This window comes from Haemaphysalis longicornis, unplaced genomic scaffold, assembly GCF_048455015.1.
Source record: "Haemaphysalis longicornis isolate Haplotype H1 unplaced genomic scaffold, Haemaphysalis longicornis Haplotype H1 scaffold_10, whole genome shotgun sequence".
Classification (NCBI taxonomy): Eukaryota; Metazoa; Arthropoda; class Arachnida; order Ixodida; family Ixodidae; genus Haemaphysalis; species Haemaphysalis longicornis.
This window is the reverse complement of record NW_027526204.1, coordinates 113,963,467-114,035,097: the sequence shown is the minus strand read 5'-3', so window position 1 is coordinate 114,035,097 and position 71,631 is coordinate 113,963,467. Positions and strand designations below refer to the sequence as shown.

General features: G+C 48.5%; 2 protein-coding genes across 2 annotated transcripts; one reads left to right on the top strand and one right to left on the bottom strand.

Annotated features, from left to right (window-relative positions):
- The first annotated feature begins 5,254 nt into the window (after positions 1-5,254).
- LOC144157911 (uncharacterized) lies at positions 5,255-8,425 on the top strand. Its single transcript, XM_077688627.1, has 2 exons — positions 5,255-6,489; positions 7,576-8,425. Exons 1-2 carry the CDS (start codon positions 5,504-5,506, stop codon positions 8,141-8,143), a joined length of 1,554 nt encoding a protein of 517 aa, XP_077544753.1. The 5' UTR covers positions 5,255-5,503; the 3' UTR covers positions 8,144-8,425.
- A 29,118-nt stretch (positions 8,426-37,543) lies between these two features.
- LOC144160042 (alpha-1,6-mannosyl-glycoprotein 2-beta-N-acetylglucosaminyltransferase-like) lies at positions 37,544-60,288 on the bottom strand. The gene is made up of 9 exons (XM_077691662.1): positions 60,115-60,288; positions 59,163-59,261; positions 57,909-58,115; positions 51,223-51,320; positions 50,508-50,607; positions 49,671-49,801; positions 49,239-49,320; positions 49,028-49,117; positions 37,544-37,651 (listed from the first exon to the last, which is right to left on the bottom strand). Exons 1-9 carry the CDS (start codon positions 60,286-60,288, stop codon positions 37,544-37,546), a joined length of 1,089 nt encoding a protein of 362 aa, XP_077547788.1.
- Between the last annotated feature and the right edge of the window lie 11,343 nt (positions 60,289-71,631).

Below are 71,631 nucleotides of genomic sequence, written 5' to 3'. Positions count from 1 at the left end.
TGTCGGTATATAATGTAGCATCTTCCCATTTACATGTAGGTATATATGTATACCTACATATAAGGTAGGTATATAATGTATCATGAACCCCGTAAAAAAGTGTATCATACACCCATTGAAAGCAGGCGTAGACCCGCCGTGCACGCTTACGATGGAGGAATCCATCTTTTAAACTGTATTTGGGACTCCATGCCCCCAGTAATCGAGCTATAGTTTTTTTTTTTTGAAAAACGCTTAGAAGGTATCAGAAATATTACAGTGGGCATTTCTTGGTGGTGGAAAGGCCCAGGTGCGAGTAAAAAAATCCGAAAGATGGCGTATCTTATATGATACGTTCGGCATTAGAATAAAAAAAGGCAAGGAAATTTTATTTCTTCCAGAGTTATGTAACCAGGGCCTCAGGCCTCTTCCTAAATAAAGGTCATTAATTAATTAATTAATTCATTCATTCATTCCAGAGTTATAAAATTACATAATACATCATAAACGTATAAAAAGCTGTCCGGTTCTCTCGACTCCGAAGGGCCCAAGGTGCCCACCACGTCGCACAATCAATCAAATCAGAAGAGCACGTGAACATCTGAAAGGCAAAAGCTTCAAGGCCATGCCACGAATACGCGTGCACCACCAGCCGCCGATCACGTGAGCGTCACCGGCTGGCACGGCGCAAAAGATGTAGCCCGAAGAGGAAACGGAAGACGTAGGTTTTAGTGCAAGCAGTTCGACACAGGATGGTTCCTCAATAATTTTGTAGCGTAAGCCACACTGGACGAGGTTGAGCAGTTTCGCGTGGACCCTGGAGGGCTGTGCTATTCTAGCCACCCTAGCCGTGCTGCGCAAGCGCGAGGAGCATTGGATTGGATTAGATTGGATTGGGTTGGATGAAATTAGATTGTATTGGTTTGGATTGGAAATCCAAACCAATACAATCTTGTATTGCAGAGAATTGGATCTGCACATTCGCCGGTCTGCGCATTCCAGAGGAGTGACGTCATAACCACGACAGACACACTGGCGCTGGCGTGTGCCCAGCTGTGCGCCTCCGTTGCGCAGTAGCCAAGTCTGACGCTGCGCCGGAGCCGCTTGATAGCCGTTTCACGTGGCTCCTGGAGAGCCGTGCTGCGCATGCGCGAGGAGCAGTGACTGGACTGGACTTGACTGGATTGGATTGCTGAACCTTAGCTCACGCTACGAATATCCTGACATAGCCTTGCTAAGCCATTGCTAATTTTTCCTCGTGCAATTAAATTTTCTCGTGCGGATTGAAAAAAGAAAAACAACTTTGTGAATACAGCGTCGTAGATGTACGTCTAAATAAGATCAAACTGCTTTCGTTTGTGCGGGAAAGTTATGCAGTTAGGCAAGTTTCAGGCTGGAGACCACGCACCATAGATAACAAGAGCCTTCTCCATGACGCGATTTCGACTGTCCAAGTTAATTTCTAGTCTATCTGCACTCTCTGCTGCGCGCTTGGAGACGATGTCCCGACGAGTGATGCCTTGCTCACGATCCCAAAGGAAGTGCTTAGTTTGCGGCTACATCCACATTAGGCTTCATTAATTGCAATTTTAATTGAGTATCAGCAATTAAGATAGTGGTATAAAGTAAAGTACATTACATAAAGCGGCTTAACGTGTCACAATAGCAGATGACTAAAGTATCGACATCAGCATCAAGCTTCAATAATAGCGATCCCAAATTCGTTCCAACAGTTGCAATAAACAGTTGCAATAGTGGTATCGTCAGTATAAAGTATGCCATAAAGTACACATAGTTGTAAGTGAAAGCACGGTGGCAGATTGATGCAAATTAAAAACAAAAAGGGACCAGTACAACCTCCACGCGGTACGCCCGGTCGGGATAAGTGCCATGAATGAATAGAGTCCTGTATTATAAATAGTTTTCGATCAGTGTTAGGGCAAGGAAAGCACCCCAGTTGCCTTTAATTTTTAAATCTAAATATTGTTTTATCGACTCAAGAGCTTTACGGAAGTCAGTAAACGGCGCCACAACCAACTGACCAGCATCAATAACATCATCGGTTAGAATTATAAAAATCAGTTGTTCAGAGGAATACCCAACTCTAACCCGTATGAGCTGATAAAATTTCGTTGTACAGCTTGTGAGCCGCGGTACAAACAGTTTTGTATAATTTTGCCAAAAAAAGCCAATGTGGCTATCGGGTGTTAGTTGACATGGAACGGCAGTCGATTGCCTTTCTTAGAAGGAAGTATTCGCGGTTTTCAGAACGTTCTGGAATGCACACGTCCTAAAGATACGAGTTTACGTTGGCGAATGCTTCCAAAACCAGATGCGTTATCAATTTCATAAGCGAAGGCGTAGAAGAGTCCGACCCAAGGTTCGTGTTATTTATTAGGTTTTGGAATAATAATTCGCACTTCTTCAGAAAAAAAAGTCGTACATCTTTCGGTGGATCATCGGTACTGCGTTGGTATTGCGTCTCTTAAAGGCCAACTGCACTCAAATTTAGCCTCGACCAAGTTTATTTTCAATGTGTAGTGAGTACCACCAAATCAGCTGGGACACGGATGGTAGCCCCGTGAAACGCCTCGTTAATCCGTCAGAAGCGTTTAAAAAAGCTCCGCCGCAGACCACGCGGCACCTGCCGGTGGATCGCGCAAATTAACAGCCATAACGCTCCTGTGACGCTCCAGCCGACGGGGGCTTCTTCCTCTGGCCAGCCACGCAGCTGGAGAACCGGTCGAGCTCTGCTGCGAACGCTTCGCCCATTTGCTGCCCCGTGCGCGCTTAGAGCTTGCGCGCAGGCTTGCTCCCGAGCTGCTGACCGTCCGGCCGCTCGCTGGACGGTCAGCAACGTCATTTTAATGACCGCGCTCTCCTCGATTTCGGTTTCAAAATCGCCGATTTTTGCCGACTGCTCGCGGCGTACACGCGTGTATTCCAGCTGTCGTATTTTGCATCTCGTTTTCTTTTTCAGCAGACTATACGGAAGTGGTGTTTTCAAGAGGTCGAAATTCTGAGTGCAGTTGGCCTATGGGGGTTTTCGTGAAGTTCTATTAAAGCGAAACTTTCCATTCCTCACTGAAGGCGACCATCGGCAGCCAAGACGCAAGCCAACTTTACAAAACGGCTTTCACAAAATGACGATGATGATAAGCGAAGGCACATCAAGCGCCCCCCCCCCCCCCCTCTCATTCCGACACGGTCGAAGTTCGTTTTCTTTCACAGTTGGGACGTAAGGAGGAACGGCCCGACGAGACACCTAGCTCTCGCTTCAGAAACCCGCCGCTTCCATGCGAGCAGAACCCGCGCACCATGCCAAGCGTGCTTTGCTCCGTTACGCAGTCCGCTGGTCACCTTGCACGTCTAGCGGCAGCCTCTTCCGTTGTCCACCAGTTCCGACATTCTGTCGCCGTCGACCACATTCCGTATTTTCCCGCCTAGTCGACCCTGTAGTCGCTCCACCCGCCATCGCGCACCACTCACCAACGCTGACAAACGGCGCCGAAACGCGAAGCATGCCTGAGCACCGCCGCTGAACACATCCGGACCTGACGTTACCCCGACCCCAAGCAACGAAGCCCCCTAAGACGGGAACTGACCCCACCACAGCCAACGTTGCCGCCGGCTCACTCTGCTGTCTCATTCCTCCGCACGCATAGAGAGTTTTATCGGTCCGTCTGTTCCGTTGGTTACGTTGTTACCGGGTTGACCGGGACCCGTCTCGGCACTTGGGCATTCGTCGCGGTAGGGGGATTAGTTCCGCGGGCCTGCCTTCGCTATGTCCGCGCCTCCTCGCCATTCCGCGCGCGCAGGCGCAGACGGGTCCCGGTGAACCCGGTAACAACGTACACGACGGAACGAACATGTCCCTCTACGCCTCTACGACCCGAACTTATTGTAACAAGGCCGTGCCTAGAGTGCCGTCCGACGGTATTATAAGCACTCCACTATGTCGACGTCCACCGGCGTTTTGTAATAAAATTGCTGCGTCTGGCACTATCTTGCTCTAGACAACGTAAAGCTAGACAACCTAGCATAAACATAACATGACCTAACGCACACAAAGAAATCATTTAAAACACCGAAACTAACTATATTGAAAAAAAAAAAAACATCCAAGGCAAAAGCCGGTCATGAACCACCGTCCTTGGGATCAAGAAACTAAGACGGATCCTCTACACTACAACTTTTTTTCTTTAGTGCATGGAAATTTGGGAAAACTGTAAAAGACAAGACACTTAGCACTCAATAGAAACACTAACGGACAGCAAAGGGCAAGGACATCAGTCGAACAAAGATAAAAAATCAGGGAAGCAAAAGCACGCATCCAAAAGAGGCAGCCACTCCGGTGGATCACTGTGCGCAGCATAAACGCTCCGCACCAACGCCGCCTCTTCCGGAAAAATGCACTTGGTCGGCCTAGGGGGTTCCGCATGCCGATCAGTCATGCGGCACTTCCACAAGCTAAACAATCCTAGGAGAACAAAAACGTCATATGGCACCCGATTAACATCTTCAAATGGCAAGAAGCGAATGGTGTACGGGGTGATGCCAATGTCCTTTTTTAGTGTCCGCTGCAAATCGTCCCAGAAGAACACAGCGTTCCGGCACAACACAAAACAATTATCTATCGTCTCCCGTTGATTACAGAGGCGACAATTGTCCGACCAAGGAATAGACATTCCCTTATCGCGCAGCCATGTCTTAACTGGGAGTGTGGAAGAATGAAGCTAGAAGAAAAACGTTTTTGCATTTGGCGGAATACACGTACTCATTACGCGTTTTAAAACATTGCTTTTCTGCTGGCCTAAGTAAGACTGGAGATAAATAGGCACCGGGAATAGACTTTCAATATATCAGAGTGCTCGTCATAGTCTTCCTTGACATGCTGAACAGATATTCCACGAAAAACCGCGCGGAAAGAAAGTCCTAATTATTCGAATGCCGTCGGACGTCACTCTAGCCATGCCTGCAGCGATCAGCTAGAGCGCCGTCGGACGGAACTCTAGGCAGTGCGTAGTACCAAATTTAGATCTTTCTTTCTCGTACCGACCCCCTTTCTTTGCCCCCAAACAGCCTAGAAACGGTACTTCTGCCGATGAAGGTTGTTCATCATTATCAGACACCCTGCTAATAACAGCGTCAAAAGTACGTGACGGAAGTTGTGGTAATTTAGGTGCACGAGAAATTTTATGCTAGCTGGCTCTTCCTACTTGCTATCGCAAGTGGGAGGCCAGCATTTCTTGCGCATTTAGTTACTCGTGGCCATGTACTACGCAGTGCAGGCGAAAAGGCGAGCTATAGTAGATGCCAAGGATGTGAAGAAAGAAGAAAAATTCGGCAGCAGCGCTTGCGGCCTCCCGTGCGAAATTATTCCTGGAAACAGGGGCGCCGATAGGGCCCCGCCCAAAATTCCTGCTGCCCAGCCGAAATTCGCCGTCTAGTTCGCGCCCAGGTGAGCCCTCGGCGGAGTGTCGACAACGCCTCGATAGCCGCCGCCCACGCCCCAAGCGCAATCATGTCGTTCAGCCCGGCCCGGCGCGAAGAGATCTGCCGCCTGGCGCGGCAGATCAGCTCACATTCGTTGCAGCTGAAGGACATCGTGGATGCAATTTACAGCCGCAGCGGCTGCCGCGACAGCTGCGCTCCGCCGCTGCCCTCCAATCCGGCCGGCGTCTCGGCCCAGAGGTCGGCGACTAGCGGCAGAAGCCGGAAGAAGCCGCAGGACTTCTCCATGCTCACCAAGGTCTCGTCCAGTGGTGGCGGCGTGGGAGGCAAGGGCGGCGAAGCGAAGCAGACGCTGAGGCTGCAGCTTCCGCCTTCGATGGCGACTCAGTTCAAGGTCGAGCAGAACGCGGACACCGGTGACCTGAGTGCGCACCAATCCCTGTCCGGGTCGCTCGACTCCGAAGGGCCCAAGGTGCCCAGCACTTCGCACATCTCTCGGCGGCCCAAGCCCCCGAAGCCGCCGAAGGCTGCTCGTGTTGTGGAAGAGCCTGAACCCGACCACCCGAGGCCCTACGAGGACGATCCCATCTGGGAGGTGTGGGAGAGCAACATGCTGAAGCTCATCCAGCTGCTCAAGATGCTGCTCAACGAACTGCGCAACGTGTCGGAGTACACCAAAATCAACCCGCAGGACCTCATGGCGCGTGGAGGCAGCCGTGGTATGATCGGCGAAGGGCCCCTGCTCACGCCCGAGGTGTTGAACTCGGACGTGCTGGCGACCAAGTTGGCCGCGAGTACCATCATCGGGGGCCTGCACAACCGGGAGAACGTGTCCAACGCGCTCAACAACCCGCCGCCCTTCCAGCAGCTGTATCCGCCGCCGCAGACGGTCGAGTCGCTCGACCCCTTTTCGTCCACCACGGCTTCCACCGGCCCCAAGGAGCGAACCGACCTGAGCGTCTACTTCCGCAAACTGGCCACGCAGATGGACGCCCTGACGCAGGCACTCAGACCGAATCCTTTCCCGCCTCATGCGGGCGCTCCCATGGCGGACAGGTGAGTCCAGGCCTGCGTCTAATCTCACGGCAGCCGTGAGAATTACCTCCGGGAAATTCTCACGGCAGTTTCCATAAAAGCTGGCTGGCGGAACATTTGCTGAATAATATTACGTCCCAACGTAACCTAACGTAACATAACCTGACCGAACCTTACCTAACCTAACCCAACGCGTCATAACCTACCCAAATCCTGCCAAACTGCGACAAATCCAATCTAACCCAGCCCAACGACACAGAACACAACCTGTATTAAACGTAATTCAACCAATTCTAGAAGTCCTGTGCGTTATTCTCTCGATATAGTAAAAACCAGAGTAAAAAAAGCACTAACAATATTACGATGGCCACAAAATTCCGAAAGCTACAAAAAAAAAAAAAAAAAAAAAAACATCCGAACGTCGGACTCGAACTTTGGCCTTCTCGTTTAAAACCGAGCGCTATGCCATAGCACTACAGGGGCAGCTACAGACAGGGCTTTTTAGGGGAATATTTATCAGATTGAATCTCCGCGTAGCGTGCTTAGCCAATAACAAGCGACTGCCGTGAGAAATTCCTGGCGGTAATTCTCCCGGTTGCCGGGATAATAGACACTACCTAAGTCCAGCGTATTGTGCGCGATTTTACGCTAGAAAAAAATTCCAAGTTCAGGTTTTTAAGCGCTGAGGTTGAGTACACCTCGCCTATTAGACGTGCCGTGGGTGGTTGCTGATTAGGTGGTTGCGACAACAAGCATAGGATTCTCTAACACGTGCCAAAACCATGTACACCTGTGCGTTTGCCGTACGTAGTTTCGTATCCCTCTATGAGATGGATACAAACACCCTATTCCCCCTTTTCCCAATGGTGCAACGAGCCCATATTCTATAGCAATGGTCCGGTCCCTTATGTCTTCTTCATATCAACACTCCAACCACCACCCCCTTCTATCGTATACAAATCAGGTACATTTTTGTGCGTGGCGCTGGATACCGCCTTGCAAAAGCAGTTAGCGACCAATTCCACCTTGCTGCTAACGCTCGAGTGACGCGCCGAGTTTAACGGGGCATCTTCTCTCACGCGCACACCCCCCCTCCATTGCTCGTAGGCTGATCCCGCTTGAGGAAAATCTGGGCCGGCTCGCGCACAATCTCGCGGGCGTCTCGAGGGCCATCGCGAGGCCGGTTGACCCACTCGATGTCCTGATGTCCTCTAGGAGCGGCTCGGTCTCGGGTCCTTCGGGAATGGCGGGCCCGCGACAGCTGCAAGTCCGCACGGAGGCGCAGATGGACGACGAGGGACTCATCTCCATGGCGAACCGGGCCAACGTGAGCTTCCGGCGGGACAAGCCGACCTCGCAGCAGTTGTCGTCTGCGGGCGGCGGCTACACCATTCAGTCGCAGAATTCCTCGCCCTTGGTGGCCAGCGTCAACCGGCTAACGGAGCACATGACCGAGGTACAAGACATGTTCCGCCGGGCCATGGGCGCCAGGCCGGTGCCCAAGGCGGAGAAGGAATCCATGACCATTTCGGAAGAGGAGGACCTCCGCTACTGCATCAATCGGCTGACGGACAACATGTGCAGGGTTGCGCAGGACCTCCGAAGGGCCATGCAGGATAACACCACGGTGGCTGCGAGTCGGCTGGTCGACGATGCCTACTACGAGGACGATTAATGAGGGCGAGCGTGTCGGATTGTGCTTACGAATGAATTCCGGGTTGCTGGCGCGCCGCAATTCGGTGCAAAGTCTTCCCATGCAGTGTAGACAAGAAAAGATTACCACGACGATGAAACTGCAGTTGATGACCGCCGCCAGACAGGGGAAGCTTTGTGTATGCAACTGTTATCAAGTAGCCGGCGGTAACACATCCCTGGTCAACGCTTGAGCGATGCTCACGGCTGTGAAATCGGATTCGGAAAGTGGAGATATTCATTTCTACGTGGGCAGCAGCCTTCTGCAGCCATTAAAACATTCCGATTTTTGTGTGTAGGTGAGGAATTGGGTATTTTGTAAGTGACACACGTGGTGCTGGACATCCATAGGCCCTTATGCGATGCTAGTTTATTGGCCCTAGGCCTTCCTGGCGAAGCGTATTATGCTGACCCGATGCCACGTGTGTCACCATCGGACGTGGCCTGGAGCTCCGTAACGTGACGCAGGGGCAGTGGTTCAAACGTAAACGGTGACGCACGACCGAGAGTAGAACGAATGCATACATTTTTAAGGGGAGAAGGGAGAGGGACCGAAAGGGCATGGTTGTTTCAGTGCAGGAAGGCAACAAGGCTTATCTCACTTTTCAAAAATCAGCAATCTGGCTCCCCGTGATAGGTTCGCGTCCCAAATGTTAACAGTGGTATGTGCTCCAAAGAGTGGGAAGGGTAAGCAGAACCTTCCAAAAGTGTCATCATCATCATCATCATCACCCTGGTTGTGTCCACTGCCGAACGAATGCCTCTCCCAGAAATATCCAGCTGCGTCTGCAGCTATACTCGGCTACAACTTAAGAACGGCAGCACCTCATGTAGTGTATCACTCCGCCAAAGCGCCGGGCCCGTGACGTCAGTGCGCGCGCGTTTTGAAAGGGGTTTGCTATGAGTGCATGATATCGTCTGCCTTGTCTCACGCAGTTTGTTTGTCGTCATCTGGAGTCGTTTACAAGCATATTAAGTCCAAAAAATCACGGGAACGGCTCACGCCATGTTCAAAATATTCCCAGTAACGCCCTACTTGCGCCGCGCGGAGAAACATCTGGCTACGGTGATAAGGCACAGCAGCAACTTTCGGTGCCGTTCTTAAGTTGTCACCGAGTATAGCACTCGATTCGATTGACTTGATTCGATTGGACTCGATTGAGTCCACCCTTTAACCTCAAAATTTCGCAGCTCATTCCTCCATTGTGCCCTTTTTCAACCCCTATTGGGTTTACGGTCTACAGTCCGTTAAACGGATGGTTTACCTGTTGGCCTTTATGCCGAATAAATGCTTAAGCTTCCCAAGCACCCTGCTTCACAATAACACTCTCACGCATTGCTGAGGCGGCCTTTTTTTCAGCCACCGTATGAGCAGCCTGAAATAAAGTCGGGAGGCCCTAGGACCTTTTATTAAATACTACCTCCGTACGACCACGTGCACCGTTATAAATAAGGCGCTACGTACGCGCGCGCACCCTTTAACTGGGCTTCACTACTGCCTTTATTGCGGAAGTTCGCTAATCAGCATAAAAGAAAGTATTTATACATATACACTCCGGATTCCCGAAATCCCAACTTTGGAATCTCGACGCAAAATGAATAGCTAAAATTTCTTTTCCAATTATCACACGGGAATATCAGACTCGAAACATCGGCCTTCCTGACTCCGTTATCATCGCGTCCCACCAGGAATTACCATTCTGCAAAGTTCACGCCTATCACAGCGCGCACTAATAATTTTAAATATTCTTTTTTTCCTCGCACTCTAACTCTAACCTCCCGCATGAAATTCTTTCATCCGATAATGTGTTGAAATCTATTGATCAAATGTTTGACTTGTAAATTTTGTATTATTAAGTCACAGTGTTTTTCAAAATAATTTTGTATTGTCCTGTTTATTGTTTTTACCTCGCGAAAGATTGTATAATTGATCATACGGCTCTGTAACACCCCCACTCCCGCTTGGGCTCATTTGTGGCCTGCAGTATTGTATAAATAAATAAATAAATATATAAATAAATAAATAAATAAATAAATAAATAAATAAATAAATAAATAAATAAATAAATAAATAAGGAATCGAGGAACAGGGCCGTGATGTGGACCCTGTCTTCACGAGGCGAAGTCCGGGTGACGGCTAGGGTGCGGGCCGCAGGAGGGGAGGAGCACAAGTAGTCTTTGCATGGTAGGGCAGCTCCACACCAAATGCTTTGCTGTAGCCTGCTCAACAGGAGTGGGGCAGAAGGGGCATGTCGAGTCAAACGGGGCATGGTACTGAGGTGGCCAGGTCCTCGTCACAGCTGGCGTGCGGACCAGCCTCAAGCGAAGTCGTCGGGGCAGTACCTCATCTCAGCGGTACAACCCGGCTGGGAGATCCGTACCCTGCGGGGGTGCGAGTGCGCGCGCGGTGCACCGAAGACGTTCTTTTCCACTGGCGAGGCGAACAGGCGTTGAGGAAGGTGCCAGAGGAGCGGGATATTGCACGCGCACGAGGTGGATACCAGCACCTGCAACCTACATTCCAGGGAGGCTGTTGCGTTGACGCCATGACACGCAAACACGGCAGGGGTAAATGTGTCCTATGTCCTTGCATTCTAACACAAGTTTATTTATTTATTTATTTATCTCAGTACCCACAGCGCCAGCTTGTCATTACAGTGTGGGGGAGAAGTACATATATCATGTCCGTTGGACGTAAGAGTTTTTAAGTGCGAATGCATTTCTTAAGCGACCCTGAACCTGCGTCCACCGACGATGTCCGCATAGCATACCCACGTGGGGGATTGGCCAGGAATCTCATCGTCTTCCTTGGCAACGGGGGGAGATGGGCGCGCGCTGCCTGGCCGCTGACATGGCACATACCCACGTGGGGGATTGGCCAGGAATCGGGCGTGAGAAGGGCTAATGCACCCGCTTAAAGGAGTACTGACACGAAATTTCAAAGCTGAGATCCGCTCTAGCAATCAAGTACAACGACAACACAAATAGGTGTCTATGAATAAATGCATCTTTCTTTCTTTGTAGTTGTGTGTGTGTGTGTGTGTGTGTGTGTGTGTGTGTGTGTGTGTGTGTGTGTGTGTGTGTGTGTGTGTGTGTGTGTGTGTGTGTGTGTGTGTGTGTGTGTGTGTGTGTGTGTGTGTGTGTGTGTGTGTGTGTGTGTGTGTGTGTGTGTGTGTGTGTGTGTGTGTGTGTGTGTGTGTGTGTGTGTGTGTGTGTGTGTGTGTGTGTGTGTGTGTGTGTGTGTGTGTGTGTGTGTGTGTGTGTGTGTGTGTGTGTGTGTGTGTGTGTGTGTGTGTGTGTGTGTGTGTGTGTGTGTGTGTGTGTGTGTGTGTGTGTGTGTGTGTGTGTGTGTGTGTGTGTGTGTGTGTGTGTGTGTGTGTGTGTGTGTGTGTGTGTGTGTGTGTGTGTGTGTGTGTGTGTGTGTGTGTGTGTGTGTGTGTGTGTGTGTGTGTGTGTGTGTGTGTGTGTGTGTGTGTGTGTGTGTGTGTGTGTGTGTGTGTGTGTGTGTGTGTGTGTGTGTGTGTGTGTGTGTGTGTGTGTGTGTGTGTGTGTGTGTGTGTGTGTGTGTGTGTGTGTGTGTGTGTGTGTGTGTGTGTGTGTGTGTGTGTGTGTGTGTGTGTGTGTGTGTGTGTGTGTGTGTGTGTGTGTGTGTGTGTGTGTGTGTGTGTGTGTGTGTGTGTGTGTGTGTGTGTGTGTGTGTGTGTGTGTGTGTGTGTGTGTGTGTGTGTGTGTGTGTGTGTGTGTGTGTGTGTGTGTGTGTGTGTGTGTGTGTGTGTGTGTGTGTGTGTGTGTGTGTGTGTGTGTGTGTGTGTGTGTGTGTGTGTGTGTGTGTGTGTGTGTGTGTGTGTGTGTGTGTGTGTGTGTGTGTGTGTGTGTGTGTGTGTGTGTGTGTGTGTGTGTGTGTGTGTGTGTGTGTGTGTGTGTGTGTGTGTGTGTGTGTGTGTGTGTGTGTGTGTGTGTGTGTGTGTGTGTGTGTGTGTGTGTGTGTGTGTGTGTGTGTGTGTGTGTGTGTGTGTGTGTGTGTGTGTGTGTGTGTGTGTGTGTGTGTGTGTGTGTGTGTGTGTGTGTGTGTGTGTGTGTGTGTGTGTGTGTGTGTGTGTGTGTGTGTGTGTGTGTGTGTGTGTGTGTGTGTGTGTGTGTGTGTGTGTGTGTGTGTGTGTGTGTGTGTGTGTGTGTGTGTGTGTGTGTGTGTGTGTGTGTGTGTGTGTGTGTGTGTGTGTGTGTGTGTGTGTGTGTGTGTGTGTGTGTGTGTGTGTGTGTGTGTGTGTGTGTGTGTGTGTGTGTGTGTGTGTGTGTGTGTGTGTGTGTGTGTGTGTGTGTGTGTGTGTGTGTGTGTGTGTGTGTGTGTGTGTGTGTGTGTGTGTGTGTGTGTGTGTGTGTGTGTGTGTGTGTGTGTGTGTGTGTGTGTGTGTGTGTGTGTGTGTGTGTGTGTGTGTGTGTGTGTGTGTGTGTGTGTGTGTGTGTGTGTGTGTGTGTGTGTGTGTGTGTGTGTGTGTGTGTGTGTGTGTGTGTGTGTGTGTGTGTGTGTGTGTGTGTGTGTGTGTGTGTGTGTGTGTGTGTGTGTGTGTGTGTGTGTGTGTGTGTGTGTGTGTGTGTGTGTGTGTGTGTGTGTGTGTGTGTGTGTGTGTGTGTGTGTGTGTGTGTGTGTGTGTGTGTGTGTGTGTGTGTGTGTGTGTGTGTGTGTGTGTGTGTGTGTGTGTGTGTGTGTGTGTGTGTGTGTGTGTGTGTGTGTGTGTGTGTGTGTGTGTGTGTGTGTGTGTGTGTGTGTGTGTGTGTGTGTGTGTGTGTGTGTGTGTGTGTGTGTGTGTGTGTGTGTGTGTGTGTGTGTGTGTGTGTGTGTGTGTGTGTGTGTGTGTGTGTGTGTGTGTGTGTGTGTGTGTGTGTGTGTGTGTGTGTGTGTGTGTGTGTGTGTGTGTGTGTGTGTGTGTGTGTGTGTGTGTGTGTGTGTGTGTGTGTGTGTGTGTGTGTGTGTGTGTGTGTGTGTGTGTGTGTGTGTGTGTGTGTGTGTGTGTGTGTGTGTGTGTGTGTGTGTGTGTGTGTGTGTGTGTGTGTGTGTGTGTGTGTGTGTGTGTGTGTGTGTGTGTGTGTGTGTGTGTGTGTGTGTGTGTGTGTGTGTGTGTGTGTGTGTGTGTGTGTGTGTGTGTGTGTGTGTGTGTGTGTGTGTGTGTGTGTGTGTGTGTGTGTGTGTGTGTGTGTGTGTGTGTGTGTGTGTGTGTGTGTGTGTGTGTGTGTGTGTGTGTGTGTGTGTGTGTGTGTGTGTGTGTGTGTGTGTGTGTGTGTGTGTGTGTGTGATCTCTCTTTCGCGAACATTACCGAACCGCGCAAATTCAACTCGTGCATTCGCACTTTCACATTCTTCCCCTCGGGGAAATGCGGGGAATTTTTCAAAGCTCTTGGCCAGCAGCGGATTAATCAGTGCAGACGATACACTAGGTTGAAGCCGGGGTGAGGAGTACAGTTGTGTGCATTCACTACTTGACACAAATGGTTTACTGAGAAGCCATTTCTTCAGAAGAAGCTTATAAGAGATCTTGTGTGAGAGTATGAAGGCTCTAGGGTACTAGACATTTCCATAAACCCCGGGGTATGGCTGTAAAGTCGGCTTCGCTACTAAACACATGCATTGCTGGGAAGATATCTTGCAGGGGCAATATGGGGACACTGATATTTTCGAGAGGGTAAAACGTTTATGGAAAGGCCTGAGAGACGAATATTTGGCCTGGTACTACTCACCACTGCGGCAAGATAACACAAGAGACAAGGTGATAAAGGATTGAACACGGAGTACACGAGAAATGGCAGTGAAATGAAACAGTAAACCATGTACCCAAGGTGATAGAAAATAGCCAGTGCAAGAAAGACGAGGACGAGGAAGGTAACAGACACAGCGCGGCACTCACAACTGAATTCTTATTGGAAAAGGCAAAAAAAAAAACATATATACACCAAAAACCGCGCATGTCAAAACAGTTCAATTCAAGAATGAACCACTGCGCAAGCCTGCAACTCGTCAAGTCACACGTTCTGCAAGATAACAGATTTCGCTTTTGTGCAAGGACACAGAAGGTTGGCTAACACAAGTTTCGCAATTTTTCGATATGAAAAAAGCCTCAGACACTTCCCTAGTATGATGATTAGTGTGCTTGAACAACACGGTCAGACACCACTTTGCAAAAAAAAAGTAAGCAACCTAGATCAGAGAATCCATACAGGGTTCGTTATAAGGTACAGTGCGGTCCACTGTTAAAGGGACACTGAAGTGAATTTGTCAAGCTCTCCGTTTTGCTTGCACTGTGTACACTGGCTCAAAATAACACACTTTTCATCGTTTATCCGTTTGATCAGTCGGTAATTATTTTATTAGGCGTGAAAGAAGAAAAACTACCATGCGTGGTCTGCGGCGGCCGCACCAACTAAAGGCTGTGACGACGGGAGGAGGTGCACCGTGATTGGACGATGCCCACGACTAGCATACAAGTTTCAGTTTCGGTTCTGTAAAACAACATGCTTGACAACCGACGTTATCTGATGGCCATTCTCGATATCTCAGTAATCGTCATATCGCGCTTTAGCCATATTGTCGGCTGTAAAATGCCTAAGATAAGCCTCCCAGGACGGCTTGGAATAGTAGCAATCACTAGCCGAGGCCTACGCAGTGGATGAACGCCCTCCGCTCACCGCAGACGCTCAAATGCCATGCGCTTTTCCCCCATATTTGGAGCTTGCCTCACTCATGCCTGTATTGTACAATGTGTGTTCGCACCAGGCAAAGGGTCTATTGATTCTGGCCTGTGCCCACTGCCCGCAAGCAATCGGTGCTTATGGCAAAAGCACGCCAACGAGAACTCGCTAGCGGGTCAGTGTCAGCCTGCGCGCGTTCTGTGAACTGGTTCGTAGAGCAGTGAACGTTACGGCGCAAAAATAATGAACTCAGTATTAAAAACATCGGCCGAAAACGAAAAAGTGAACTTACAAAAACAAAAACATGCAAACTCGGGGATTAAAACTTGTGACTTAACATACCTAGCGCTCCAGACCACTCGGCCACGGGCCAGCGCTGCTATATATGTTGAAAATATAAGGTATATAATGTATAATGAGTTTTCACTTTTATTGAGTTTTAGCACTTCAAGCAGCTTAGGTGACTATTTGTTGTTCAGCGCTTGTGCAGTTAGCGTCCCCCAAATTTCCACAATATCTCAGGTCTAGCAATTGTATTTCTTAGACGGAAAAGCGTTCGCAGATGTGTGGTCGTGCTTCTGACCGCTGTGCTTGTTCTCCCAGCGCAAAAAAGTGCTTCGCGCTCCCTAGTTTTACGCTGTACTGTAAAAGTATCAGTTGATTTTAGTTCCGAGTTCGCTGACTCTTCTTCCGCCTTCAAGTGGCCTTAGATTTTCCTACTAGCGTACCAGTCAGCGAAGCGTCGCATGAGCGCTTGTGCAGCGCTTGTGTGGAGCGACTGGTGGGTACAGGGGTGGGGGAAGGAGCTTTGCGAGAAGGTCGCGGTATAGCCGGGGGGGCTTAACTGCTGTAGTCCCGTGAGAACTGCTGTTCCAGTAGGGTGATGGCGCCAGCGATTTCTCTATAGAAAGGGGCGGCTCGTGCGCCATGGTGCAGTTGGACAGTTGTGACCTGCCACTTTGATTTATGGGCAGAGCCGATTGACTGGAGTGCTCCACGGAGAAAAGGGTCGGACTGGTCTCGGAAATATATAAAACGTTGGACTGTCAGCTTAATCTCCACGTGGACCAGACTTAGGCCGCCGGCCTCTAGTCCCCAAAAGAGATTTGTGCGTCTCATAGGCTCGTACGAGGAGCGCCAGACGAAGACCGCCCACTGTCGGTGCAACTTGTGCACCGATTTCTTGTCGATGGAGGTGACTCGCGCCGAGTATAGGGTAGCCGGGTTGCAGATGTGTGCTACGACGTTGCAGATGTGTGCTCTGGCGACCAAGGCGATGTGGCTTGTTCTGCATGGTTGCAACTTGGCCTCCGCTGCCGTTAGCCTAGGTCGCCATCTGGCTGCGTTGGCTTCCCATAGGGCCATGTTCACGCCCAGGTAGCGGTGTATTGAATCCTTCCAGCGAGCGCCGCAGAAGCTGGGGGGCTTGAGTTCCCATTCACTCAGCCAATAGCCCTCCGATTTGGAGAGGTTTATCTCCGCTCCAGAGAAGCGGCAGAAGCGACGTGCGAGCTCCGCGACCTCGCTCACCTGGGTTCGTGATGTGCAGACGACGGCGATGTCGTCCGCGTACGCTAGCACGCGGAGTTCTTCATTCCCGAGGACCAGCCCCCTGATCGAATTGGAAGTAGCGATCATTCGACAGAGCGGTTCCAGATAGAGCGCGAACAAGACAGGGGACATTGGACATCCCTGGTGGACCGACCTGCTGACCTCTATGGGTGGTCCGAGTGCTCCTCCCAACATATCACACTTGTTGTGATGTCTGCGTAACACGTTTCTAGCCATTCCACCATTGTTTCCCCTACCCCACAGTGCAGAAGTAGAGCGAAGAGAAATGTGCGATCGACTAGATCGACGGCTTTTCGAAGATCTAGTTGCAGTACCGCAATAGGCATCACGCCCATCTCTGCAGCTTCGCAGGCGGTCCTCATCCGATGTAAATTGGTGTTGATTGAGTGACCTTTGAACCCGCAGGTTTGATGCTCACCAACCACGCCTCGGAGGGCCATCTGGAGGCGTCGAGCTGGGATCCTAGCGAGTATCTTATAGTCGGTCGATAGGAGTGTGATTGGGCGGAAGTCGGTTACGGCCGGTAAAGCTTTGGAGCTGGTCTCTTTAGGGATCAGAACGAGGTGGCTTTGCCGCATGGAGGGAAGGAGCCGACCTTCCTGCCTGCATTTTTCAAAAACGGTCACTGGAATGGGGCCCAATTCTTTTCGAAACGCCCGATACAATTCGGCGATGATGCCGTCCGGACCTGGAGACTTGTTCTTAGGGAGTTCTCCTGACCTTGGAAATATAAGGTATATAATGTATAACCAGTTTACACTTTTATTTAGTTTTAGCGTTCCAAGCAGCTTAGGTGAATATTTGTTGTTTTGCGCTCGTGCAGTAAGCATCCCCCAAATTTCCACAATATCTCACGTCTAGCAATTGCATTTCTTAGACGGAAAAGCGTTCGCAGATGCGTAGTCGTGCTGCTGGCCGCTGTGCTTGTTCGCCCAGCGCAAAAAAGTGCTTCCCGCACCCTAGTTTTACGCTGTACGGTAAAAATATCAGTTGATTTTATTTCCTTAGTACCTATATTGATTTCGCTGACTCTTCTCCCGCCTTCAAGAGGCCTTATATTTTCCTACTTGCGTACCAGTCAGCGAAGCGTCGCATGTGCGCTTGTGCAGCGCTTGCGTACGACCTTGACTTGGAGCTAGATACAGTGTAAAAACTAACCAAGTAAAAAAGGCACATTCTTCCATTCACAAACGTGTCCTGGCTTCGTTTCAACTGAGCGAACGAATTGCGACGACCCGTCGGCGGCCGTCGGACGAAACGCTGGGCCGACTGACTCTGTCTGAAGGCCGGGGAGCCTTCAGACAGAGCCAATTGCGAGCTCGGCTCCTCCCGACGTCACACGAAAACGCCACAGAAAATGGGCGAGCGTAAAGAGAGGAGGACAGCATTTTCGAATTAATTTTTCTACTAAATAAAATCGCGTAAACACGCCCAGAGTGGTCGAAACATGGCCTGGGGACTCCGGACTACAATTTGTGCTAGTAATCCCGCAATGTGTACATATCACTTCAGTGTCCCTTTAACCGACCATTTCGGGGGGTGAGGACGGATGCTAGGCGGATGTGACGTCACGTTTGCTCCCAGCGTTCCCGCGCCGAATGTTTACACTTTTCCGAGAGCTGCCTACACGGCATGCGCCGCCGCAACGATTCAAGTAGTGGCGTTCGACTTTTGTGGTCGACGCAAGATTGTGTAAACTGGCTATGATTATCGCCCACTCAATCGTCGTTGAAGAGCTCCAGCGTCTTATGGCATTACGGCTTTACAGTTAGCTGTGGGCGTACAACCGTTCACCGTCTGCCGACTCAGGTGAGCGCTCCTTTTTGGCGGGTTTGCAATCTTGATCCGCATACCTGCAGCTGAAACAGTTGGTTTATGCGCGGGATAGTTATAATAGCGGCGTTTACGAAAATCTTAACGGCACGTCCTCACCGTCTCGCATTATTGTCGCTGTTTATGCTGCTTTGCTCGCGGTCTGTGGGCGATCGCGAGCTGTTGACGGTTTCTTGCACGGCTCGGTAAAGCATTCTGATACATAATTCTCTAGTTGGAATGCAAATCTCTCTCGCCTGTGCCGAATTGTGGCCTTAATAACACCAGTTGGTATCCTCTACGATTTGTCAAGGCAGCGTGCTCACCAGTGCTAATCTTGTAACAAAAATGAACCTGCAGTGCGATCTATTCGTGAAGTTAGAGCACGAAAGAACGCCGTTGACAAGGTTTTCGTGTGTGCGTGTGGTTCGTGAGGGCGTTGTGACACGCTGGTTTAGCCTGTTGCATCTCCTTAATACAATTGCTTGCCAGGCGTGACCGCCGGGATGCCAATTACTTCGTTATTTTCATGTTTAATAACGTGAAGCTAGTCGGCGTTCAATAACTGCTGGAAATTTGGTGGAAACGGCCAAGACGGCAACACAGGGCAGGAACACTGCTTGTGTGGTCTTGTCTCGTTTGCCCTGCTTTTCAGTAGTCGTAGATTATTTATTTACTGCTGCGTGAACATTGTTTCATTCTTCATGTTCCATTTCTTTCTCTTGCAGCATATCCTGACGTCAGTCACGGTGCCCCTAGCCTGCCTGCAGCACTAAAACTGCCACTCTAATAGGAACTGATGTGTGCGGAACCCAATGGGTTCCCGCCCATGTCTGGCCTGTAATTGATGGTATACTTTAGATCCACCGCTGCGATCTGATTGTGCGTTTATTAGCAGCGTTAAGGCCCGTTCGCACTTGCGACGAAAGCGAGCAAAAGCGACGAAAGTGACGGAAATTTGTGTCGCTTTCGTCGCCTGGCATCGCTTTCATCACGCTACGAGAGCGATCGGTCTCCACCAATTTTTTTCGCCTCCGTCGCGCCGTCGCTTTTGAAGCGGAAACAGGAGGCGAGACTTCCTGACGTCATATCCTGCCACAGCACCCGGATGCTGTGTTTCCACAAGCGGCAAAGCTCCCGTGAAGTCTCACTCCGAGCGCGATACAATAACAAGAAAAGCAAAAAATAGTCGTCGCCCCTCGCTCGATGTCGCGTGCAAGTGTGAACAGCAAAGGTGGCGATCGCTTTCGCTTTCGTCGCTTTGTCGCGTCGCTTCGTCGCAAGTGTGAACGGGCCTTTGGTTGATAGCCATGAAGACAACAGCGTGTGCACTGAAAATGCCGCTGTCATAACTAAACCAAACTGATCTAGGGATCTATGCCAGCTTGACTTTTACGAGTCTTACAGCAAGTATCAAAACAATGAACAGCTAGGGATATCCCATGCCTTAATCGTGCTCTCCCTTCAGTTTTTGTTGTTTCTTTACTGTTATAAACTTAAGAATCCATAGTACGAGTGAGGTAGCCAGGAAACATAAGGGCCATGCTGCACTTGAAAATGCCTTGCCCGAAATAAAGCTCCTTCCTGCTAGTTAAACTCCTTAGTGCAAAAAAAGATAGTTCCATATATCAAATAATTTGATGCACACGAACTCATTGGCGAAACACGATGCTGCTTCAATGAACGTGCGAGAGGGCACCGGTTGGCTGCCAGCAGCAACTTGGGTGGGCACCTAGCAGACGGCTGCAAGCGCTGTGGGTGTGAACCATTACTGGAAAAGACAACCTTTCTAAAAAAAGCACAGAACAAACCGGAAAGGACGATAAACGAGGTGGTCTTTATAAAAAGAGCACGCTGTCACTAGCATTAACCGACAAAGAAACGGCCTTCATTAAAGACAGTCAGCGTGTAATCGAGTAGTTTAGAATGTGCAGTTGTCGTTGCCCTCTCGTGGTTCGTTTCGCACCTGGAATATGCGCGTGCACTCTGGTTTGTTAACTTCAGGCCTGCGCAATTATCCTGTTATGCTATCTCCAATGTTGCACTTGTGCATTCCAGCGATTGTCACCCCACCGGTTACACTTCTGATTTGATTTGATTGTAGGGTTTAACGCGCTGACGCAACGCAGGCGATGAGGCGCGCCGTAGTGGAGGGCTCCGGATTAATTTTGACCACCTGGGGATCTTTAACGTGCACCGAAATCTCGTACACACGGGCGTTTCTGCTTTTTCGCCTCCATCAGAAAAGCGGCCGCCGCAGCCGGGAATCGAACCCGCGACCATGTGCTCAGCAGCACAAGGCCTTAGCCACTGAGCCACCGCGGCGGGTCACCGGTTACACTTGTTACTTGGCCTATACCTTGGTTTTGTTATTCGTTTTTTTTTCTCTTTAAATAAATAAGCGGGATTTTCTTGGAATAAACAGCTGGAAGTTGGCGCCTGTGTCTATCGTATCTAGTCTTCGTCCACGTCTGTTTAGTGCCACGTTTTCTTTTCATTCAAGTATGAACCAACTCACTCAGCAGCAAGTTCTGTTAAATCTCAAGACAAGGTGATCTTGTCCCTGTTTGAATTGTCATGTTGGTCATCCTTTTCACCAACGGCTTTCCAGTTCATTCGACTAATCTATACAACACGTCACTGCAGCAACTATAACTTGCCTCAATTCATAAAGCAGCTAAAACTGTGCCTATCAGTTACCGTGATAAAATCCTTCGTATTCGCATGAAGAGTACACGTGGCCACAAAGATGGGAAAAGTATGAAGGGGCGACAGGTTTACCCTGCTTCTTGTTGGGGGGTTTTCGTACAACAAATTACTTGGTACCGCAAAAACTCACTAATTCGAACTGTATGATTTGGTCCGGCCAAGTGTCCATAGAAACCAATGTAAGGGGCGCCCTCCACCAAGAATAATTCGAACTACGCGCCGGCAACTTGGGGCCTAGACGCCCTACCAGAGAAATGGTCCTGCTGCTTGCACTCAAGGCTCCGTCGTATCCAGAACGGAGAAACAAAAAAAGAAGAGATAAGTTAAACCGGGAAAACCAATCTAAAACCCCCATAGCAGACATTTGAAAATAATCAATATTAACGTGCGCTGCATATTTGGACGAGGGACGGGGACAGTGAAAAGACGAACGTAACGATGGTGCGCAAACTAGCAACTGGTTTATTGAAAGCTGTATGGTTATTTATAAGCATGCGATGGTTACTGTACATTCACAGATTAAACATGATATCGTCGTGTGCTCATGTGCCATTAGACTTTTCTTTCATTATTTTTGTCTCCTTTTCGGTGAGGGCTATTGTGGGCACGCTGATAGACAGCATTCGGAAGGCCTCAATCACTTCCCGAACCCTTCGGTCTTTTGAGCGTGATAGCACATTTGCTTGTTTTAGCTTTGGTTTGCATCCGTATTTTGCGCAGTGGGCTGCAAGGTTGCCTGGCGATTGTAGTTGATGGCAATCATTGTTGTGCTCTCGCAATCTGTCATTTAAACACTGGCCCGTTTGTCCGATGTAGGATGTGCCGCGGGGAAATGGAATGTCCATAAACATTCTGCAGTGTTCGTTACAACTTCGGTGTTTTCTTGGCTTCACATCCACCTAGCGAGCGTTCCTATCCATTGAGAAGCATACGCTTACAAATGTTATTTTTTATTTTACTTGAAGGTGTCATTTACAAAGTTTCCTTGGCAACACAGCATAAGATCAAACAAATGAAAGAAACTAAAATGGCAGATATGGCACATTTTAAAGAGAAAATAAACACCGCTAAAACATCACAAGAGTACGAACGAGAGAGAGAGTGACAACGCTGTCTGTTTGTACTTTTCCTCTTGTTTTGTTGTCCTTGTGCTAAAAAATTTCAATAAAATAAATATTCACGGAATACAATTAAAGTAAATGTAGCTTTTTATTCAGGACCCTTCCTTGAACATACAAGCGAATTTCTTGAATCAATTGGTGGAATGTTTGATGCAATTTTTGATGTTAGGCGAACATTGGATTCTCAAAGAGACACAAGGGTGGGTTGTTTCAGTTCTTATTTGTAGATGCATAGCGCAAGTTCACCCGTATGAAACTTTTTGGCCAACGTCCAAAGCACTGGTTCAGGTAAAGCCTGCTTGGCAGTTTGGTGTCCTGCTAGCCTAAGGATATGGGTCTGATTCCAGCGTCACTGGCCACTTTTCTGGGGCAGGAGAAAAAAACAAAATGTCGGTGTGCCAAGATTTAGCGCATGTCAACGATTCATAGGTGGCCTGAATTAACCCATAGCCCTCTACTACAGTACCGTTCATAGCTAGCCCGAGCTATGCCTTGTTTTGCCACATGAAACACAAAAATATGGATTTTGAAGTCTACGGCCAGGCTGTGCAATGTATAAGCCTAGCAAATTTTCCTCGTGTATTTTGATTCAAGTTGTTCAGGTTTTCTGTTTATTACACCAGAATCAAAGTGCGCAGAGTGTCGAATTGACGAGAGTCGACCAATTCAAGTTGAAAGCACGAAATGCTTTCTAGCACAAATGGCTTGTTCCACCAGCAGGAGCCACTCAGTCAGCCAGAGCCACTGAGTTATAGTGGTTCAAGGATGCGGTGCTGAACTTGCGCTGTGGAGAGGCTGGGTTTGATGCCCATGTGGTTTCAACTATTCCCAAAGTCATTTTGAACTCAGTTCACTTTTGTTCTCTTTGCACTGCCGGCCAATTTAGGAGCCGTTGTGCTAATGCAGACAGCAGATAGTAGCATCTTAGTCAATGGGCTACATACTATTGCTTTCGCATTGATAAGCTACAGTTTGCTGGCATGTTATGAATGGGCACAGGTGGCGATCCAGATCAGGGGTCTCAAACGCGTGCCGCACGGACCTTTTGGTTGCAGCCCGACCCGCTCATGAGTGTGTGAATTAATTTCATTTATTTCTATTTCTTTTTTTTGGAGTGTACCCAATATGGTCACCACATGTTGAAGCATCACCGTGAACAAATATTTGATATTTCAGAATTGCCGTCTAGATCGTAGTCATCCTGGAGATCGGTGTTCATATGTTTCTCGAATCATGACTCCACATTGCATGCATTCAGAAATGATCTGCCATATTTACAAGATGGGGGCCCACATTGCATGCATTCAGAAATGATCTGCCATATTTACAAGATGGGGGAAAGGAATTGTTTCTTTCAAATGGCAGCATCAGCTGACATTTTGTTACCCCCGCCCTCCCCTTCGTTTCAAACTTCTTTCCTGTCCCGGCCCTTGCAGGACTAAATTCATGGCTGCTGCCCGCTCACTGATGTGCGTTTGAGACCCCTGGTCTAGATGCATAAAACTGCACTGACTGTGAAGGCACGGCATGAATTTTTCAGCGGAATGGACATTTGCAAACATGCATACAGATAATTTCCATTGCAGCATAATAAAATTGAGGCTCCCTAGGTAACGGCATAAAAAAGCACATTTGTAATTTTGCAGCTCCCAAGTAGTACGTTACATGGGACCAGGGGCGGCATTCTGGAGTTTTGTCTCTTTTGCGTCCCTTTCAAAAGTGTCCCTTTTGGCAAACCCTGATTGGCTAAAAGCAAACAACCGGAAGTGACGTAACGCAAGCGCGGCAAACCTACTGCCAACGCTCACTGCTTAACCGGAAGTACGTCACGAGAAAGGGGCGCAAAACGAATGTTTGCAAAAGGGACAGTTACGAGAATACCGCCCCAGCACTGTGCCTCCTTGTGGTGCTTTGGACCTCCCACAGAAAAGTGCACCAAGCCATAGAACCAGCTAGTGCTTGATGTAGTTGCTACATCTATTCTCTTCGAAATATAATCCGGTCGACACCAGATTTCTCCGCAGTTACGTGGCCGTATAGACAGGTAGAACGAACTGGAAAGCTGTGGGTAAAAAGGATGACCAACATGACAATTCAAACAGGAACAAGACCACCTTGTCCTGGGATTTCACAGTACTTGTTGTTGAATGGATTGGTTCATACTTTAATGAAAAGAAAACGTGGCACAAAACAGACGTGGACAAAGACTAAATACGATAGACACAGGCGCCAACTTCTAGCTGTTTATTCGAAGAAAATCCCGCCTCTTTTTAGATGACTTTTAAAGAGAAAAGAACGAATAATAAAACCAAGGTATAAGCCAACTAACAAGTGTAACCGGTGGGGTGACAATCACTGGAATTCACAAGCGCAACATTGGAGATAGCATAACAGGATAATTGCGCAGGCCTTAAGTTAACAAACCAGAGTGCACGCGCATATTCCAGGTGCGAAACGAACCACGAGAGGGGAACGACAACTGCACATTCTGAACTACTCGATTACACACTGACTGTCATTAATGAAGGACGTTTCTTTGTCGGTTAATGCTAGTGACAGCGTGCTCTTTTTATAAAGACCGCCTCGGCTATCGTCCTTTCCGGTTTGTTCTGTGCTCTTTTTAGAAAGGCCGTCTTTTCCAGTAATGGTTCACACCCACAGCGTTTGCAGCCATCTGCTAGGTGCCCACCCATGTTGCTGCTGGCTGGCAACCGGTGCCCTCTCGCACGTTCATTGAAGCAGGATCGTGTTTCACCAATAAGTTCGTGCGCATCAAATTATTTGATATATGGAACTATCTTTTTGCACTAAGGAGTTTAACTAGAAGGAAGCAGCTTTATTTCGGGCAAGGCATTTTCAAGTGCAGCATGGCCCATTTGTTTCCTGGCTACCTCACTCGTACTATCGATGCTTAAGTTTATAACAGTAAAGAAACAACAAAAACAGAAGGGAGAGCACGATTTAGGGCATGGGATATCCCTAGGTGGTCATTGTTTTGATACTCGCGGTGAGACTTGTGAAAGTCAAGCTGGCATAGATCCCTAGATCAGTTTGGTTTAATTTTGACATCGGCATTTTCAGTGCACACGCTGTTGTCTTCATGGCTATCAACTACCGCTGCATGCGCTCACTCCAAATGAAGGCACAATGAGATCTCAGCGGTGGATCTAAAGTGTACCATCAATTACAGGCCAGGCATGGGCGGGAACCCATTGGGTTATGACAAGTGGCCCGCACACATCAGTTCCCACTAGAGTGGCAGGATGAGTGGTGCTGGCAGGCTATGGGCACCGTGACTGACGTCAGGATATGCGGCAAGAGAAAGAACTGGAACATGAAGAATGAAACAATGTTCACGCAGCAGTAAATAAATAATCTACGACTGCTGAAAAGCAGGGCAAACGAGACAAGACCACACAAGCAGTGTTCCTGCCCTGTGTTGCCGTCTTGGTCGTTTCCACTGAATTTCCATCAGTTATTGAACGCCGACTAGCTTCACGTGAAGAATGAAACAATGTTCACGCAGCAGTAAATAAATAATCTACAACTGCTGAAAAGCAGGGCAAACGAGACAAGACCACTCAAGCAGTGTTCCTGCCCTGTGTTGCCGTCTTGGTCGTTTCCACTGAATTTCCATCAGTTATTGAACGCCGACTAGCTTCACGTTATTAAACATGAAAATAGCGAAGTAATTAGCATCCCGGTGGCTGCGCCTGACAAGCAATTGTAGTAAGGAGGTGGAACAGGCTAGAACAACGTGTTACAATGCCCTCACGAACCATAAGCACACACGGAAGCCTTGTCAACAGCGTTCTTTCGTGCTCTAACTTCACGAATAGATCGCACTGCAGGTTCATTTTTGTTACAAGATTAGCACTGGTGAGCACGCTGCCTTGACAAATCGTAGAGGATACCAACTGGTGTTATTAAGGCCACAATTCGGCACGGGCGAGAGAGGTTTGCATTCCAACTAGAGAATTATGTATCAGAATGCTTTACCGAGCCGTGCAAGAAACCGTCAACAGCTCGCGATCGCCCACAGACGCGAGCAAAGCAGTATAAACCGCGAGACGGTGAGGACGGGCCGTTAAGATTTTCGTAAACGCCGCTATTATAACTGTTTCGCGCAGAAATCAACCGTTTCAGTTGCAAGTATGCGGATCAAGATTGCAAACCCGCCAAAAAGGAGCGCTCACCTGAGTCGGCAGACGGTGAACGGTTGGACGCCCACAGCTGGCTGCCAAGCCGTAATGCCATAACACGCTGGAGCTCTTGAACGACTCTCTCGTCTGCTACGGCGCTCCGCTGTGCCACTCAGCTGAGGCACTTCGCACTCGAGAGAGGGAGAGAGAGACAGCTTGTCTTTAGCGTGAGAAGCTAGTGGTCGTTGAAGGATGCTGAGTGGCACGGCGAAACACCGTAGCAGACGACAGAGCGGCTTAATTCTCCCGCATCATGCGGTCAGTGCGCATCTGCCGGCGGTCTCCGATTCTCGCCACTTCTCGGTGTCGGTGCTTCGCCAAGCGCGTCAGGCACGCGCTCACCGTTTCTCTTTAACAATGGAATGCACGGTACATAAGCAGCGCCTATTCCTACGAAGTCTGATTTTTTTTTTCAGACAGAGGGCGAGTGTCCAATGATGCTGCTTCAAGGACGTTTCACTCACTAGTATACTTTGGGCAAACGCTTTGCAAATGGTCAATAGCCCCTGGACAGCTACACACAAGGTGCGAAACGAACCTCGCGTCCGACACACAAGGTGCTGCTGCCCTCGCGTCCGATTGTGCAGATAGTTTCGGGCCAATGCTACTCGAAACCGAAGCATGTGTAGCAAGGTCTCTCGACTGCTGAGAAGCGGAGGAGGGTGAGCGGGCTAGTTTAGCCTGTAGATACAGAGCCTGTAAGAGTCCGGTCGGTTTCGTGGGTCAGACGAATGCAATGCAACAACCTGTTTACGTGCTCGGTAGAGTACTGCGTTGGTGTCTTGTCTTGTGATAGGTATAGGCGAAAGAGTTCCATTGTCTTCTGCCTGCGGTGCTGATGAAGGCCCTATGGCCTTGTATCTAACATCTCTATCCCGTGTATTCTTACGGAGCGGAATACCCATTGCCGCCATAATGCGACGCTAATTAGACCGTTGCCTACACAGAGCCCCTTTAATACTATGCACAAATGCATTGCTTGCTTGGAAGGCATTCTTTCAGGACAAGTATAATGATCCTATAGCTATATAGCTATAGCTATAGCTACCCATAGGTAGCTATACGGTCTGTAACTACCATCACCCTCCATAGGGAGAGCAGTAAAATACCTATAAGGAAGGGTGTCAGACAAGGAGACACAATCTCTCCAATGTTATTCACAGCTTGCTTACAAGAAGTATTCAGAACGTTGGATTGGGAACAGGTGGGAGTAAGGGTTAATGGAGAATACCTCAGTAACCTCAGATTTGCTGATGACGTTGCCTTGCTAAGTAACTCGGGGGACGAATTGCAAAGCATGCTTTCCGCACTGGGCGAACAGAGTAGAACCGTGGGCCTGAAAATTAATATGCAGAAAACTAAAGTAATGATCAATAACCTCGGGAAAGCACAGCAGTTTGAGATAGATGGCGAGGCAGTGGAAGTGGTAAGCGAATATATATACTTAGGCCAAGTTGTGACCCCAGATCCCAACCATGAGGCAGAGATAATTAGAAGGATCAGAATGGGGTGGTGTGCATATGGCAGACATTCTCAGATAATGAATAGCAGCCTACCATTGTCGCTGAAGAAGAAAGTGTATGACAGCTGCATCTTACCGGTACTCACCTACGGGGCAGAAACTTGGAGGCTCACTAAGAGGGTTCAACTTAAATTGAGAACGACTCAGCGGGCAATGGAGCGGAAAATGATAGGTGTAACATTAAGGGACAAGAAGAGAGCGGAGTGGGTCGGGGAGCAAACTGGGGTTAAAGACATATTAGTAGAAATTAAGAAGAAGAAATGGACGTGGGCAGGGCATGTAATGCGAAGGCAAGATAACCGCTGGTCATTAAGGGTAACAGAGTGGATCCCTAGAGAAGGCAAGCGTTGCAGGGGGCGGCAGAAAGTTAGATGGGCAGATGAGATCAAGAAGTTTGCGGGGATAAATTGGTCACAGTTGGCACAGGACCGAGGTAATTGGAGAATAATGGGAGAGGCCTTTGCCCTGCAGTGGGCGTAGATAGGCTGGTGATGATGATGATGATAATGATCCTGATATTGGGGTAAAGATACCCTGATGCCTTTTTAACAGCATTTTCGTATGCAGCGAAAGTGGTGCACATCAACCGTTACAGACGGACGGACGTGTTTCTTGTTTGAGTCTCCACGTAAAAGTTTTAAAGGAGCGGGCGAGATGACTCAAGTCATCCAAAGAAACAAAAACTGGCTTTGCCTCAAGGCAATTTTTTAAAGCAAAGCTTCACTACTTTCGCCCAGCGATTTCGCGGCGGATGCGCAAGGTGACGTTTTGACCGGAGACAAACTACAGTGAGAAAACTGTATGTAGACACCCCCAGTGACACATCCCTCGAAGCGCATGGCGTGATATGCCGGGACTAGCGTCACTAAATAAAGCGTTTTAGAGTATCAGCACTCTTTTCTCTCATTGTTATATGCCGCCAGAGTTTTCATTGGTCGGTCGGCACAACGTGATATTTGTTTACGTATGGGCACAGCCATTTTGTTTCTGGGCGTCTCTACTCTCCTCTCTCTCTCTCTCTCTCTCTCTCTCTCTCTCTCTTTCTCTGATTCGCGGATGCTAGAGCGGCCGGTCACACTGTGCCCGTCACAACCAGCGGCGGCTCTTTTGGGTGATACGGCAATACTGCAAGCCAGAAACAAAATGGCCCCCAGACTATAGTGAACTAGAATACTACGCTTGCGGGTGCTCGAAGTGGCGGTACTCTTGAGAGTAGCCTATTGGTGACGCTAGCCGGGACCGCTGTCGGCGCCCGCAGCAGCGTTTCGGGCTACCTGACTCGTCTCGCGCCCGGCGAAGAGGAACGGTGCGGTGCGTCCGCCCAGCCTCCTTCTGTGAGCGTATCCGAACGGCTTTGAGACGGGGTCGGCAATGCAGCTAAATCAAAGCTTAAAAAATCGAAACCAAGACTCAACCAAACTAAGCCAAACTTGTGTTTTGTGTATCCAAGGTTAGCTGGCTAAGCCGGGACACTTTTTTAGATGCGAAGCATCTTATGGTCGGGGATATGTCTCTCCCTTGTCGTTGTGAGTGAAACTTCCTATACCATGCACCGGACGCGATATTCGCTCGCAGCGCCGGACAAACCCCTGGGGTTTGGGGGCGGTACTAAAAACATGGCGGCGTGTTGCCAACATGCACTGGGAGACGCCATGCTGAGGACTGAAAAGCCGATCGTTGCCCAGGGGGAGGGGGGGGGATTTAGCGCCAAATTCAATTGGGATTCACATGCAAGGTAAAGTGAGCGAATGGAAGATGTTCAGATGGCCAGCGCGCGATCCTTTTCCTGTTGCGCAAACCACCACATTAGCAAAAGGGCAATTGTTTCGTTCTGATTGATGACGTTTTGCGCGTACACTTCTTTTTGCGTCGCTTATTCTGAGTACGACGTTTTGGTTAACTAGTACATACAAACCAGACAAGAATAAAGAGCACAGTTCTTTTAATTTTTATTGCCTAAATGTACCAGTTCATACAGCAAAAACACAACTTGGATATTTTACGCTTTTAGTCGCATACAAAAGCGTATGAAACATGGCCCCATGCTAATAACTAGGTATCCAGCCAGTGCATATCTGTCCAGTGCCTTGTCTGTCCAAGGTCCGTGTAGTCTCTGCTGGTGAAATGGGCAGGGCACAGCGGTAGCTGCTGTAGATCTGACGAGGTGGTAAATGAGCCAGGACCTGCTTTCTACCACATGGAGCCAAGCACCAGATCTGGAACATCAAGATGCACGTGTGTATATGTGGATTAAAATGAATGCTAGCGTTATTGCTACTTTCAGGCGCACATACGATAGTTTTGAGGGAAAACTGGCATCAGTATTCGAAATAAAAGTTATCTGATACATTAGGAATCTTTCTTAATTTGGTTTTGGCTACAAAGACAACGCCAATCGTGAAGACAAATTTTAAATTAAAATCAGCCTTTATTATTAAGAGACGCGGATACATGTTTCTATTTGTGAGATTATAATGCTCGGCGGCAACGACCCACCTTTCCTCCTAATCCAAAATACATTTCTGCAGACAGAAGCAGCTATCCCACACCACGGTCTCTAAACAATTATTCATGCATTGATACTTCCGCGCACTATGTATTACTTTGGTATTTCTCGGGCCCTGCAGTATACCTGTTATAAAAACCTTATTAAAAACCTATAATAAATTACTAGCACAGGTTAAGCCTGCATTATCTAATTATTTATCGGCTTATAGCTGGAACTGCGTTCTTGTGAATATATCGTACTTGCACTTAAAGCTGAAGCTCGAAACATGGAACTGAAGCGTAAATTATAAACCATAAGTGTCGTAATTATTATAGTTATGATTTTATTATAAACATGCACAGTAATTGCTTAGTTCGTATATTTAGTGCAACAAGTTCATTCTGCTATATGCCGCGGATTCACGTGGAGACAAAATGCAGAACACACAACTGAAACGCAATAAATTAAATCGCGCTCGTCTGAACTCACATGCGTAAATAATTTATGCAGACACTTCTTAATTAATATAGTGCTAACAACACATGCTATGAACCTATGGAGCGGCCCTTTAAGCCAAAAGTCTATGGGAGTTGTCTTTCTCCAGCTGTGGACATAAATAGGCTGATAATAATAACGTTAATAATAATACTCATAGTGATAATAATCATATTATTATTAATAATAACAACAACCACCCCAATGCATCTTACTAAAACAAACTAAACGCAGGCATTCTAACGATAATAAAAAGAGTGCACATAAGCTCTCACAGTTCTGTTAGTTATTGTATATATTGCCTCAAATACATCTTGTTGCATACCGTGCATTCACTTGAGCTAAAATGCAAAAGACACGATCTAAACGCATTAAATCAATAACGCACGTATAAACAAACGTGTGTAGCTATGGTAGTCATTGGATTAAATTGCAGATGCTCTGCCGCGAATTTCATGCATAATTCAAAAGGCAAAGAACACAATCAGAATGTAATAAATAAAAAGTGCCCGTGTATGCTCAATTAAATTATAAACCTGCTGCAACCGCTACCTGCTATGTCGTGCAAGCGTAGAAAAACAAAACGAGCAGCATGCATATCGCACCTTTCACCTGCCGGAATCCGAGAGAAATTTATGCTGGCGTGGCTTGAGGAATTTTGACACCACTCAGTAGAGCACGATGTGTGGTGACGGCGCGAATCCATTCATGCGTCCGTTTCGATGAAGCAAACTTTCCGGTGGTAAAAACGGCCATCGGAACACCGTGGACTGTAGCATACCTGTGGGCGAGACGGAACATGCCCCTTTTCAGTGGTGCGAGGAAGGAAGGCGCGGATCCCATTTTCCACTCCGGGTGGCGCTCGTATTTTCGTAATCTCGAACTTCAACTTTTGAGTTCACTTGCACATTAAAAAAATTGGCCGCGTATTTGCTCCTTTCGTTGCAAATGTCGTCAAAAGACGATACTCTTTATCGACTTTTGCCAAGTAAATGCCTCCCTTCGCTTTCCCGCTCACCTCTCATGTTGTTCATGTTGCGTCGCGCTCCTCCCAAGGTAAAGACGCCGAAGGTTTGCTTAAAGCATTTTAAATTTCCCGCGTTCCACTGCTCCAAACCGGGTGTCCCGATGCCAACGCTTCCGTACGGCGAAGACGCGTGTGAATTGAGGCGCCCAACTTAAACGTTTTAGAACCGCGTTTCCCTAGCCCTAGTCCACGTGCGTTCTAAGCAGAACGTGGAACCTATGTAGTGGAACCTTTCGTAACTCTTGCCAGTTAATTTCTTCAAATGCCGTCAGAAGCTATATGGCGCGGGCGACAGTAGGCGACGGCGGAGTGATATTTTTTTCTTCACTTGATGAAGTATTTAGTCTCGCCAAAATCAAACATGTACGATTTTTTATAAAGGAACGCTGCAAATATCACTTATGTATTAATTTGTTGTCTTATATATGCGTAATGTCTTTTTGTTCTTCAACAATATTGACAAGTATGAACATTACACCGGCCTTAGACGGGCACATTTACCTGTGACTATATAAGACTATTGGGCAGGCATTGTATTACGTTTGGGGCTCAACATGGGAGAGGTGCAGCAGAACAAACCTGTTTCGGAGAGTCCGAGATGGTGGCTTGGGGCTGGCGCACCTTTATGTGCGACAGCTGGTAAACCGGTTTTTGTTTTGGAGAGATGTTCATGACCCGTTCATGCAGAGTGTCATGCAAGTACGGCTGGAGCGTGCTATGCCGGAATATGTAGTATCAATATGGTGCATGCCAGGTGGCGTGCATGGGTATTTTAAGGAAATAGTTATGACGGCCCGTTTTCTATTCGCACGTTTTTCTGGCGAGTACCTGTCCTCTGTGACACGCAAAAAACTGTATAAGGACATTTGCGATGTTGTTTTCCCCGTCCCTATGTATAGATTTAATTACCGTGCCGGGCCAGGCCAAAATGTGCTAAAGCGCGTCAAAAGAATGGAGGTTCACCCTGGTGTGAAAACCTTTTTCTTCAAATTACACACAGGCACCTTGTCGGTTGGAACCTGGATGCAGGATAGAGGGATATCTGTGCCATGGGGAACTCAGTGTTCAATTTGTAAACAACCAGAAACGATAGAGCACGTTTTTCTGCATTGTTGGGCTGCGGCATTTTTGTGGGATGTCCTCCAGAGGACCCTTCATAAAGATTTCCCGCTTAGCCCCCATGGCATACGCTATCTAGCGGTGGAAAACGAGGAGGGGGCGCCCTTGGACCTCGTTATGTTAGTGGTCTTGCATAGCATATGGCGCTCGCGCATGGCCTGGCTCCACGGTGATGTGGACGCCCGCCCTATGCGGCAATGTTTTCGTGAGTCTATATCCGAGTACGTAGAAGTCCAGAAGCGCAAGGCATGCAGTCCTGAGTGGCTGTCAAGGATAGAACCCTTGACTACGCTTAAGGAATTTTAGAGAGACATCAGCCTTCATATAGGTTGGTGGCTTGTCGCTCGAGTTGCTCATGTGAATAAGTTTTTTTTGTGTTTCTGTGTTGTGTCGAAGACCGGCATTAAAGAAAAAAAAAAGTTGGCCGGGTGGCTGAATCGAGTCACAGACAGACAGACAGACAGACAGACAGACAGACAGACAGACAGACCAAAATTTCTGGGTTTAAGTAGCCCAAAGAAGACTATCGTCTTTAAAAAAAATTGGCCGCGTATCTGCTCCTTTCGTTGCAAATGTCGTCAAAAGACGATACTCTTTATCGACTTTTGCCAAGTAAATGCCTCCCTTCGCTTTCCCGCTCACCTCTCATGTTGTTCCTGTTGCGTCGCGCTCCTCCCAAGGTAGAGACGCCGAAGGTTTGCTTAAATCGTTTTAAATTTCCCGCATTCCACTGCTCCAAACCGGGTGTCTCGATGCCAACGCTTCCGTACGGCGAAGACGCGTGTGAATTGAGGCGCCCAACTTAAACGTTTTGGAACCGCGTTTCCCTAGCCCTAGTCCATGTGCGTTCTAAGCAGAACGTGGAACCTATCTAGTGGAACCTTTCGTAACTCGTGCCAGTTGATTTCTTCAAATGCCGTCAGAAGCTATATGGCGCGGGCGACAGTAGGCGGCGGCGGAGTGATATTTTTTTCTCCACTTGATGAAGTATTTAATCTCGCCAAAATCAAACATGTACGATTTTTTATAAAGGAACGCGGCAAATATCACTTCTGTATTAATTTGTTGTCTTATATATGCGTAATGTCTTTTTGTTCTTCAACAATATTGACAAGTATGAACATTACACCGGCCTTAGACGGGCACATTTACCTGTGACTATATAAGACTATTGCGCAGGCATTGTATTACTTTGGCCGGGTGGCTGAATCGAGTCACAGACAGACAGACGGACAGACAGACAGACATACAGACAGACCAAAATTTCTGGGTTTAAGTAGCCCAAGAAAGACTATCGTCTTTAAAAATCAGTAATGAATAAGTAACATGGTAATAAATATAAAATGCAGCAACAACGTTCATTTGTGCTCGTGTGTAGTACAGCCCACAAACGTTAGGGTCACTGCGGTCACGGGACAGAAAAACGATGAAGTTTCATCCCCCTGGCTGGGCTTGCTGAACGCCCTGTGGTGTCCTACCCTTCTATGGCTCCTGGAGCGACAGTGTTGCCGGTGTCTTCCTGGACCGGCACGAGACGAGTACGCTTTACGCGCCTTCGACGTTTCATCGTCGTCAGCAGCGGGTGTGTCGGCGAGTCTCGGCGGGTCGTGATTACAAACATCCCACAACCATCTGGGGAACGTGCATCGACCTCATCTTCAGCAACTTTAGGGTTAATCCACTACAACAGCCTTTGACTTTACATTTCACGCACCATAAGGCGGTCATAATCAAAGCGGAACGCAAACCGTAGCTCGACGTCACCTACGTTGAACATGATGACGATAATGTTTAAATAAAGACAAACTCATACCACGTACAACGGATCTCTCTCTCTCTCTCTCTCTCTCTCTCTCTCTTTAATGCCTCTCCATTCTAACACCCACCACCCCTCCAATAAAATTACACCATCCTCCCGTAGGGGAACCCTGAGTAGTATGCGAAACAGCCATGGGGTCAACGCAATTTCCCATTTCGTAGTTCCGGTAAGTGAAAAGTGTGGTAGTTACCATGGAAACCAAACGGCAAATAAAACGGTAGCTACGTACCTCAACTTCACGGAAACGACGAACTGAAAACTAATGGGCACTTGAATCGACCCCATGCCTGCTTCGAATACTACTCAGGGTTCACCTACGGTAAGATGGTGTAATTTTTTTCTACTTCACCGTACGGCGCCTGCTCATGGGTTGGTTTTTTTGAGCAACGACGTAGCTGTGCAAAAAAAAAAAAAAGAAAGCAGATCCCGCATTAGCCTTACAGGTAACAAGTTTACGAAAGTGTGGTGCTGAACATAATGGATGTTAACATGGGTATCCGAAAGCTACTCGCACATAAAAAATGGCCGCGTATCTGCTCCTTTCGTTGCAAATGCCGACGAAAGACGATAGTCGACTGGCGCCCCTGCCAAGTAAACGCCTGCCTTCGCTTTCCCGCTCACTTCTTACGCGGTTCCTTTCCCTTCTCGCTCCTCCAAAGATAAACACAGTAGAGGTTCGCTCAAGTGAGTTTATATTTACCGCGTTCTACTGCTCCAGGCTGCGTGCGTCGATGCCAGCGCTGCCGTACGGTGAAGACGCGCGTGAATCGAGGCACCCTACTACAACGGGTATAGAACCACGTTGCCCTGCTCCACGTGCGTTCCAAGCGGAACGTGGAACCTAGCTAGTAGAACCTTTTGTTACTGTTACCGTTTGATTTGTTAAAATTCCGCTAGGAGCTATAGCGGCGCGGGCAACAGCAGGCGAAAGAGGGATTTTTTCTGCAGTGGATGTATATAAAAAAATCAAGCATCCATGAATTTTTTAATAAAGGAACACGACAATTATTTCTTATATATTGATTTTTTACCTAATATTTGCGTAATACTTTGTTCCTGTTCAACAATGTTGACAAGTATGAACTTGCCACCGGACTTAGACGTTTGGATTTGGCGGTGAGTATATAAACCTATTGAGCAGATCCTGTTTCTCTCAGGCCGGCTGGCTGATCGAGTGACAGCCTCTGTGCAGCAGGTGCGGAGAGGCCCTATCCGTGATCCACATCCTCATAGAATGTAAGGCACTCGACAGTACACGACGCAAACACTTCCCTCAACTACACACACGACATATTCCACCACACCCATCATACTTCTTAGGAGATGATGCCATGTTTTCTGTTCAGCGCACGTTTAAGTTCCTATCAGAAGTTCACTTTTTACAACTCATCTCATACCACCCATAGCTTTACCCCTGGTCCTATACACCAGCCACCTTATTAATTTTTTAACCACTCTTGTTCTTCACCCTGGCCCTTTACACCAACCGTACTCATAGTTTTTAACTGATTTTATTTCGTGTTGTCTCCTCATCAAATAACTTTCTGTTTGGCGCTCTTTGTCCGTGTCGGCCTTGCGCCAATAAAATCAAACCATCATCATCATGATCGAGTGACAGACAGACAGACAGACCACAATTTTCGTTTTGAAGTAGCCCAAGGAAGGTTATCGTCTTTAAAATACTTGAAAGATATATGTGTAAACACTGATGCGGAAGAGTAATCAAACGTTATTGCCTGTAGGCCATACTTGCAACAAGATACGTGGTAATAATGTCCCATTCGAGCGAATAAACATATTGCAACTGATTGGAGATAGTATACCTCTGCATTGGGAACATGTTGGCTGGCTCTAGAACCCCAGAAGAAACCACAGTTTCAACAAAGATTTTGCATTTCTAATAATACTACTTAAAGCCATACACAAGGCGCGGTGTGCTTCTACGATGGCGGGGCATTCTGCCGAAAAAAATGGTTATAGTTTCGGTATCCTTGAAATGCCCCGATCGCGCATGACAGGGCAGTTCATCGCTTTGGGTCCCAGAGAGTCATCTTGACGCAAAGCCGTTGGTCCCGAATGTCTGCCCAACCGCCACTCATTGAGGGCACACCAATTTGGCGAGGCTTCACGGCGTAGAGGCGCTCCATCTTCTCAGATCCGAACCCTTCGCTGGGTAGTATTCGGCGTAGGGCCTTGCGTACGCGGGCCATAGCACAGGACTTGGCGTGCCGGTGAATACCACTGCATTGAAAAGCAAAGGGGCAGAATTCAATAAATGTTTGTCGTCATCATGATCACCATTATTATTAAAACGATAGTTTTGCTAGGGCTACCCATAGAACTGTATACAAATATATACGAGGGAACTCTGTCGCTGCATTCATAGGCGCCGGCATAGCAGCTCGAAGAGTTCCTGTCGTACTACTGGCCTGGCTTTCAACATGCCTTCTTGTGGCCCTGACGACAAAGGCAACAGCAGGGGCGGCATTTTTTTCTTGTTAATGTTTCAAGAATCTTTCCGAAATTTCTGTCAAAGAAGCTGTTTGTTAGGGATACTTTCACACTATTAAAATAACTTTACTAGTCCTTTAAAAGCAATCATTATGGTTTAAGCTCCCACAAACAACTTTTGAGCGTTTATGGTAAGCCCATGGAACGCTAAAAAAAAGACGTCCTAAGCATGACTGGAACCGGCAACAACATGCATAGCAGCAGGAAGGCTTTTAGCACTCTGCCGTCGTCCCGAAGACAAGTTTAAGTATAAAGGCAACGCGACCGGACATTGCTTTTTGGGGAGAAATTGGGGATAATAAGCGTCAGCCAAGAGGCCTTGGACCCATGCATGCAAAGCCGTCGGCCAGCTGCATGGCCCACAGTTGATTCGCTGGGACGTAGTTGAGCAACATAGTCGCCCGTTTCTCTACCTGTGTGATACCCATAGCAAGCCCATAGCGTATGCGGTGGGTCTGCCTTGTCTTTAGATTCGCGGCATTTATCTCAGTACTACTCTCCGTAGCAGTACCAAGTCTAAAATCACGACAGGAATACCGCAAAATCCTAGCAGGAATTCCTGTCATACGACAAAAAACTGTTGCGACAACAGAAGTCCTGTTGTTACGACAAAGCCATCTGTTGTTACGACACACATTTCTGTCGTAACTGCATAGTCGGTTCAAATATTCCTGTAGCTACAGCAGAACTTCCGTTTACGCTACCCTTCACAATGGGCAATAACATTCAAACCATGTGCAACTTCTGATGGAACATTAGGATCACGACAGGACAGGAATTCGGCATGATAGAACATCAAAATCCGGCCAGGAATAGGACACATGACAGAACATCAGAATCACGACACGACAAGAATACGACAAGACGGCAGTAGGACACGCGAAAATACGACGAAACCACCTAAATTTTCTTGTCTTTTTCGACTAGAGCTACACGTGACCGAGTTTGGATACGAATTATTTGAAGAAGATTCAGTGCCGTATTGCCTTTTATTTAGTGATGAACGAGCGGTGGACATGGGACCCGTTCCAGGCGGTAACGATTTGTAATGTCACTGTAGGACATGAGCCGATCCCTGCCCTACCATCGGAGCAAATGAGCGTTAAAACAGTGCCACTGCGTTATCTGAATGAATGCGCGTTATTCACTGGTCGATCAAGAGTCCTCGATAGGAGAATTAGCTACAACAGCATAAGCCTGTCACCCGTGATTTACGCTGAAGACTTTTGTGCCCTCGCCCTTTCGATACACTGCTACGCTGAAGACTTTCGTGCCCCTCACCCTTTCGATACACTGCTACGCTGAAAACTTTCATGCCCCTCGCCCTTTCGATACACTGCTACGCTGAAGACTTTTGTGCCCTCGCCCTTTCGATACACTGCTACGCTGAAGACTTTCATGCCCCTCGCCCTTTCGATACACTTCTACGCTGAAGACTTTCGTTCCCCTCACCCTTTCGATACACTGATACGCTGAAGACTTTCGTGCCCCTTGCCCTTTCGATGCACTGCTACGCTGAAGACTTTCGTGCCCCTTGCCCTTTCGATGCACTGCTACGCTGAAGACTTTCGTTCCCCTCACCCTTTCGATACACTGCTACGCTGAAGACTTTCGTTCTCCTCACCCTTTCGATACACTGATATGCTGAAGACTTTCGTGCCCCTTGCCCTTTCGATGCACTGCTACGCTGAAGACTTTTGTGCCCTCGCCCTTTCGATACACTGCTACGCTGAAGACTTTCGTGCCCCTCACCCTTTCGATACACTGCTACGCTGAAAACTTTCATGCCCCTCACCCTTTCGATACACTGCTACGCTGAAAACTTTCATGCCCCTCGCCCTTTCGATACACTTCTACGCTGAAGACTTTCGTTCCCCTCACCCTTTCGATACACTGCTACGCTGAAGACTTTTGTGCCCCTCGCCCTTTCGATACACTGCTACGCTGAAGACTTTCGTGCCCCTCGCTCTTTCGATACACTGCTACGCTGAAGACTTTCGTTCCCCTCACCCTTTCGATACACTGCTACGCTGAAGACTTTCGTTCTCCTCACCCTTTCGATACACTGATACGCTGAAGACTTTCGTGCCCCTTGCCCTTTCGATGCACTGCTACGCTGAAGACTTTCGTGCCCCTCACCCTTTCGATACACTGCTACGCTGAAAACTTTCATGCCCCTCGCCCTTTCGATACACTGCTACGCTGAAAACTTTCATGCCCCTCGCCCTTTCGATACACTGCTACGCTGAAAACTTTCATGCCCCTCACCCTTTCGATACACTGCTACGCTGAAAACTTTCATGCCCCTCGCCCTTTCGATACACTTCTACGCTGAAGACTTTCGTTCCCCTCACCCTTTCGATACACTGATACGCTGAAGACTTTCGTGCCCCTTGCCCTTTCGATGCACTGCTACGCTGAAGACTTTCGTGCCCCTCGCTCTTTCGATACACTGCTACGCTGAAGACTTTCGTTCCCCTCACCCTTTCGATACACTGCTACGCTGAAGACTTTCGTTCTCCTCACCCTTTCGATACACTGATACGCTGAAGACTTTCGTGCCCCTTGCCCTTTCGATGCACTGCTACGCTGAAGACTTTTGTGCCCTCGCCCTTTCGATACACTGCTACGCTGAAGACTTTCGTGCCCCTCACCCTTTCGATACACTGCTACGCTGAAGACTTTCATGCCCCTCGCCCTTTCGATACACTGCTACGCTGAAAACTTTCATGCCCCTCGCCCTTTCGATACACTGCTACGCTGAAAACTTTCATGCCCCTCACCCTTTCGATACACTGCTACGCTGAAAACTTTCATGCCCCTCGCCCTTTCGATACACTTCTACGCTGAAGACTTTCGTTCCCCTCACCCTTTCGATACACTGCTACGCTGAAGACTTTTGTGCCCCTCGCCCTTTCGATACACTGCTACGCTGAAGACTTTCGTACCACTCGCATTTTCGATACACTGCTACACTGAAGACTTTCGTGCCCTTCGCTCTTTCGATACATTGCTACGATGAAGACTTTCGTTCCCCTCGCTCTTTGGATACACTGCTACGCTGAAGACTTTTCTACCCCTCGCCCTTTCGATACACTGCTACGCTGAAGACTTTCGTGCCCCTCGCTCTTTCGATACACTGCTACGCTGAAGACTTTCGTTCCCCTCACCCTTTCGATACACTGCTACGCTGAAGACTTTCGTGCCCCTCGCCCTTTCGATACACTGCTACGCTGAAGACTTTCGTGCCCCTCGCTCTTTCGATACACTGCTACGCTGAAGACTTTTGTGCCCTCGCCCTTTCGATACACTGCTACGCTGAAGACTTTCGTTCTCCTCACCCTTTCGATACACTGATACGCTGAAGACTTTCGTGCCCCTTGCCCTTTCGATGCACTGCTACGCTGAAGACTTTCGTGCCCCTCGCTCTTTCGATACACTGCTACGCTGACGAGTTTTGTGCGCCTCGCCCTTTCGATACACTGCAACGGATGACGGGGGCTGGAGGAAGATCCGTTCCAATGAGCTCCCGATCCCCACGAAATTTACAACTTCGCATTCGCCCTCTCCCGCGAAAAATGCACCCGGTACACAATCAAACGTGCAGGGAACAACGAGCCCGATCTTTGACCGAGAAATACCCAATAAACCCAAGCACGGTGTGAGTGGACGCGTCCGACTATAGACATCACGACGCTTATGCTGTGATGCCTCTATATGACCCCAACATTCCAACCATCAATTCCCTTTCTGTACGCATCCGCAATTGGGCAACGGCAGAAGAGGCGGCTATAGCGCTGGCACTAGCTCACCGGCCGACTCCTGCAATCATAATTTCAGATTCGAAAACGGTCATCAAAAAATTCGCCTAAGGGGCTATTTCTCCCTAGTCACTCAAAATTCTCGTACAAAACCCTCCTAACACCGAAGTGGAATTGATCTGGACTACTGCCCATTTAGGGTTGGAGGGTAACGAGGTGGTCAATCAAGCAGCTCGAGAGCTCGCCACCCGCGCAGGACCAAGCCTCGTCCCCCCTTACATGGAGCCCGATCAGCCCGAGACAGCTTATTAAGCTATCAAGAAATCACAGCACACTACCGCCTCTCCCGCCGAATCTATCCGCCAGCACATCGGGATCTTACTAATGACGAAGAACGTCTGTGGTGCCTGCTATAAGACGAACACGCTCCCATGGCGCTCCATACTGCACCATATTCACCCGACTTTATATCCGTAACCTAATTGCCCTGCGTGTGGTGCGAAGGACACAGTCGCCGATCTCATATGGCCATGCTGTGAAGACCCCTTTCCCTTTGATTTCCTAAGTCGAGCTTAGGAGAAGGCACTGGGCAGCTCGGACTTGCAGACTCAGAAGAGTTTCGCGGAAAGAGCTGCCATATTCACTGAACGCACTTAACCAGGCTTTTGAATAAAGTGTTTCTTTTCTCTCTCTCTCTCTCTCTCTCTCTCTCTCTCTCTCTCTCTCTTCCAGTGGGCCTTTGAGGGCGTTCGACTCACCAGCTTTGCTAATTCTCTCTTTCCACTTTTCCCAGCTTTTGGGTGGTTGCTTTGCGGCAGCATCGTTGCGACATCGCCGCCTAGTGCGGCGTGCTTTGCTTTGTGTGCGACACGGGCCGTGTTTTACTCACCATTTGGTTGCAAGCTGAGCTGTGTTAACCTCACCGATATTCGAGGCTCACACCAGCCAAGAAGAGTATTTGAAAACCGCGTTGGGGAAACCTGGATATCTTGTGATTGGGTGTGTGTAAGGAACCGACGCCCTCCTCCCCTGCTTATCTCTGTAACCATCTGGCTGTTCAAATAAACACTGCTGTCGTTACGTGCTTTGTTCGCTCCATAGGCAATGCCTCGGGTCGCTTCGCCCCGGTAAGTGGCCAAGAACAATAACTACGCTACTGTCTAAGATAGAAAGCTGGGCCAGTTGTTTCATAGTTTTTGAAATGGGAACCAGTGCTAAGACGCTACACAAGGCACAGTTACAGGATAAATACCAGTTGCGAAACTCCCCATAGGCCCCCATCTATCAAAAGCCGGTCTTCGATTGCCCCCCTGCGCCGCGGCGAGCACGGGGCTAGTTGAATATCCTGTCGCCTGTCGGCAGAAAGTTGAAGTGGTACTCAAGTGCTTGCGGCTGCTGCCGTAAGTCGTAAAAAGAAAAGCCCCCAAAACGCAAGGGAATTTCACTTAATGAATGTCTTATATTTTAAAAAGCAAGCTTTATTTTACAAAACTTTTGAATATTAATAGTTTAGCGAGGTTCAGTTTTTGTCCCCTAGGGGCTCGCCATACGATTGGATAATAATTTGTTCGCGATAACGCAATGCATTGAAATTGCGAAAGCGTAGAATAGACCATTATGGATTACGTTCTTGGACATTAAATGGGCATATGACAACGTAAACAGAGAACTGTTGTGGAGAATGCTGAAACTCCATGGATTAGATGAAGAGTTAATGCAGTTTCTTATGGCAATCTATAACGATAATAGAGTGCACCTTATATGGGAAGGACAGAAATGCGCCCAGCAGGTCAACACCCATAGGGGACTGAAACAGGGATGCCTTTTGAGCCCAATACTATTTATGCTTTACATGGCAGGGTTAGAAAGGAAACTGGAAGAAAGTCAAGTAGGGTTCAACCTAACACATATGCTGCAAGGGGAAGTGGTACAGCAGCGTATTCCGGGAATGTTATACGCAGGCGACATTATTCTTTTAGGTGATAACCAGACCGATATGCAACGGGTCATAAATATTAGTGGCCAGGAAGCCACCCACTTCGGGTTAAATTTTAGCGCCGAGAAATCGGGAATAATGGTTTTCAATGACACTGCCACTGACCCAGTGCCTATCCAGCATGAAAAATTACCCAGAGTAAAGGAATATAAATATTTGGCAGTGTGGATAAACAAAGGGGATACTCACGAGGAGCAACTGAAAGGAAAGGGCAAGTGAAACGCAGGTATAGTGAAGCATACAGCTCGGTGGGGGTCTAATAAATATGAAGTAGTGAGACCAATGTGAAAACGAGTAATGGTTTCGGGTCTCACATTTGCGAATGCTGTACTCTGCTTAAAATCAGACGTTCTATCAGGCCTTGAAGTGAACCAGAGAACGGTAGTCCGTTTGGCCTTAGGAGCCCTTGGAAAAACAACTAACGAAGCAGTGCAGGGAGATATGGGATGGCGTCGTTTGAAGTTCAAAAAGTGCAGAGTAAAATATGCTTTGATAGGAGGTTGAGAGCAATGGATTAACGTAGGTGGGCCGCTAAGGTTTTTAGGTACCTATATTTGAAAAGCGTGGACACGCGATGGTTAAGGAAGACTACAAGGCTAACGATGAAATACGGAAAGAACAGTGGAGAATCCAAAACACCCAAGGTAACCAAAAAAGAGGCAAGGCAGAGACAAACGGATAAATGGAGAGAAAAAATGGAAGCTAAAACGTAGATGTACAGGGCTGAGAAATTGGACATCAGAAAGGAAAAGTTCTACGATAATTCCCAGGGCAGTGCTTTGATTTTTGAGGCTAGAGCAGGTTGTTAGCGAACTAAGAGCTTCGTGGAGAAGTATTCACAAAATGATGGGGTATGCGTGGTATGCGAAAAAGAAACAGAAACTATGCGGCGCACAGTGCTAGAATGCGAGGGTATCCATCCAAATCTACATGAGGGAAAGATTCGGCTTCCAGAAGCCCCAGGATTTAAGTGTAGCACTGAGGGAGTAAACTTCAATGTTGTCGAGGCGACGAAAAGAAGATTAGAATGCTGGTGTATGAAAAGCAGAGAGGGGAATATTGCCTAGGACAGCTATCCCCTGTAGCAGGAAAAAAGTATTTTGTGCCTAATAAGTTTTTTGTGCCTGCCCTAAGCAGCGCTAGTATTAAACCAAGAGTGTAAAACATAGGTATACGAGTCCTTTCTGCTAAGATGACACGGCATCACCCCGCTACAAAGGGGAAACCAATAGCAATTATCAATCACCATCATCATCATCACCTTCAGCTTCAACGGAGAAGGAAGGTCTGCACCGCCCGGATTCTGAAGCGGACTTTCTATTGAAGAACTGTGACACAAGGGGAGAAAACAGACACGGACGGCACTGGACTTACAACTGATTTATTGGAAACTATACTCACCTTTCTAAGTACAAATTTCTTTCGCTTTCGCATATATGCCACACCCTACTGTAACAGTGACTGTAGGCAGCAAGGAGACGGTGTACCAGCAGGAAACGTTTGGACGGAAGAATTTTGTAGCCTTTAACTAAAATTTGAAGACCCATATTTGACAAACCCTGTAGGCATTTGAATAAACCTTCTGAGCAACGGGAACGTGCAGGGTTGCATGCGTTGAGTGCGCGCGGATAATCACAGTGACTGCCTTCAAGTCGCTTAGAGGTCAATGTGTAGTAGATGTGCGCCTGACTTCTACGAATACTCCCTTCGTGCAGAGGTGCACCTACACGTTCACAGTGTGGCCGCCATGCCGGAAATATGTCGCACCAATCTCTCGAGAGCTTCCAGCCTCTGAGTGACCTCGAGCTGGCGCACTGCATCTCATTATGGCTGAGGAAGTATTTGAAATTTGTTATGGAAAAACGTATTAAACGGGTTGTGCGACTAGCAGGTTTAAAAAAAAAACGAAATGCATGCTCACCACCTCCCGGTGTGGAGAACTCTGCTGGCACGCAGGCTTACGGTGAGGCTACCGGGTGGAAGGCACCTACGGGCAACTGCTGTCAGCGTCAGGTCCCAATTGTAGTCGTCGTAAGTGCAGAATTCCTGCAATCAGGACAGGATGCAGATGACGTCGCTATCAATCAATCAATCAATCAATCAATCAATCAATCAATCAATCAATCAATCAATCAATCAATCAATCAATCAATCAATCAATCAATCAATCAATCAATCAATCAATCAATAGGTTGATCAGTAACTGACAGATGACTGAATCATACCCACTACTATTTAATCAATCACCTAATCAATCAATCCACTGAATAAGACAAGTGTACATGTTGCTTTCCCGTCCCGTCGTACATCGACGTAGAAAGAAAATGTGGTTGATTACTCTGTCATAGGAATCGCTAAAACATGAAAGTGAAATGTGCAGCGAAATCTGCAGCTGAGCCTAATTTGCGGGTCGGCGGCTGTCTTGTGGGCGTGCTTGGCGAGCGACGTCCTGCTGGCGGGTCGCTTCGTCAAAGGTGTGCTGGCGTCATTTCCGTGACGGATATGACGTCAGTGAAATCTTGGTGTATCCCGGCGTTAAACACTTTCGTGTTAAAATATAAAACGCGAAACGAGTAACCCTAATTATAACCTACTCTTAGTACTAAAGGTTGCTTCCCTGCAAGCAGACCCTATGTGCAGGGGTGCACCCTTTACAGGCCGCTTGCTTCGTTGCACTGGCGTCACTTCCATGACAGATATGACGTGAGTGAAGTCTTTGTGTACCCAGGAATAAAACAATTTCGTGTTAAAATTGCGCAAACCATGGCTTGGCTTGGCGGAGGCAAGTACGACGAAGGCGTAAATGAGGAAGTTCCGTCCTGTAGCGCTGGCGTGGAGGCAAAGTAATGTTTCCGGGCATAAATAATTGCGCAAGTAGTTGCTACGCAAACTTCCGAGCGCATTCATAGATCCATGTGTCGACCCCTTCTAGACATCTTACCGATAAAAAGGGAGTCGTGCAAGCGATAATTTTGCTCGCTCTGGTTGTCACACAAGAATCACGTCATTATGGGCAAACTATACTTATCGCAACATGTTGCTCTAACTACACACAGCATGTTTTGTCTGTTTATTGTCTGCCTTCGAGACATCTTTTAAACGAGCATTGGAGGGAAGGGGGGGAGTCAGGGGGACGCGTCAAATAGCAGGAACTTGGGAGGATATCAGCAAATGCCTTGCTGCTTCATCCGCCCCAAGCATGGCGCCGCTATCAGTGAAGCCGACACGCACAAGTTGATGTAGGCATGCGGCGGCGCACTGGAGGCTGGGAACGGCTGCAGTGCAAGCAATGACTGTGCCAAACGAACCATCTCCTGCAAAAAGTTGCTGCATGCGAGTAAGTACCTTGGGCAGTTGTGAAATAAATTCCTCGGGGCACTTAAAGGGACCCTACCACACTTTCGATAAGTGCTTGTACTCTTTCCTACGCGTCTGGAACCACTGCGAAAGCTATACTTATCGCCAGCACGAGCGGCACTGCGTGATTTGCTCGTCGCACCAGATACGCCCTTCCCTTACTGCTTTGTTTTTGTGGCTTTATTTTTAAAGCTGCTGCCGAAAAGCGTTCATGTAGCGTACCGCTACATGGCCTTGGTGACGTAATTGGAGGCGTCGAAGAACACCAAGACCGGTAAAGAGAGAAAAATCTTTTGAGCGAGTTTACAAGTTATCTGATGGGCATAGAACAGTGATTTTTGGCTGACGTACTTTGCGACCCCCTAATCTAAGTAGTGGGTGTGTTGGGTGACTACGTTTTGCAAGCATTTAAGATTAAAAAAAGTTGAAAAAAGTGTTGCAGGGTCCCTTTAAGTCGGCTTATACGCGCTTTAAAGGCTAAAGCCTGGCAATACTTATAACGACATCTGTACGGCTACATTTTTTTTTCGTCCCTCTGTTGGCTCTCATTTCTTCCCCTTTTGGCGCGAATTACAACGCAGGCTGCTTTAAATGAGCCATGAGGTTAAAGTACAGGTTTGTTTTATTCGAACGATTTGGAGTTTTATATTGCCCCAGAGCTAGTCCGGCCACAAGCAATAGTTTATTGGGTAGAAATTACTCAATTTATTTTAAAATTTGCGATTCTCCCACCAAATCCTGTGTTTCGTGAGGTCGTCCGCGATGACGTCAGAAAAGCAGGCCTTGAAGTTAACGCGAACGCGGCACTAGGCGTCCAGTGAACAACAGAGCCTTGTTCACCGTCAGTCCTCCCAGATGGCGCTACCATACCGTAACCCACATTTGCCCACCTTTGCTTTGTTTTTGACCGTATTTGCACCTGGCTTGTTTTTAATACAGTAGAAAGTGCTCTTGTTATGAAACATGGGGCATACTCGACAAACAGGGTCACGTAAGACAATGTCGCTTGCGCTAATCGGCCTGTGTCGTGTCAGACAACCCGAAAGCGCCATACTGCTGTGCAGCTATGACAAGCCATGTGTGCGCAGTGCCAACAACAGCACGCTCTGGTACTTCAATGTTTACGTGTACTTTCGTAGCTTCCATGCTTACCCCACCATTCTTACTTCTATACAATGAATATACGCATTACATTTAAGCGAAAATATCCCGCGAAGGAAGATTATAAGCCCTGCATAACTTGCGTTTGCTTTTGCCGGCCTCCGCCAATCGCACAGGTGTCTGGTATGACATCGTAGGTTCTGTTGCGGGAAATGAGCTAGTGAGTCGCATGGCCATTTGCCGTTTTTCCTAATTATGAAGGTTATTTGAGCGAAGTTTACGTTAAAAGTGGTGTCAGTATGATTCTGACGAGGCAATTCTTCGAATGAACGAAAGTCGTGTTTTGTTTTCATGGCTCCTTTAAGGGCGAGACACGTGTGCGGAGAGCAACGCGTTACCGCATGCGTTTTTTTCCTCTCCCAAACCGGTCCTGTAGCCTTCATGCGTGCTCCTAGCCGCCGCCTAACCGGTTTCCAGAGTGCGAATACGCGTGCGGATGCGCGTCCCTCTCCGCTCATGTGTCCCCCGCTTTACGGCTACACCGAGTATGCGTCTCTTTCTTCACTGTCGTTTCTTGATGGCGCGAACAACTGCAGTAGTCAACCTGGTGGCACACACCGTGTCTTCCTCAGAGCCCAATTGCTACATGGCTGGAATGCACCAGATTAGCTCACGTGCCGTTACGCTCACTTCTTGCGTGTACGCGGAGTGGTTTACATTTCCTTCCACTTCCCCTGCCAGCGTGTGAAGATGGCACAGGAGTGATGAGCTGGCCTACAATTGTGGAGATCCGATTTCAAATCCAAAGCAAACTCGAATGTGTTTTAAAGCGATGCTGTTTAAGCCGATGGTTAGGCCGACGGACGTGCGCAGCAAAAGCTCACCGAGCGATGACGTCACCGCGCGCCGGTACGACTTCACCCTAGCTTTGCCTCGCCGCGCCATACGGAGGCCGCGCACGCGCAGATGCGGAGCTAAGCTGTGACGTCACCCCGAGGGTATAAAAGCAGCTCCGCTCCGCCGCTGCGGTGACAGAACAGCCAAGTCTATGATGAAGAGAGAAACGGGGCGACCGAAGAACAGCGTCCCTCCCGAGTGTCCATTGCTTTTGGGGGTGCTAACAACGACACCACACGGACAACTTGGCCGAGTCCCCAAGCATAAACTTTGCCGAAACAAGAATGGGCTAACTGGGGCCCCCACCTTCGCTGTTTGTCCAGTCTCGCGCCACCAAAATTTACTCTTTACAGCCGCGACAATTTTTCTTGACCAGTTAACTACAAGAACGACGACGATTTTTCGAACAATGGTATAATTGAGGCTTTCGCCATAACGCGGTCCGAAGCACAGATTGTTTAACCTTTACTATGATTTTGTACTGTTGCTCAAGGCGAATTTCGGAGAAAATATTTTGTACAATGTTCTCTGAGGATTCCGTGTTACTTAGGAATCAGCCTGCAGCTCAATGGGATTCATGTTGTTCATGTAATTGTTATTCGGATGACTGTCCCATGCTGCCAGCTCTAATTAAACTTTTGCAACCATTCACAAGGCGCATATCGTATGTTACTCACGCCGAAGCAGCCTCGCATAACCTCCCACGTGTCCCTGGTCAAAATGATGCCCATGTTGTTGGTGCTGTTGGCCCAGGGGCGTACCTCTACCTGCGAGTGAGGGCGAATACCCCGCCAAATTTAAAACGCCTGGCACAACTAGTTAAAGCAAGTTTCAAGCACCGACCTTAAATTTGGACGTTGTCGTACGTTCGCCAGGCTGTGAATTTACCTTATCCAACAGGTACTTCTCGTACCGGTAATCGTTGTTCAGGTTTCCCACCATACACAGGCAGATGTTGTAGCCGCAAAACCTGTCGGGAAAGAAAAAAAATAGGCAGGCACGCAAGGTAAACTCGAAGTGGGTGAAGGTCCAGTTGATAATGTGAAAACATTGCTTCCTGCTGCCGAATGGCATCAAAACCTTCAAGCGTTCAATAGAAAGTGACACTTGACAAGGGCAAGAAAAGAGGATTGAGCCTGCGGTACATTTGGTTTTTCATAAGGCGCGTTTAAGTATTTTAGAGTCCTTTTGAGAAAGCTGTGTTCCCATGGGCCTAACTTCTGCAGCACTGTAGACCGGTCCTTTAAATTGGTTTGGTTCCCATAATCATCCGAGTGCTGCACTATATTAGATGTGGAAGGCCAAGGTGTCGCAGCTCACTTAGGCTTGTTGGCTAGGAGTAGCCGAACGGCCGCGAGGTAGTCCGCGGACACGTAGTAGTCTTCCTCCAGCAACAGAATGGGGCCATCGTGCTTGCGGGTGGCGTTGAGGCTCTCCATCACGAAGTTTGCCTGCGGAAGTTACATATTGTCAACCTTTAGCAGGCTGTGACGCAAAAAAAAAAAAAAAACTATGAGGGCACCTAAGCTGTCCCTAGGATGCATTGAATGCGAAAGTGCGGGTGTCCAGGAGCCGAACGTTTCCTCTAGTAATTGTCATCATTTTTTTCCGTTTGCGTCTTTTAAAGCCAAAGCTCTACATCACGTCGCAAGTGACGTTCAGTCGCCGGCGCGCAAGCTGCGCCCTTCTTTCTTTTCGCTCCGCTCGCTCGAAGCCTCACCGCTGCGGTACCACGTGATTTGGCGAGCGGGAAACGGCTGCTTCGCCTGCGCTTGATCCCTTAGCGCTGGCTGAGCCGTGTGTGTGCGCGCTTCAACGCAAGCGAACCACGGGATTAGGTAAAGGTTTAACGGCTACTTTGCCGGCGCTTGGTCCCTCGGTCTCATCACTGACTGCGGATGTGGTTCCCATAAGTGGCAACGTTTGTGCGGTACCCTCAACATCGCGATGCCTAACTTCTTACTCTGCCCCCAAACCGTCGCGGTGTGATTTTTCTTGCAGTGGGGGCTGCAGGCAACGCCACACTGCGTCGAAATGTTGCGTCACCTGTATGCCGTGCGCGCCCTCGTAATAAGGGCGACGATAGGAACGACTTAACATACGTACGTATATTTGCGTGTGAATAACTTTTACAGAAAGAGAGGGCACAGCGCGCACCTTCCACCACCAATGGTGCTTGATTTGCGTGAACGCGCTCTCCCTGTAGTGACCGAATGCGTCGGGAAAATTGGCGCCGTTACATTTCATCTTGCGAGCCCTGTAAGATGAGAGAAACAGGGCGGTGTCAAAGCCACCGTCGAACATAAGCAACGCACGCACGCACGCACGCACGCATACTCGCGCTCACTCACTCACTCACTCACTCACTCACTCACTCACTCACTCACTCACTCACTCACTCACTCACTCACTCACTCACTCACTCACTCACTCACTCACTCACTCACTCACTCACTCACTCACTCACTCACTCACTCACTCACTCCACGCACGCACACGAGTACATAGGTAGTAACTGTAAAAGGACGATGAGAAAGAAAGCGCGTGGGACAAAGACAGGTCGGACATGATGTTCCACAATTAAAAAAAAAACGATTCTGAATATTCCCGCAGTGCTTTGCTTATGCAACTCATATAACGCTATTAGAACTTATATCAGGCATTGTGAAAATTTTTCATCCCTTACTGTGCAGCTGACACAGAAAAAGAAAGCATTCGTCCTGTAGGAAGGTCAGTCTATAAATTTTGAACACGCGTCACATCGACAGGCCAGGACCACCGAAGGCTCTTCATTTTTGACTGTCGCCCCACATTTGTTCGAAAACCAATCGAAACCTTGCACCACTTGCGTCAGCAAAGCAACTCCTCTTACTGCTCAATGTTCATATTTCTCGGACAGTCGTTCGGGTGGGTTCCAGGGAACTCGGTCGGGTAGAGTTGCGTGGAGTAAGGGAAGTATATCTGCATCACCTGCAACAAATGAAACGACATTACGGGATCATCATGCGTCTAGTGGTAAATGATCGCCGACTAACTGAGGCGTGCATGTAAAAAACGCGATAAAGCAGGCGTTACCGTTCAGCGATGCCTGCATAGCCACTGTGAAGCAGAGATTTCTTTTCGAACTTGGGATAACTATGTAACATGCTTCCTTTGTATATGAAGAATCTCCCAGCAAGTTTCAACAGTAACTGTTCACTATAACATACTCTAAACCCCATTCAATCTTTGCGCGCACGAGAATGTTTAGATAAGATGCACTTTCCCAATCGGCATTCCCACGACGCCATCTGCTCCTCCTGGCCCCATACTGCCAACGTCAGGGCTGTCGTGACGTGGCAACGCGCTGGCTGTGGTTGGCGCGCGATGTTCCTCCGTGTGTATGACGTCATGGTTTTGGGGCTGACGTCATGCTGCCAGGTGCGTGGAGATGGTGGAGACCACGGTCGGTCTGAGCGCGCGCGCGCGTCCACACCGTCAGTGGTGCGACGAGAACGGTGACGTCACGAGCGCCCTCCTGTTATGGCAGCCGCCTCGTTGTTCGTTCAGCCAAAACCGAAACTGACACGAATAAACGAGGCTGTAAATAATTATTTACGCTACGACCGACCACCTAATGTGTCATTCTGTGATTAGTGGGCTCCCAGGCACCTATAGCAGCGAAAAAAACACAACACGAAAATTTTGTGTTAGTACTCATTTAATGAGAATTATTTTGGGGGCAATTCTTTGATTCGATCGTTGATTCATAAACCATGGTCGCTCGATACAAAGGATCGAGCTGCCGTGCATCAACTCGCAATGCATTTTTTAAAGACGATAGTCTTTCTTGGGCTACTTTAACCCAGAAATTTTGGTCTGTCTTTCTGTCTGTGACTCGATTCAGCCACCCGGCCAAAGTGAAACGAAGTCTGCGCAAGTCTTATATACTCACAGCCAAATCTAAACGTCTAAGTCCAGTTTATATGTTCATACTTGTCAACATTGTTGAACAAGAACAAGACATTACGCAAATATAAGACAGAAAATTAATACATAAAGGATATTGACAGTGTTCCTTTATAAAAAAAATTCATGGATGCTTGATTTTTGCGAAATGAAATACTACATCTACTGCAGAAAAAAATAGCAGTGGCTTAGCTCGGCTATGCCAGGATATACGTAGCGTCAGCTAAGGTTCAGCTGGTTACTCTTATGTTTCCTGGTTGTCTAGGATTAGCTGATTATCATTCTTAATGCTGATAAAACGATTTCCAATCCAATTCGACCCAATCCAATCCAATCCAGTCCAGTCCGGTCCAGTCTAGTCCAGTCCAGTCCAGACCAGTCCAGTCCAGTCACTGCTGCTCGCGCATGCGCAGCACGGCTCTCCAGGAGCCGCGCGAAACTACTATCAAGCCGCTCCGGCGCACCGTCAGACATGGCGACTGCGCAACGGAGGGGCGCATCTGGGCACGCCGGCGCCAGTGCGTCTGCCGCGGCTATGACGTCACTCCTCTGGAATGCGCAGACCGCCGAATGGGCAGACCCAATTCTCTACACACCCGTACTCCAATTGGATTCGATTTCCAATCCAATCAAATTTAATCCAATCCCATCAAAATCCAATCCAATTCAATCCAATCCAATGCTCCTAGCGCTTGCGCAGCACGGCCCTTCAAAGTCCACGCGAAACTGCTCACCCTCGTCCAGTGTAGTTCACGCTACAAAAATTCACACTGTCGCCTGCTGTCGCCCGTGCCACTATAGCTTCTGGCGGCATTTTAAGAATTCAAGCGGAAACAGTTACGCAAGGTTCCCCTAGATAGGTTCCACGTTTTGCTTGGAACGCACGTGGGCTAGGGCAACGCGGTTCTATAAACGTTAAAATAGGGCGCCTCGATTCACGCGCGTCTCCGCCGTACGGCACCGCTGGCATGGAGTCACCCAGCGTGGAGCAGTGGAACGCGGTAAATTTAAACTGACTTGAGCAAACCTTTAGCCTGTTTACCTTGGGATGAGCGCGAAGCAGGAGGGACAGCATGAGAGGTGAGCGGTAAAGCGAAGGGAGGCATTTACTTAACAAATGTCGACAAAGACTATCGTCTTTTGTCGACATTTGCGATGAAAAGAGCCGATACGCTGCCAGTTTTTCAGTTTTGAATCGGAAAGAGCTTTGTTAACCCTGTGATTACCAAAACGTTATTATTTTGCTTAAGCATGGGAGAAGTTTTTATGATCTTTTTGACACCCCAATTATGAAGACAGAAAAAAATTTGGTTCATTAGGACGGAGCCTAGGACACACTGGGAACTGGGAAACACTGGGCACTAGCAGCCCATATACCACTCAATGAGACAGCTACCTTGATCACCATTATTTATGGTTCAAGTGAAGACAATAAAGTAAAGTTTGTATGGCTAACATTTGTAATAACAAAGGAATTACACAATTTCGGCTACCTGTCACAAGCAGATTGAGCCACCCGGGCTCGATTCGAGTTGACACGCGTAAACAATCATTTTTAGCACACGGAAGTAGGTGCTTCCCTATATTCGCAAACTTTTGAAGGCCCGGGATCCTTTGTCTGTCGGTAGATGGAGTTAAATGTCACAAAAAAAAAAAACCACTAAGTGCGAGAAAAAATGGCAGCATATCCACCCAGTGGATGATGGCGAGGGTGCGGAGTACGGGGACTCGAAATGACATCCAAGTTGCGCCCCGAGTGACATCCGATTTGCGGCCCGACCGTCATTCGATTTGAGCCGTGAGTTGCACCTTGATTGTTCCGTTAATAAAACTGCAACTCAGGGCTCAAATCGAACTGCGCTTGATTTTTGCTTGATGGTGGTGTGCGCACGGATGGACGCGGACGGACATTGGGAGGTCCTAAGGTACTCCGCACCGTTGCAGGCGAGGGAGTAAGCCGTGTGACTCTCGGGTACTAATTCACTGTCGTAGCCCTATAGGCAAGACGACTGACACTAACTCTGTCAGTCCACCAGACGCAGGCTGGAATCCTGCCGGTACCTGCGGGATTTTTTGCGATTGTAAATGATATGCGCACGGACGCGGACGAACATTGTGCGGTCCTAAGTTACTCCGCACCTAAAAATATTGTTTTAGTTGTTGCTCCTGAACAACACTGGGCATCAAAGGGTTAAGCAGAAAAAACTGAAGAATATTTAGAAACTCAAATTTCGCGCTACACGACGTTAGCAGGGACGCAGTGGAGGAAGCAATAACGGAACGGAAGTAACGCTAAACACTAAAGCATAGTTATCAGTTGGTAACTGCATGTTGGAATTCAAGGGATACGATCAAACGAAACTAGCGGCATCACTACAATCGCCCAGTCATGTCTCTAGGCGGTGGCTTTGGTCCGCGGCCGCCAACCGCACACACAGGTTTCGGTGATGTCACAGAGAAACAGGCGGAATGTGACGTCACCGAAACTTGAGAAACAGAGAAACAGCCGGAAAACAGCTTTATTTTTTTCCCTAATATCTAATTTATACGCTTGAAGTTTGCAATTGAAACTGGTATCAGTGTTACCGGGACAAAGCAGCCTTAATTTTAGCACGAAAGCGTTTTATTCCGGGATACGCCAAGATTTCACTGACGTCATATCCGTCACGGAAATGACGCCAGTACAACGAAGCAAGTGGCCTGTAAAGGGCGCACCCCTGCGCAGAGGGTCTTCTTGCAGGAAGCAACCTTTAGTACTAAAGAGTACGGTATACTTGTGGTTGTTCATTTCGGGTTTTGTATTTAAACACGAGAGTGTTTATGCTGGGATACACCAATTTTCACTGACGTCATATCCATCACGGAAATGACGCCAGTACACCTTTGCCGAAGCGACCCGCTAGAGAGACGTCGCTCGCCAAGAACACCCACAAAACAGCCGCCGAACGGCAAATCATGCTCAGCTGAAGATTTAGCTGCACATTTTTTCGTGTTTTACCGATTCCTATGACAGAGGAATCAGCCTCAGTTTTTTAATGAACACACTTGTATTTTATCCTCATGGCCTCTTTAAGGAACTCGTGTCGCAAAGGAGCCGACATCGGTCGCGCGACGCGGAAATGTTGATTGGTCCATGGGGCCATGACGTATTCGAGCCATGTGAAGGAGCGGAAAGTTTTCATCAGTCGCAGAGTCCGTCGAGGGGCGCAGCGATTCTGACGCCATCGTTCGTGTGAACGCGGACACAGCGCTGCTGCTAGGCCGTCGGGAGAGAACGCGCGCGATGGATGAAGTGCCGTCTACCAGTACGATGTACTCTTCTAAGTCGGCCTCTCCTAGGAATGCGGATGACGTATTTACAACTGGTCTTGCTTGAATGTCGCGTTGGACTCTTTGTTTCACTTTTCTGGTTTGATTAACCACACTATATCGGCTATAATTATTCTTTCTTGAGAAGCCAAATTTTCCTCAAGACGCCTCTTTTAGCAGCTTAGTACATTTGCCAATCTTTAGGCTGTAGTTTTTTGCAGAAAATAAAACAAAAAAAAGTTTTACAAGATGTTGCAGGGACAGATAACACCTCTTTGTTGACTATACTCTCTCTATCACAAATCAAAGGGCACCACTTTAAACACCTCGAACCCAAACGGCTTTTCCTATGGGGCCTTAGAACGTCTCAAGGAGGAATTTTAGCAGCAGAGCTGTTTAAGCCGAGCGTTATTCGTACCTCACATCAAAAAACCTCGCGGAGCAATTACGTCACCTCGCGTTGCCTACCATCCCCTGGCGCAGCTGTGTATAGCTTCGTGCTCTCTTTGCTAGCCGACGCATGGCTCGGCCGAGCCTTACCGGAGCACGTCAAGCCTTGACGTCACTGTGGAACACATGGTATAAAAGCTCGCGTGCAGCGGCATCGTCAATCTTGCGCGTGGGCTTGTGGCACGTGAAGAGCTCGCAAAACATACCAAGGAAAACTACCGAGCGCTCGTGGGCCTGCGCTTCGTGAGGTCGACCTGCTCGACCTTCGAGAACACTCCGCCCAGCGTTCGGGGCGCGATCTCTGATGTTATGTTCTTTTTGCCAGTTCACGTGTGTTAGCGCCTGAATAGGGAGCACAGACGCCCAGTTCGCGAAGCCGGTCACCGCGGGTTCTATCGCGTGCTAACGCGGTCCACTTTGGGAGAGATGTGAAAGACTGCTGACTTTTTAAAACGGTCCGGGTCTGCCAGTCATGGAGAACTTTCAGCGGCAAGTTCGGAAATATATGTGATGTGCAACAGCCGGGTCTCCGACGGAGGGAGAGGGGCCGCCAGCTCTGCTGTTTCTCCAGCCTTGCACTACTAGCGCAAGCCGCGCCAATGTTTTTGATCTACCAGCCTTAGGTTCTCTGCCGAAAGGAATGCTGGCAACCACGACAGTGATGTGTGCGACAGCATACTTTCAACTGTTGTTGAGATGAAAAGAGGTATTTAAAAACCTTTTCCCACGTAAAACTATCGTAAAATGCACTCTTTCCTATTCCTTTAAGCGGTTTTTGAATCGCGCATTGAAACCGACGGAGTAATTTGTATACGCACGATAGTGTAACCTCGACACTACATGGTGCGAAGATTTCAGAAAGTTTAAAGGGACCCTGCGACACTTCCTTCAACTTGTTTTGAAATCCTAAAGGCTTGCAGAACGTAGCCGCCCAACACGCCCAGTACTTAAATTACGGGGTCCCAAAGCACCTCAGCCAAAAATTAGTGCCCCATCAGATAATTTGTAAACTCGCTCAAAAGATTTTTCTCTCTTTCCTGGTCTTTGCCCTCTCTTTCCCGGTATTTGCCCCCTCTCTTTGCCCCCTTTTATTTCTTTCAAAGCCTTCCTTACTTCTTCGGTCTATCTGGTGGGATGTCTATCTCCTCTGAACTACTTTCTCGTTCGGCATTATCCTGGATGTTCTGGCTGCTGTACAGATCCCGATAGAACTCCTCAGCTACTATGACTATTTTATCCCTATTTGTGATGACATTGCCTTGCTTGTCTTTCAGCGCATACATCTGGTTTTTCCCCACGCCTAAACGCCTCTTCACTGCTTTCAGGCTGCCTTCATTCTATACAGCATATTCGATCCTGTCCATATTTTGCTTCCGTATGTCAGCTGTCTTACGCTTATTGATTAACTTCGAAAGCTCCGCTAGTTCTATTGTGTCCGCTGCGGTAGAGATTGTCGCTGGCTGCCTGTGTCGTAAACTCTGCTTCCTCGGTAAGAGCTGAAGATCGGTTCTCCAGCGCGATCCTGAATTCTTCAACTTTACGTCTTACTGTTAGCTCTTTGATCGGCTTCTTACGTACTAGGTTGTTTCGGTTCCTCCTCATATCTAGCCTAATTCGAGATCTTACCATACGGTGGTCACTACACATCACGCCTCCGAGCACTTCCACATCCTGCACGATCCGCATACTATGAAGCCTATTTCATTTTTATGCTCCCCATTCAGAGACTCCTCTACGTCCACTTCCAGCTCTCCCGCTTGAACCCGAAGTGTACTTGTCGCAAAATTTGAATCTAAGAATCAGTGATGATGACACTGGTACAGTTATCTGTGCCATGGATGGGAGGCCCACCTTGCAGAAAGTGACGGTCTTGGAGAGGTTGTGCGCGTGCGCGTCGTAATAGTCGTGACTGAGGATGAGCAAAGCACGATCAATTCCCTTTACCAGGGACAGACTGCGCAGCAGCAACTTCAGGTAGCGCCACCGGTTGTGCACTTGCACCACGATCACCGGGTCCGAGGGTGTCAGGGGGCCAAACTCGTCCTCGTGGTGTACCGCCTGCGAGTATGAGAATAAATAAATAAATAAATAAATAAATAAATAAATAAATAAATAAATAAATAAATAAATAAATAAATAAATAAATAAATAAATAAATAAATAAATAAATAAAGTAGTTCTAAATATAAATAAAGTAGTTCTAAATGTCAGGAAAATGGATCAATCAGGGAATCAAAGTTATTCTGAATATGCGAGAATCCGAAAGTTGTTTTACATACGATAGCTTGCATGCATTGTAACTGCAACTTGGCCTCATGTTTAGTGGAGGGGATGTTATCAAGCAGAGAGGTGTGAAGGTAGCACGGACATGAGAAGGAAGAGCATATCAATCAATCAATCAATCAATCAATCAATCAATCAATCAATCAATCAATCAATCAATCAATCAATCAATCAATCAATCAATCAATCAATCAATCAATCAATCAATCAATCAATCAACAATGGTCATTGAAACGTAGTTTTCGGTGTGATGTGCTTGAAAAATTCAGTGAATCAAAGTTATCGGCAATGTGTGGTAATCCGAAGATAGTTTTTCATGCGATAGATTTTGTGAGCGTAACGGAAGCGGTTTGCTTGAATGCTAGCGGAAGGAGTGGTATCGTGTCAGCACGTATCAGGATAACAAACGCGTGAGGTGGAAGATAAGAGCAGATAGCTTCTTCTCTCCAGCTTAGTGCCTTCCCCTCCACATTTCGTAGCAAACCATGCCTTCCACACTCTGCCCTGCGCAACCTACTACAAAGCAAAAAGAAATACGGACGGGGTCCAATGTAAAACGCTGGCGGATGCAGCACCACAAAATATTGTATGCCCTGATTCTTTTGCAACTGGCAACCGATTAATAAAGGATTCATTTAAATAACCGTGAACTCAAGCTGTCGTATTACAAAAAAATTATGAAGCCGCAGTATCTCCTAACAATTCAAGTGCGGCAGCGGTAAGTGCACATCTACGTAGCATTCAAGAAGCTGAGTATCCGTTCCCAGATGCACTAGCAAAGGCTGCGTACCGGATACTTCGCGATGGTTGTAAAACACTCGCCTGTTGTCTGTTGAGCTCGTAAGCGATGAAGTGCAGGTCTTCAATAGTTGTCGGAGGCGCCAGGTCTGCTACCACCGGGTCCCGATTAGGAGGGCTACCCTGTAGGTATTGTAAAAGGGGTTGAACAGTTGTTTGCTAGCGCAGTGTCTATTCTCACGGCAGGCGGGAGAATAGCGTTTTTGAAATTCTCACGGCAGTCGCCTGTGATTGGCTAAGCACGCCACCTAAAGTGCCGTTGGGTGAAATATTCGGCAAAAATCCTTTCGGCCAACCGCTTCCTTGGCACCATGGGGTAGTACCCGCTTTGAGACGATGATGCTTCGGTTAGAAGCCTGGTGAGGAGAATTTCTTTTTTTTTTTGAAGTGTTCAAAAATTGAAAAGTTTTTGTTTACCGGGTTTTAAAAGCTAATTTTCGCAGTAGGGTTATTCCTGCAATTATCGCACGGTGGTTACGCGGTACTTTTGCTGGGTTGGGTGTTTTCGGTGAAGTTGGGCTGGGTTAGCTACGTCCGGTTGGGTTACGTTACGTTTCCCCGTGTGGAAACTGCCGTGAGAAATGTGCTACGGTAATAATCAGGCTGCCGTGAGTATAAACGCTAGCAAACACATAAACGGGACGAATGCAGCTTTAAGGCGATGACTTTGCTCATTCACTGCGAAGTTTCTTCTGTAGATTCTCAAATATCCCTGTAGCAATAAAGGGGCACAAAAATAAGCCTAAGAACATCATGTCCTTAGTTCATTCGGGGCATCTATTTCGTGCAATAAATTAGCCTAACTTATAGGTCATGTCCTCCTCCGGCAGAGTGAACTAGAAAATGGAAGCCTTCTCCCACCGAGCCTGTTACACTGCGGACTATGAACTTTTTACCTCTTCCAAGTGGCTTAATTTGTGCGCCGGTTTGCACAGGAATCTACGTGGACAAGAACGGGAAGACAAACTTGCATTACCTGATTGGCGCTGCCTTGTGACACGTAATAGACAAGCTTGGAGGTCACGAGGAGAGCGCAGCAACAGCAGCAGCAGCAGCAGCAGCAGAGAAGCGCCGAGAAACGATTGTGCGCCAGTCTCAGCCGTCTCCTTCTGAGTGAGAACATCCGCGAGTCGTGGAACATGGGCTGCATGGTACCTGTGATGTGCGCAATAATGATGATGATGGTGACTCCGCATACCCGTTCGGGGGAATTGCTGAAAAGATTTGGCAGCCAGTCAAGTCGAAAGACCTTTTCACGGCAGAGCTGTTTAAGCTTTCAGTTCCGCCGTCCAGCGTTACCAGGACAAAATAACAACAAAAAAGTGGCTATTAGAAAATAGCCAGCGCAAGGAAGACGAGGGCGATCGAGGAAGGTAACAACAGACACAGCGCGGCTGTTAACGACAGACACAGCGTGTTGTTACCTTCCTCGTCCTCGTCTTCCTTGCGCTGGCTATTTTCTATTACCATGAACCAATACCAACTCGCCCAGCTTGCCATCTTGGTGAAAAAAGTGGCTGTGGCTTAACTCAATTATGCCTGGATGTGGTTAGCGGTTAATATGTTATAGTTTAGCTTGGTTCTCTGCACGGTTACACCTTTATCGTTTGGCTTCGTACCGACTTACTTTCCATATCTGACGACAAATCCCACCGAGCCGCCCCTTCTATGTATTGGCCGCGAGGCCCACCACTGGAGAGGCCGGCGCTGCGATCGTTTTGACGTCACTTGTAGGATCACAGTTCCTATCTTGCTGCGTAGTTGGCTTGCAGCGCGTCACACTTCGCTTAGGAAGCGCGTTCTAAAAGTATTTTCGTGTTAATTTCCTTCGTTTCAAGTTAATTCTCAGTGCGTCAAGCGCAGTTGGGCCTCATAGGGACTTTATAAGCGTATCAACTGTGGTAGATTATCCGCAAACACCATGAGCCTGGTGGTGTATTACGTATGCGACCGAAGCGTAAGCAGCGGCTTGTTTCCCCGATCAACAATGTGGACTATGACGATCGCCGAGTTAAGTTTCTAGATTTCCTTTGTTTGCAAGAAATGTATAAAGCAGGAAATCGTGAAGCGCTAACTGCTCGCAGAAGCACACGCACCCGCCGTGCCTGCCCGCACGGCTGACGGTGCGGCTCGAACCGACGCAGGTCGCCGCAGCAACAACTTGTCGCCGGTTTTTAAAATCACACAAGTCGTGGAAAATAAGTTCAAGATTGTTGAAAGTGGATGTTGTACCCGCCGCGGTGGCTCAGTGGCTAAGGCGTTGCGCTGCTGAGAACGAGGTCGCGGGTTCGATTCCCGGCCGCGGCGGCCGCTTTTCTGATGGAGGCGAAAAGCAAAAACGCCCGTGTGTACGAGATTTCGGCGCACGTTAAAGATCCCCAGGTGGTCTAAATTAATCCGGAGCCCTCCACTACGGCGCGCCTCATCGCCTGCGTTGCGTCGGCGCGTTAAACCCCACAATCAATCAATCAAAGTGGATGTTGTTGTGATGAAAAATTCTGATAGGTAGTGTCATCAGCTGCGGTTTTCAAAGCGATGCTCAAATATCTGCCGCGATTTACGCCGACCGACTGCGTAGGTCGGTCCCGGCAGCGCCGGCCCGTTCACGCACGGAGCGGCGAGCGGTCGAAGGATGGCTATGCTTGCGGGCAAGAATCGGCCGAGGCCGTGCAGGTATCTTGATCGTCGATCGCTTCAACGGAAATCACCGCCCTCACAGAGTTCCCAGCGCGGTGAAAGGTTCTGTTAGGGACTGTCACTCGCAACTCTAGCGGCGATGGAATATCTGCTGCGACGATAAGCCTAAAGTTCCCACCATCCGATTACGTGCATACGAAGCCGGCTGCGAGCTGTTGGGGAAGGCCCTCCCGTCGCGTACGCGCGTATTGCATTTGGGTTCCTCTAGCTCCTTGGGGGCCCCCAACTCTCGGTTCTCCTATTCTAAATCTCCAATTACCCGAAATCATTAAAGGGGCACTGACACAAAAATTTAGCATCTTGTTTTTTTCGTTGCGATAAGTAGCTAGTGACCTACTTATAACCTGTAGAAACCTCATTTGCTTCAGCGTGCGACGGTTGTTTAATTAGAGGGATTTTAAATGCGGCCAGTCGCAGTTTCGGTTTCAGCGAGTGCCGCGAAACGATGGATTTTGTGGATTTTGTGTGAACAAAGCTGACCACGTGACCGTCGGAGGGATCCGCATCGACGGCAGTTTCTGCGAATGCCCCCAAGTACTGATCTCGTGAGGCGCTTAATTAAAAAGCGACCGTGGATGTGACGCAGGCGCTGCGAGTGCAAATGCTACCGCGGCTAAAGAACGACGCGCGACGCTCGAGACGGTGGGTGGCAAGACGCGCGCTGGGAGCAGCCGGCCGGTCTGCCTAGAGGTCCGCCTACAGATGTGTTCGGCTTAGCACTGCGGCGGATATTCGAGTGCCGCTCTCGTAAGCGGTGCAGATGACAATTTTTAATGCAACCCGCCATCGCATCATTAACTCCTTTCTCATGTAAGCCACTATGGTCGGGACTTGGGGACAATTTCGTGCAGCGGTAACAAGCTATCACTCGAGCTACCTGCGCTGGCCTGGGCCACTTCGCGGCCGTGGCCGCCGCCTGCACAGCGACCGTGCGGCTAGCTCAGTGGGCTTTTCGTGCCTCCGGCGCGTTTTCGCATCCAATGGTAATAAACAGTAATAGAAACAGAGTGCCTGGAATCGCTGTAGAACTTTGGTCGCGGCCAGCTGCCCGATTAGCTGACGAAATCACGGCGCCTCCGCCGCCAACGATCGGGTCGTTCGTTCTCGAGAGAAGCTCCGCCCTCCGGCCCTCCGATTGGAGCGGCGAGCCGGGCGAGCCCGCGTAAAACGCCGGTAGTGCGGAATCGGCAAACACAAACTCGTGACGTGCTTGGATGTTGTTTATTTACAATTGCGCGTGGTCCTCTGCTGGCTGCTCGGTTGCGTTTCGCACACCTCAAAATTGATTTTAAATATGTTCTAGGCTGTATTCGCCGCTGATATTTTGCAGATGATGTATATGTGTTCCCACCAATCTATCTCCGACGTTATCTCGCCTTCAAAATTTTGTGTCAGTGCCCCTTTAAGGACGTGTTTCGCCTCGTACGCAGCCTCGCCTTCTGTGAGCAGTCGTGAGTTACGAAATTGATGCTTGAGAAAGGCCGGCTCACAGCAAACATACTAAACATGCTGCAATTATAAATGAACACACCGAGCACCTAATGAAATTAAATATAGCCTTGTACAAACCCGCTCGAAGATGTTAAAAACTCGGGTACATACCGTTCATACATTGCGGACAAGTTGTCGCCAAAAGTAAACATCATCCGTGCAGAGTACAGGCTACGGCAGTGATCATTAATCAAATTCGGGCATGGCTATAAAAACATCGTAGGGGAAATAGCCACTGATTAAGCCAAACTGCAGACCATAACAATACTTTTAAACATGTGCGGCGAAGCAATCTGATCACCGTTCTCACGTAGTCATTCATTTATCAGGCAATACGACCAGTTCGCGCGGTGAGATCATAAGTGAGCGACGCGTTTCCGTCGCTGTTACAAGGGGTTTCCTTGCACACACATGTACCGTCACAAGTATTTCATAATGAATTTACAGCGTACTTTTCTCGGCATCAGCTGCATCGTCCTTGGCGTTAGCTGGCTGCGTATGTAAGAGCTGTGGGTCGCGATGGTAGCAACTACCTAAACGCGGCGGTATCGCCGGGAACAAGCGAGTCGCTGATTGCTGGCCTGGATTATTTGGTTTACAGACAACTTTTTTGGTAATTTGCATCAAATCCACAAGGAGGGGCCGAGATGGTGGCCACAACAAGAAAACACGCTTCCGCATACGCCTTGGAAATGTGTTGTAGCAGACGACAACATGATTCGGCGTCATACAAGTGACGTCACTCGTAGTGGCACCACGGTATGTCCTCGAGGCCAATACGATGCAACGCCGGCTCCTCCTCTGTTGTTGCAACGCGGTTTCACCTCCTCCTCCTCTAAAGTCATGCCAGATGGCGCGGCGAGCGGCGCTGCCAGCTGCGACGGTTGCTAAGCAACCGCTCAGCCCACGGTGCGGCCACCGGCAATAGCGAAACGGCGAGAATACGACCATTGTAGCTGTCGCTGCAAAATACCGAGCGCACGTGAACGCGCGCCTCTTGCGGAGTGCCCGGCGTCGGCCAGCTCAACCTTTGCTTAGCGTCCGAGGCTTGATCATTCGCGTGTTCTTCTCCTCGCCAGTTCACGTGCGTTCGCGCCTGAAGTGGGGAGCACGGACTCCGAGTTCGTAGAGCTGGTTGCCGCGGATTCCAGCGGGTACGCGCTAACGTGGTCCACTTCTAGAGAGATAAGAAAGGCTGCGGAAAAAATGATCCGGACCTGCCAGTCATGAAGAACTTTCAGCGGAAAGTTCGGAAATCCATATGTGGTGGAACAGCCGGGTCTCCGACGAAGGGAAAGGGGCCGCCAGCTCTGCTGTTTCTCCAGCTTTGCACGTGCACTAGGGCAGGCTTTAGTAGATAGACGTTTAGCAGGCGTGCTTTATTGTGTTGGACTCTTGGATTTTGCTTCAGCTGTTGCGGCAGTAGGGCGATAGAACCGCTGATGTCTCAAAAGAAAACTCCTCGTTTAAAACAATTGTTCACACTCGCAAGCCGCTCCCTTGGAAGTGATGTTCTTAGAAGGAACCTCCTATGTCGCGCAATTCCCTAGCTAAGTCGTACAGGGAACTCCACAAAATCTGGCTTGATCTTTCTCATTGCTCTTACTGCATTCCATTCTTCATTTATCACGATCACCGAGGCCTTCCTCCTCCACAAATTTCCGGCACCACGGGGTAGTTATAACTTTTATCACACCTATTGTACTCACACATATTATTAGCGTACATCCTCCGCCTCTTAGCTGCACTACTCTCCACCAGTAACCATCAGACAGTACCACGTTTGATCTTCGGGACTTCAACTGTTTTATTTTATCGTTGGTTGCGCTTGGTGTAAAGAGTACAGCGGTGAGCAGGATCCCTCCATAGGTACCAGGTGACCCCAGACGCACTTTTTACAGAGCTGCAAGGGACACCAGTCCGTACCTGGCCTTCTTCACAGGCCCAAACTCCTTACCGTGGTCCTTGACAGCATCACCCGAAATACTCCTTATCTCCACTCGTGTACGCTGCCGATCCCGGAAGCCTACGCAGTTAACAAAGTGGAAGGTGTCGGATGGGCCTTCTTTCTCCCTTTTTGACGCTGAGGACCGAAATTTTTGTCTTAAGCAAATACAGGGTCTCTTGTCATCGGTACTGCAAGCACAAATACCCGCACACCCAAGCCCCCTACGTCGTTACCGACCTGCTGCACTCATGGGACTCCCTCGTCTCTCTTCGGCGCTGGCGTCGCCATACAGGAACTAGGCCTCCGCCTTGATATTCAAAGATTCAAAGATTCAAAGATTTTATTTTCTCAGAAGTACTAGGAGGCAGGGTGGGACTAAAGGCTACCAAAGCCTGACAGAGGCCATAGCCCCCTTTGGTACAGTAAAATGAAAAAGCAAAATCAAACAAGCTGGAAATTCTAATGTGAGTTATAAAACTACAAGCAACATGTAGCGCACAAGGCATTACAGAACAATATGGGAAAGGTACAGTAAAGTGCATTAGAGTACAAAATAGTAAACTTAAACAAAGTACAAGATGACAATGAGAGCAGAGCTATGAAGGAGTTTTAAAGATAGACACAACTACAAAACCTGCGGTTTATACAAGTCTAAACAACATCCACAGTTCTAGCCATTGAAGCAGATATTCTGATTTAAGAGGTATTCTTTCGCCTGTGTTTTCAATATGTTTCTACTGCATTTGAAATCAGTGTAGTCTCCAACTTTGTTGAGTATGTCGGTGCGTTGAAACAGAAAGACTGCCTGCCGTAGTTTGTTCGCAATTTCGGTGTATGTATTTTGGCACACCTAAAAGAGTATATACTGCTATTGTCGTTATGCTTGCCATGGAGATTTTCTTTGTGTATAACTTGTAAAAGCTTCATATAATAAATTTGGTAACCCTTAAGCATACTGTACTGAACAAATAGTGGACCCGTTCTCAAGTCGTCATAGTGCCCGTGAAAATTGGCAAATAGACGGAGAACTCTTTTTTGTAAGACGATCAGCCGTTTGTAATTTGTTTTGTTTGTTGTTCCCCACGCTAATATTCCGTAGCAAAGCCTAGAATAGACAGGAGTGTTATAAAGCTGTGTTTTCAACCAAAGCGGTAATAAAACTCTCAATCTGTAGAGAACGCCAATATTTTTCGAAATTTCATTGCCTAAGTGTTCTATATGAGCATGCCAAGATAATTCTTCATGAAGCCATACTCCTAGGAACTTCTGTTCTTTGACTTGGCTGATCATATTGCCCCGTTATTCAATATGAATGCCTTCATCTATCTTCTTGTTAATTGGTCTAAAAATGATACAGTCAGTCTTCGATGCATTTAGCTGTAAGTTATTTTCGTGTAACCACATTGACAACATTTCTGAATATCTATTTACTTCATACTGGAGTTCTCTTATACTGCTGCCGTAGAAAAATATGTTCATGTCATCTGCATACATGGCTATCTGGGGTGTACAAGGTATGTTTGGAATATCATTCACATATATTAAGAATAGCAACGGTCCCAGCTTTGATCCTTGCAGAATACCCTGTTCTATTGCCAATAACTCCGATTAAACACCCACCATTAAATTCAACAAATTGCTCCCTATTACTTAAATAGTTCCTTAATAGGTCAGCCGATACTCCGCGTAGTCATAATTTTTTTAGTTTTCTTAGCAATATTTCATGATTGATAGAGTCAAATGCTTTTTGTAGGCCCACGAATAACCCTGGTGTAAATTTCTTTCTCCTTATATTTTCTATTATACTGTCCTTAATATTAGGTAGAACTTCCTGCGTTGGCTTGTTTTTTTAAAAGCCGTACTGATACGGTGAAATTACCTTGTGTGTGTTGAAGAAGTTTGTTAGTCGATTATGCATTACATCTTCAATATTTTTGAAAAGACAGTCAACACAGAGATTGGCATGTAATTGGACAACTGGCCATCGCCACCACCTTTGTGAATTGGCCTAACTTGTGCTACTTTCAGTTTTGGAGGAAAAACTCCTTTAGAAAATGTCAAATTAATGTCAAATTAGAAAATGTCACTAATTGCAGAAGCGATGTGTTTAATAGGAAGTGGTGCAATACCATCGATGCCAGAGGCGACGTTGTTTTTAAGTTTAAGAATAAAAGTTTGTACCTTGATCGCGTTTGTCGGACTTAAAAAAATAGAGTTTGGAAGTTGTGACTGTTCCAGTATAGCGATACTTTTATCTTCATTGACCTCCGAAGTGTAAGCCCCTGCTTTGATGAAATGCCTATTCATTGCGATTGCGATTTCGGCTGATTCTACCCGTCTACCGGTCAAGCGACCAACATGCGACTGCGGGCTCTTCTTACGGCCCGTTACGATATTCACTGTTTCCCATATCTTTTTTTAATCGTTACGTATATCCTCGAAGAGGCGTTCATAGTATCTGAGCTTGGCACTTTGTAGGCCGCCGTGCAGTTTGTTTCTATATTTTATGAATTTTAGAAGTAGGTCAGGGTCGCGGGTTCGCACAAAAGATTGATACATTGAGTTTTTACTTTAAATTCGTTTAAGAAGTTGTTGATCTATCCAGGGCTTTCGCACCTTTCGGGAATTTCTTTCTTGTGCCACTGGTTGAAACGCTAAGTCGTAGCACGCTAGTATGTACCTCAAAAATAGGCCATAAGCTTTGTTTGAGTCGTTTTGAGCGAAAACTTCCTTCCAATCGAAAACTCTGACAAGGTCTCTAAACTGTTCCAGGCCCCAACTGGTTATTCTACGCCGAAAAATTATTTCACAACTATTGCCACTTACAGTACCTTTCGTGTTGGCAAAACAAAACACTGGTAAATGATCACTACAATCAACGGAAAGCACGCCAGCCTGAATCTCATCGATGTTGATATTAGAAAGACAGATATCTAGCAGGGTAGCACTACCAGAAGATACCCTAGTCGGTAGTTCTACGAGATTTGTGTATGCATGGCATGCCAGTACGTTTTTTTTTATTTCCAGAGACCACTTATCCGCATGTTAACCGAGTAGGACGTACGCTGGTCAACTTGTTTGTATCTACTGGTGGAATGTGTGATGGCTTTATTTCTTCGTACCCACTGATCGCGTGTGGCAACCCTGGAAGCCCTTATTAACGCAGCCCTCCTTCCGTATCCCCCCTCTCACAATTTAGGCGCACAAGGACAGCTCCTGGTGATTTTGCAAACATTCGGCGCCTCCTCTCCCTCTTTCTCGTGTTCGACGAGCGTGGCTGGGTCGACGTCAATCAGTGATGGCACCGGGTGGTCGGGAAGTGAGTGCAGCGTAGAAGTTTGCGCGCTCGATGGCCCCACCGCAGACTGCCACAAAGTCAAGCCGTGTCTCCAGGAGGTTCTGGTAGTGGTTGCAGGCCTACTCGAGAGCCGCTGCCTGCAGTTCTCGGAGGCCAAAACGCCGGCTCTTATGCTGCACCCGGGAGGCTACAGCGCTCGATGGGCAACACCGCACACCACACTCCACGGACGGCCTCGTCCCTGTCGACTGACCGTAAAGTACCTTAGGCTGCTGATTGACTGCCGGTTTAGATGGCTTCCGGCAGTCAAGTCGCTCCGGCAACGCAGTGCAAGGGTGGTCCAAGGGGTGCGGCAGCTTCTGGCTCGAGGCAACGGCTGCTCACATCAGGTGGCGCAGCCCGTGTTTTACGGCATGGCCGCCTCAGCTGTGCAGTACGCGTTTCCCCTCGCCTACGTACCTGGGGCCTAGACGCTGGAAGGAGCTGTAGATGGACTAGCGCGTGCCATCCGGCTCTGCCTGGGCCTCCCTTCTGCGTCCCCGGTGGCGGTTACTTATGCCTAGGCGGACACCTGGTCCATCGAGATGCGGGCATTGCAGATGCGACTGCGGCACATCCACTGCCTGCTCACCGCACCCGACGCGGCTGCCCGTCGCGTGCGGTCAGGGCAGACGTTCCGTAGCCGGCCCAACATGCACATGGGGGCGCTGCTCCCTATCTTCAAGGGGGGCACCGAGATGCCGAACCAACCCCGCCTGCAGCCGCTGCCACTAGACACCGCGGAGGCCCTGAGGATCACCACGACCCTCCGCGGGGTCCGCAACAAGCGGACCACACCGCCACAGGTCATCCGCCACGAGGCGGGCCGCCCTGCTGCAGGACGGGCTGAGTGGCTACCTGCATCTCTTCACGGACGGCTCCGTCAAGCACAGCACAAGCGAGGCGGCGGCTGCGTGCCTGGTGTCTGAGCTGGGAGCCAGCCGGAGATGCCGCTTGCCCTTCCCCGCATCCTCAACAGGGGCGGAGCTGGCCGGGCTGAACCCAACGGCCGACCTCCTCCGCGAGAGGGGCCCCAGGGTCACTCCGGGGCGGTCATTCTAACGGACTCCAGGCCCGGCCTGCTGCGGCTGCATGCGGCTGACCAGCGCATCAACAGAAGCGGCTGCCAGGAGCGCTCCCTTGCAGCCACGCTGCACACGGTGTCCTCCCGAGGCTGCGACCTGCGATCCACTGGCTGACGGGCCACAGTGGCATACGGAGAAACGAGGACGCTGACGCCCGGGACAGGGAGGCCCACCAGGAGGGCATCGTAGTTTCTTGGGACGTCACCACCTTTGATGAGGCCGGCACCATTCTGGCACGCGTGGTGCAGACGATGCACCCCGACCCTCGGGTTGTGAGTGGCCTGGCGCCACGGCCGCGGCCTGCACGCATAAACACGGGCACCCGCTGCCTGCTGCTCCGCATGCAGCTCGGCTGCTGCAACATGGCGGAGCGCCTGGACCGACACGGGTGCAAGGACTCTCCTACACGTGCGCACTGTTTGGTTCAGAACCAGAAACGCTGGAGCACGTGCTTCTGCCCCCGCCACGCGGGACCGAGAGCAGAGCTCCACCGAGTGCTCCAGCTTCAAGGCCTTCCCAGCGCGGGCATGGAGGACCTTCTGCTCCCAAAAAGGCCTGCGCAACCCAACGGGAAGTCTTCGCCCATCTGCTTCATTACCCGGAGATGACCGGCCTCACGCAGCGGCTGTAGCCAGGACTCCAGTGTTAGTGTCTGATGTGCCCGGACTGACAGCCCTATCTCTTATTCCTTCTCCTCTCTTTATATCTTTCTATATCTCTCAAACACTCCACTTTATCCTTTCGCTTTCCCTCTACTTCCCTTACCCCGCGCTGGGTTGTATGCAGGTGAGCTCCCTGCCGAGCTCAAAAATATCCTTCGTACACCTCTTCCTTTCCTTTCCCACAAACCAGAGACAACAACGCGTGCGCAACCTCATTTCTGAGGCTGCCCACGTGTCCCGACATCCAGCCGATGCATACCATGACGTTGTGTTCGTTTTTTTAGTACTCTGCACTTCCTCTTAATTAGGTGGCACACTGAAGCATCGATGCTTGATCCTTGGAGCCATTTTATGGCTCATGTTTTGTCGCACATCATGGGGATTTTTTGTCGTGTCGTCCAGAGTGAGCGCGCCGTCGGTGCGTACTACGAGTGTTGCCATCCACAAGGCATAAAAGTCTAGTTGTGTGCTCGTAGGCTTGTGATATTTGTGGGATTGTGACGCTCTGTACGACCCAAAGGATGTGACTACTGTAAGGGTGGCCTCCCGTGCCTCCTCGTTCCAAGCAGCGTCCGTGTAAACAGTAGTGGCCTGAAGCTTGGGGTCATTGGTGCTGCGTGCACGAGCCTCCCGGTCCTTCGTTTGGGCGCTCTTTGTTGCGTCTCCGTGGTAGTGGCTTGAGTAAGGAGCGTGGCCATCCATGGTGTTGTCATAATTGGTGGTGGGGTAGCTCGGGAGTGACCCCTTTTTCAGCAGCGTATGATACGCCTGCCAGCATTCGTTTGAGTTCTTCTCGAGGCGTTGCTGTCTCTTCTGGCAGCGACCCTGGCCTCCAAGGAGGGCAGTCGAGCGTACCTATGTAGGTACGGAACCTTTGCGTAACGTGGGAGGCCGGTGACCACCCAAAGGGAGTCTCGGTGCAAGACTTCTAGCTTGAGCATTTGTGCCTTGGTCTGGTCAATGACCATAGCTATGTAGAACGTCTTACCTGTTAAGACCAAGGTCACTAGCATTTGCAGCACTTCGGCACAAGCCTCACGAAGCGACTATTGGTCCTCTGTACTACTGGCCGTATCGACTTCCACAACTTTCGGAACTGCGATAGCTATTGTCGTAGAAGGCAAGGCGCAGTGTTCGCGCCAGCTATCCATGGGCGGCGACATAGCGTTTTCATTAAGCGTAAAATGGACCTGGGCACGCTCAGCTTCAGAGCCCCGAATTTTCAAGAACTACGTATTGGTTGGAGACACTTGCAGGCTTGAAATGTTCTGTG

Bases quoted from the DNA above. Each gene is read 5' to 3' on its own strand.
- LOC144160042 (XM_077691662.1), bottom strand. From the start codon at position 60,288: ATGCAGCCCATGTTCCACGACTCGCGGATGTTCTCACTCAGAAGGAGA. The intron at 51,321-57,908 runs GTGGGCCTCCCA...CATTTGTTGCAG, and splicing joins AGACCGTCACTTTCTGCAAG to GTGATGCAGATATACTTCCC. The intron at 37,652-49,027 runs GTGAGTAACATA...GGTATCACACAG, and splicing joins TTATGCGAGGCTGCTTCGGC to GTAGAGAAACGGGCGACTAT.
- LOC144157911 (XM_077688627.1), top strand. From the start codon at position 5,504: ATGTCGTTCAGCCCGGCCCGGCGCGAAGAGATCTGCCGCCTGGCGCGG. The intron at 6,490-7,575 runs GTGAGTCCAGGC...CATTGCTCGTAG, and splicing joins GGCGCTCCCATGGCGGACAG to GCTGATCCCGCTTGAGGAAA.